Source organism: Hyaloscypha bicolor (assembly GCF_002865645.1).
Source record: "Hyaloscypha bicolor E unplaced genomic scaffold K444scaffold_10, whole genome shotgun sequence".
In the NCBI taxonomy this organism is placed as follows: Eukaryota; Fungi; Ascomycota; class Leotiomycetes; order Helotiales; family Hyaloscyphaceae; genus Hyaloscypha; species Hyaloscypha bicolor.
In genome coordinates, this window is record NW_020194512.1 from 1,095,934 (window position 1) to 1,168,022 (window position 72,089).

Below are 72,089 nucleotides of genomic sequence, written 5' to 3' on the forward strand. Positions count from 1 at the left end.
ATAAGTAATTTATAAATATAATAATTATATTATAGTTTACTTTATTTTCTAAATAGCTTTTAAAGTTTATAATAATATATTATTAGAAGTAATTAGAAACTAAAAAGAAATAAAGCAAACCAGGCTTTTTATTTTTTAATATATATAATTCTTCTAGATCTAATAATATATAATTATTTTATAGAATCTTATTTACTAATTAGAAGCTATTATATTTAATAAAAGCTTTTAATTATACTTTTATAGAAATATCTATAATAAAGGCTATTAGTAAAGCTTCTAAAAAAATACTTTTCTCTAAAGAAATTATATTTTTAATAGAAATATAATTCTCTAAAAAGTTTTTAATATATATTTAGTTTTTAGAACCGAATTCCGGATTAAATAAGCCGATTTTATAAAGTATTATTATAAGCTATAAATTATAAATAATCTCTAAATTAATTTTATTTCTAGAGAAAAGCATTTAGGTTTATAGCTTTTTCTTAATCTCGCCTTAAATATTTACTTTATTTTATTTTTATAATAAAATATCTATTTATTTATACGATTTTCTCAAATAATATATAAGCTTAAAATAATAGTAAAATAAGAATTTAGCTTATTTAATTTATTAAAAAGAAAACTTTTTAATAGTTATAAAGTACTTTAAAATATAATAATTAAAATAGATCTTAAAGAAAGTATTTTAAAGGCTTTTTGTCTTTATTTTCTATTTTTTTAATACTTGTATTATAGTAAGTATTTTCTTATTATATATATTATAATTAAGTTTTATTAAAAGTATAGTTTAAAAAAATAAGCTAGTAATTATTTCTTTAAATATATTTATTTCTATAATTATAGGCAAATTTAAATTATAATATTATAGAACTAAATTAAATATTATAGCTTTCTTTAAGTAATTAAAAGCATTTTTAATGTTATTCGAATTATTTAAAAGAAATATTCTTTTTTATAAATAAGGTAAAAGATCTAGTAATTTGTTTATACTTTTTAATAAAATATTTATAAGAATTATAAATTCTTAATTATCTTTAGAAATTACTAGTTATATATTATTTCGACTTTATTAGAATTTATTTTAATATTAGATATAAAAATAATAAAGCTCAAGTATTTTATATATATAATTTTGAATTCCGATTTCTTAATCTTTATTTAAAGGCTAATAAAATATAAGTAGTTTAATACTTTTTATATATACTATTTATATTTTACTAAATTCTTTAAATAAATAAGAATATTATTTAGATATATTATATAAAAATTATTTAATTATTTAAAGAATATATTATTTATATAATATTAATATATAGCCAGGCTATTTATAAAGCCTTTCTAAAAAATATTATATTTATATATTCTATAATAAATATAAAATATTATTAGCTTCTAAGAATTCGGGTTTATAGCTATATAATAGAAAGCTTAGTAAATATCTAATTTAATATAAATCTTGGATTTAGATAATTAATTTAAAGTTTTATTAATAAGTAAAAATAATATTATTTAAATAGCAGAAATTAATATAAAAATATAAAGCTTTATTTATTTTCTTTATAAAAGAACTAGTAAAATAAAAAGAGCTTAACTAGCTTTAATAAAGCCTTTAGCTAGATTCTTTTTTTAAGAAATATTTGATTTCCAGAAGCTTTTAAATAAACTATTACTAGAGAGATTAATATCTAATACTTTTAGTTCTTTTTAGGCCTTTAATTTAAATCTTATAATTATATAATTTATTAAAAAAAAATATTAGATTTCTTTTTAGAGAAAATAGAAATATATTTTTTAAATTCCGGAAATAATATTCTCTAGAATTATTAAAGCTTTATTTTTTCCGGTTATTAATTCTTTAAACTAGAAATAGCTTTTTTTCGAACTTTAAGCTTTTTATTAATCTTATAAATAGAGATTTAACTAATAATATTTTCTTTTCTTTTAATTATATAATTAAATACTATAAAAATAAAAATAGTAAAATCTAATATTTACTTTTTATTAAAAATCTCTTTTTACTTCTTTAGCTTTTACTTAAGTATTATATTTTAATTAGATTATAAAAGCTTCTTTTTTATAATATTATATAATTCCCTTTAATTAATTCAAAAAGAGAAAGATTATTTAAAAATAATAAGTTTCTAGAAATAGCTTATAATAATATTTTATTAATTAGGATCTTTTTAATACTTTTTATTAAATTACTTCTTTAGCTATTATTAAGAAATACTAATAATATAACTGAATTATATAAATTTGAGCTTGTTATATTTTGGCTATATAAGCCTATATCTTTTATAATTAACTAGAATATTAATATAAGCGGCCTATTTTTTACTAAAAATAATATTATAATTTCTAATATTTAAAATAATTATAAATATATTAATGTTTTATTTATTAATTAAAAATAAAACTTTTATATATTTCTTAATAAACTTAGCTAGCTTTTTATTAAAATTATATATAATATAGAATAAAAAAGAAATTATAATTCTATTTCTAAGTATTATTTTATAAACTAAATAAGCTTTATATTAATAAAAGAAAAAAAACTTGATTTCTAATTTACTTATATTAATAATATAAAATATTATAAAAGTATTTCTTTCTATTAAATAAATCAAGTTAATCTTTACTAAATTCATATTATAAGTACTTAAAATAAAGACTTTATTTTAGAAATATTCGTTTTTCGGATTTATATAAGAATTAGAGTTTAAATTTTCTAAATATTTTAATAAAACAGGAATTAGGCTCTATTTAATTCTAGGAAGAGCTACCTTAATTTCCTTATTATATATAAATAAATAATACTTAATATAATAGCCGAACTTATTATAATTAAAGTATTTAATAATTAAGAGATTTTTAATTTTTATAAAATATTATTTATATTTATAAAAAGTATATATTTAATAAAAGTAATAAATATAGGCTTTTTGGGCTCTTTTTTTTAAAAGCATAAGAAAGTATAATACTAGAAATAAACTTGGCTAAATTAGTTTCTATTTTCTTACATTTCTTAGTCTTTTTATATATAGCCTTTATTTAGTAATTATTAGTAATATAATATTAAATAAAGTAAATAGTATTAATAGAAAGATTATTATAATATATATATATATCGACCTTTAAAGCTTTAATAAAAACTTCTTATTTAATTTATATTTAATATTTTAAAAACTAATATTTTCTTTTATAAATAATTATAAAAAGGAAATATAAAACTTCTAAAATATCTAATTAAAATATATTTAAAGCTTACTAAAATCGCAGTAACTATTTTATATTTTATTAGAATTAAAATATAGCTCTTTTAAATAAAAATATAATTTAAAAAGCTAATAATATTAATTCGAATTATTTTTACTTATATAAGAATTAGTTAAAATAAAAGTATTATTTATAAACTTACTAGAAATATAATTAATATTTCCTTATAGCTTATTCTTAATTTGAACTAGCTAGTTATTAAAAATAATATAATCTCTAATAAAAAGAATTAGATCGGGAAACTTAGTAACTTTAATATCTCTAAAAGAAATATGAAAATAGGGAATTCTAGATAGAAATAAGTAAGAAATAATTCGGAATTCTTTAAAATGAAATTCAAAACAGCCAAAATTATAGAAATAATAAAAGCAAATAAAGTAAAAATAACTAGAGCTATTATAAATTAATTTACTAAGGCTATATAGTATTTAATATTCTCCTCGAGTTTAATATTATAAAGCTTAATATTTTCGAGAATAGCTTTATTATAACTATAAGTATTTTTATATATAGGGGCTTTCTAGATATTCTTCTAATAGCTCTTTATAATAATATTAATATCTAAAAGTAAAATATTGGGTTTTCTAGTCTATTTATATAGCTCTTTAGTAATAATAGAGTTATTAGTTTCTAGAAGCTTTATAATAAAAGTAGAAGATTCTATATCTATAAACTTATTTATAAATTCTTTAGAAATATTAATATAATATTTAATTTAGAAAAGGCTATTAATAAAATAATTTAAACTAGTAAAAGCTTCAAAAGCCTTAGTAAATATTAATATAGTTCCGGATTATATAGTATTTTATTTTAGAAAATCGATCTATTGAATTTTTTTTTATTATATTCTTTTTAGTAATCTTATTATTAATATATATATAAGACTTATAAGATTATAAAATAAGGCTTAAGAATAGTAATTAGGTTATTAACCTATAAGGACTTATTATTTTAGGATTTAATTAAAGAATAGCCTTTATATAAAGTTTTTCGATTTTCGGGATTCTTAAAAGAATTTCTAATATATTATTAATATATATTTATAAAAAAATAAATATTTGATTTCTCTAAGAATTCTAAAGCTTTTTGCTTTTATTATTCTGGAATCTATTACTTATATTTCTAAGATTTTATTATTTTAATAGTGCCTATATTTCTAATAATTCTAAATTAGTTTATTTAAAATTCTCTATAAAATTAAAGGAAATAAGCTTTAAATACTATTATAGATATAATATTTAGGGCTTAAAAAGCAAAATAAAAGATTTCTTATAAAGATAATTTAAAGCTAAGGAAAAGAAAACTAGAATATAAGAAGCTATAAAAAAGTATATATATCCTATAATATACTAGTTTATAAGAGGTTTAGTATTTTAACTATTTCTAGTATATTTCAAATATATTTCTTTAATAAAACAGCCGTATTATATGTATTTAGAAAGTAATAGGAAATAAGTAAAAAGATATAAATAATTATTAAATAATTATATTAGCTAATAAGATTAAAATCTAAATTATAATAATACTTTTTATAAATTCTTATAAAAGTATTTTGAAATCCTTAATTTTAATTAAAAAAAGCTTATTATAAATTTTAATAATCTAAATAATAAATACTTTAATAACCTTAATTATAACTAAGTCTAACTTTAAAATAATATTAAAAATACTAATTATTATAATAATATTAAGGAATTTTCTATTATTAAATAATATTATAAAATATTTAATTCTAAATTATATAAAATCTTATATTTAAGAAATATAATCTAGTTTATAATTAAAATTACCTTTAAATATTATAAAAGTACTAATAAAAACTCCAAGCTATAAGTTTAGTTCTTTTTTTTATTATTAATCTTATTAATTATAATATATAATATAATATTTCTTTTTATTAAAAAAAGCTTTTTATTTTTTATTTAATTACTTATATTATAACTATTATATTTCGAAATAATATAATTTAAATAAATAATTATTTTATAAATATAAATTCTTTCTTTATTATAAACTTAAAAGACTTTATAAAATAATAAAAATAATAAAAATATTATTAAATACTATTAAAGTTAAAAGTTCTAATCTTTTAATAAGTTATATGAATTACTAATAGGTTATAAACCTCAAAATATAAAACCTTTTATTACTTGATTTATATATATTATTTAAATTATTCCGAGTAAAAAGCTAGCTTAAAATTAAAGCTAATTAATTATTATATATACTAATATATAAGAAATATTATAAATAATAAATATATTTTATTTTCTTATTTTTTCTTTTTTTATAAGCTTTATAAAAGGCTATTATAATAACTATTTATAACTAAATTATAAAATATAAATAAGACTTAATAATTTTTAATAAAATATATTTTAATATTTAATTAGTAATAATAAAGCAATTATTTATTAATAAGCTTATATATAATTAATGTATTTTAAGAAATATTTTTTCTTATAATTCGAAAATTAAAAAAAGAATAAAAAGCCCTTTATATTAAAATATAAAGCTAATATAAATTCTTATATTAAATAAAGAAAATAAAGAAAGGCAAGAATTATTAAATATTTATTTAAAAGAATAATAATATAATTAGAAAATAGAAGAAAAATATTAAAAAAAATGTTTTAGTAATAATATTTTTATTTCATTTATAATAAAGAATTATAAAAGTAACTAAATAAAATTAAAATTACTAATTATATAAAACTAGTTATATATTACTAATTTTTCAAATAAGTTTAACTATAAGAAATTCTTTATTACTTTTCTTAAAACTAAATTTTATAAAATATTATCTAATACTAAATTTATATAATTAATTTAATAATAATATTCTATTTTTAGTAAGAAATATTAGAGCTTAAACCTTATTTAATTTCGAGTATTAAATATTCTAATAATTATTATAATAATTATTTTATTAATAAAGTATTATTCTTAAAATAGATTTTAAATAAATTATTTTCAAATCTAAATTTTTTCTTCTTTATTTATAAGAAAACTTAATATATATTTTTTTATACTAGTAAAATAAAAAAAAAGATCTTTTTCTAGCTTATAAAAATAATAAATTATATTAAAAGCTATTTATATAAGAAACTAGAACTAATAATTACTTATTATTATTTAATATATAAGACTATTAAGCTAGTTTTTAAAACTATAAATAAGTTTAAATATTATATAAAAAAAATATAATATTATATTTTAAAACTTATAATAAATATATTAGAGAAAAAGAAACTAGTTTATATTTTATAAATATATATTATTTAAATTTTAATAACTAACTTTAGAAAAGCTTATAAGGTTTTTAATATATTATTAAAATATATATATATAAAGATTATAAAATAGGAAGTTATATTAAAATAATAAAAGAGTTAATTAAACTAATTAAAAAATAGCTTAAATAAAATAAGAAACTTCAGGAAATAAATATATAGATTCTAATTAAATAAAGTAATTATACTAGCCCCAAATTAGTAATTCTTATTATAATATATTTCCTAGAAAAGTATAATATTATATTATATCTATTTTATTTAATTAGAGAGCTTTAAAATAGCGAAAATCGTCTAATATATAAATTTTATAAAGGTATATTAATATTTTAAACCAAATAGACTTAATATATATTATTTTCTCAAATTACTAAATTTTAGAAAAGCTTTATATAAAGCTTACTTTTCTATTAATACTAGAACCTCTAATTAAATTGCTTTTCTTTAATATTCTTTTAGAATTCTAAAAGAGTTCCCTCTTTAAGCTTCTAATTATTACAAATATAGCTTATATTAGTTTTATTTCTTTTTATATTATTATTAAATTAATTCTGGCTTATAAATCCAAGATATTTTTAATTCAAAATATATTCTTATTTTATCTTTTACTAATTTTAAATAATATTAAATAGCTTTTAATTATTAATATAAAGCTTATATTTAATAGAATATTAAGATTTAGATTCGTATTATATCTTCTAATACTTCTAGTACTTTTTTACTAAAAATAAAAAAAGCTATAAAGAAATCTTATGCTTTTTATTTTATTTATACTAGTTTTAGAGAAATTTCTTATATAGATTACTATAAGTTCTCTATATTATTTAAAAGCTCGTTTTAACTTAATATAGTTTCTTTTATTCTAAAAAATAAAAGTAATAATTCTTATTATAATATTATTAATAGAAGTTTTTATTACTAAATATATACTTTTAGTTATTCTTATATTACTATTCCGATTTCTTATATCTCTATTATATAGCTTTTTCTTATTAAACTTCTAATTACTAGAAATACTATAAGCTTCTTTTTCTTAATTCTTTTAAAACATTTATTTATTCTTAGATATTTTATTTATATTATATTTAAAATTACTGAATCTAATAAAGAAAATAGTAATAAATACTTTTCTATTAATACTTAGACTAAAAAGAAAAAGTAATTTAATTAAATAATAGGCCTTTTATATAAGCTTATTAATACTATAATAGAATGCCTTTAGATCTTTTACTATTAGCTTTTAAGCTTTATTATTTTAATAGATTTTATAAATAAAAACTATAAATAAAAGCCTCTTTTTATATTATGTAATTATTTTAATCTTTATTTTAATATTCTAAAGATTTAATAAAGCTTTAAAGTTCTTGAATTTAAATCGGAATAGATTTTTTATAAGTTTATTTATAAATATACTATTTATTTAAAGATAAATAATTTAAAAGATATCTTTATTATATTTTTAATATAGCTATATATTCTAAATATTAATATAATAGAGCTTTATAGTAATTCTTTTATTTTATCTAATAATTAGTTTAATAGTTTATTTATTATTATAGAATATAATTTAGAGCTTTCTAAGATCTAAGTATAGATTTCTAAATAATTTCTAGAAAGCTATAGTTTTCTTTATTATATAAATAATTCTATATATTTCTAATTTAGTTCAAGAAATAGTTATAGTATTTTATTAAATAGCTTTCTATAATATTAAATCTCTTAATAAAGAAATTATATATTTATAGTTTAATTATTATATATCTAGATTATTTATATATAAAATATTAGATATAATCTATAATTATATTTCTTTATATTTTCTATTATATTAAAATACTAAAAACCGGGTTTTAAATAAGTATTAAAAAGCCTAATCTATAGTTATAAAGTATTCTAGAGCTGGGTTTATTAAGAACTAAAAGAATATTAAAGTAGTAAAAGCTATATTTAATCTAATTATAATTATAATATAAAATAATAATCTAATTTTCTTTTAATATATTTTAATTTAATATAAATAAGCCTAATTATTATATTTCTAAAAATTAATTCCGGGTAATAAAATACTAGAATACTTTCTATTTACTATCCTAAACCTTTTAATAATCTTCTTAATATAAATATTATAAACTAGATAAAGCTTTTTAGCTTTCTAATCTTTAATTATATAAATCCCTAGAAATTATTTTATATCTCGTATATTATAAAGCTCGTAAATTCTCTTAATCTAAATAATAATTAATTAAATATATATTTTATTATTCTTATAATAAAGAATTTAAAAGTTATTTATATAGAAAATAATAAAGATTTTATAATTTATATTTATATAAATATAGCGCTTTTTATTAAGTCTAAAGAATTTAATTCTTTTAAAAGTATTTATCTAATACTTATATTATTAAATAGAAGAGTCTTATAGCTTATATAGAGCTTGATTTACTTCTATTATATAGCTTAATACTTTAAAGCTATCTAATAGCTTATATATTATTATAGGCTTATTAAAATCTTTTTCTATATTAATAAATATATTTATAATATTAAATTACTTTATTTCTAGATTAAAATAAGCTATATTTATACTAGTTATTTAAAAGGCCTTATTACGAATATAGTAGTATATATAAATCGAAATAATATCTTTTTTTAAAGATTTCTATAAACTATTAGCCTTTAGTAATACTAAGTAATATATTTATTAGAATTAATTTTATATATAAATATCTATTTTAAAGAAATTAGAAATATATTTGCTTTATTATTAGAAATAATTCTTTAGTAATTTCGAGCTCTAAAGTTATTAATTTCTAGTTTAATATTTGATTTAAAATACTTTTTAACTAGATATTTCTTTAGATTATTTTATATTTTTAGAACTTTTAGAAAATTATTAATATAAATTTTTCTATTATTATATTATCTAGAGCTTTCTATTCTAGATATACTCTTAATTAAACAACTATTATAATTATAGTATAAATAGTTTTATAATTAAATTTCTTTTTATAATTCTTTAATTAATTAGGCTAAAGAGATTCTAAAAAAACTTTAAGTAATTAATCTAATTTAATCTATTTATTATTTATAATAGTATATTTACTATAATAATTATATTATTACTAGCTTTACCTGAATTACTATTTTAATTATTTCTTTTATATAAGTATATTTGAATTAGTTTATTTCTAGTTCTAATAATTACCTTTTTTATTTATTTTCTTTTTAGCTTTACTATTTAATCTTCTATTTTAATTAAGCTATTTGCTTTTTTTTTATAAAGAATTCTTCTATTTCTATTAAACCTTTTACTTGTTCTATAAATAAGCTTTTTATTTTATTTATAAAAGCTTTTAGTAAACCTTATTATTAGTTCTAAGAAAGAATTTTCTTGCTTTTATTAGTTTAATATATTTCCCTAATAGTTCTAATATATTCTATTATATTTCTTTCTATTATATTAAACCTTTTTAAAAGCTTAGTATTTTTATTTCTATTATTTCTAAGTTTTAGTATACTTTCTAGTTCTAAAATACTTTATAAAATTATAAGTTCTATTTCTAGTAAAGCTATAAAGCTTTTTATTTCTGAGTTATAATTTATTATTATACTTATAAGCGCTTTTAATTATTAGTGTATTTATTTATTATTTTTTAGTTCAAGCTTATTTTCTATTTACTTTAATAAGCTATTATATTATAATTTCTTATTATTAAAAATTAATTTAATATTTTAAATTTTATTTTCTAGAAATGATTCTATTATATTCTTTATAATTTCTATATAATAGCCTTTTATATATTTTAATTCTTTTTATAAAGAATATTTTTATTAAATATAATATTATATATAATAATTATTTAATTAAATATAAGAATCCAGATTTTATAAATATTAGATATAATATATCTAATTAGATATCTAATATACTTTTTTATTCTATTTTACTTTATAGTTCTTAATTATTAAATATATTCTAGAATTATATATATAAATCTTATTTTAATTAGGTCTGAGATTAATTATTATTTATATTATAAGCTTTGAGTTATATTAATAGAAATAATTACGAAATTATAAATTAAATATTTTATTTAATGTTTTCTAGTTATATATATATAAGAAATTCCGATTATATAAATAAATTATAGTTATAAAGCTTTCTAATTATAGCTTTTTAGGTAAATTAACTATTAAATATATTATAATAGTTTTATTTATAATTTCCTGTTTTATTTATTTAATACCATTATTTAGCTTATATATATATAAAGAAAAAAGTTTGATTTTAATATTTTACTTCTTTATTTAAATCTAATAAACTAATATTTCTTAGATTAAAATAATAACTTTTTTTTAATTATATTTAATATAAGTAATTAAAAGATTATATTACTTATATATCTATTATTTAAAATCTCCAATTATATTAAATACTAGTAAAAAGAATTTATTTAGTAAAAGATATCAAAAGAACTTTTTATTAAATTCGTTTTTAATAATTAGAATCTAGCTCGAACTATTATAGCTATTTAAATAATTAAATAAGTTCTATAAGATTCTATAAAATAGTTAAATAAATTTTCTTTTAATTAGCCTATATAAGATTTATTACAGTGAGAATTACTGAATTGGGGCTAGTGCAATCGCTCCGCTTAATCAGGATCTGTATACTTACTTCCTAAAGCTTTATACTTCACTCAAGCTCTTTTCTAGCTAGTTTAATTAATTCTTTTACTATTTAATACAACTCCCTACTCTGTAATCTTTATATATATTAGTTATAAGCCCGGCCTCGTACTAATAAGCTTCCTAATTAGTATACTATAGAGAGTATTTAAGAACTTATTTAATTCATTTCTTCGAAAATCACACTTCAGTTTGCATTTCCGTTACTAACTAATTAATAGAAACTATTCCTATAGTTCCTATAGTTTCCAAAGCTCAATTACAATTATATTAGAAGCTATAGTAAAGATTATTATCCTAAAGAACTGTAATTTCTGGGCGGACTAGTTTAATACTCTCTGTAAAATAGCTAGTAATAAGAGTATCTGGGATAAGATTAATCCATTTAATAATAAAGTAATTAAAACGAATATAGCAGCTCTTCCCAGGCCTCTTCCTATAATTAATGAGCTTATACTAAAGGAAACAGAGAATTACTATACCAGATATTAAGTTAATACGGAAAATTAAGACAAAGATACTCGACCTATAGTTAAGAAAGGATTAAAACCAGTATCTCTATAGCCTATAATATTCGGGGATATTAGAGATTACTATTCGGTACTCTTATAGAGCTATAAGATCAAGAAACTAGACTAGATAAATAAGCTAGTATATTACTATATAATTAGGTAGTAGCTCTATTAAATAGTTAATATAGAGATCCTTATAAACTCTACTCTAGAACTTAAAGAAAGTAAGCAAAGCTCTATTTATAAGGTTCTCAAAACATTATTAATAAAATATAGTTCTATAGATATAGTATAAATTACTACTGCTCGGAGAGTATATAGCTCGGTTTTACTATAAGTAAGCAAAGAAAAAATAAGTCCAAAGTACTAGTTTACTAATTAGGAAAAGGTATTTAATAAAGCCAGAACTCTTAAAATTGCCGAAATTAAAAGTACTCTAGTAGTAATTAAGTTCTTAATAGTCCTCTAGTAGAAACTCATACTAATCTGGGTAATAAAATAACTTAGTAATTTGTATAGTAAAAACGAATTAGGGCTTCTAATTCTTATATTTGAATAATATAGCCAGGTATTTAATCGGATTATTTTGGAAAACCAGAATACTAAATACTCAAGAGCTCCTATAATCTTTACTATATTCGGGAATCGAATTAGTAAAGAATTAGATAGCAAGCTTAATTCGGATAAGTATAAGTACTATAAGTACTCTTATAAGAGTTCCAAAATCTATAAGTATAAATAAGACCTACTTAGCTATACTACTATAGAAATTACAATTACCGGATTAAATAAGACTTAAATAAAATTCAAGCCTAATAAGAAATAGATCAGAAAAATCCGGGAAAGGATCTTAACTAAATATTAGAAAGATCTAAAACCTTAGCTAAAAGAGAAATATAATATGAAAATTACTAGTAGACGAGCTATAGAAAAGCTAATACCCGGTACTAGTTCCAAAAAGAAGCCTAAAATATCCGGAACCCAATTCCCTAGAAACTTTAATACTACTTTAGTAAATCCTATATTTATAATTCAGAACCCAGGTTAGGAGATATATATAATACTTGATTTCTTAAGATATCCGCTTTTTTAAAATACCTTATTAGATAACTATAGTACTATATACCTGGTTAATAGTAAGAATCTAATTAATTCTAGTACTTTTATTAAAGCAAAAATTAATAATTATATAGAAGTAAGAATAACTAGTTTTCTAATTATTAGATATAGTACTTATATAATTAAAAACATAGTTAATAGACCTATAGAACTATATATTCAAGATCTAATTCTCTATAATATAATAGTTATTAAGGAGTTCTATATAAATATTATTTCCGAAGCTTGTCTAATAAAAAAGAAAGCTTAGTATTATAAATATAATCTTATAGTTAGACTAAGAGTTATAAAGAGAATATAGTATTAATATAATTAAAATATAGGTTTAATTTAGTTTTTCTTAAATATAAGCCGTTCTCTACTTATTTTAATATTCCGTTCAAAATTCCTACTAGTACTAGAAATATACTTATATTTCTAATACTCGAATATTTAATTAGAGCTCGATATAAGAGATTAAGGAAATATCTCAAACCAAGAAGTAATTCAGAAGAAAAATAGTATGCGAGAGTAAGGCATTTAGCCTATAAAGCTCTATAAAAGCTTATTAATTATATATATAATATAAAAATTAATAAACTAATAAGAATTATATACGAATTTTGTATTTAGGTATATACTAGGCAAGTAATCTCATATAGGCTAACTAAGAGAAAGTTTATTTAACTATTTTAGAGGATCTTATAGGACTTATTTAATTACCTAAATAGCTATAATATTTCGAGTTGAATTCTAATAATTAAGAATAAATTTAGTAAAAAGCTCTTTAGATACCTTCTACTAAGTAAGGAGGATTTAGTAGTATTTAATATAATTAGAAATTTTAAGTACTAGATATATAAGTAATATAACTTTTTAATTATTTATATTAAGTATAATTAGAAGAAAACAATTATTCTAATCTAAGAAATATTAGCCTATTAGATCTGAGTAAAAGAAAAAGGCATTAAAATCGAGCTTTCTCTTTTATATATATATAAGCCAAATAGTAATATTAAGTAAATAAAACAGGAGATTATAAATAAGGCTATTATAATATACTTAATAGCTAATTTGCCTGAAAAGCTATAGCCAGAGAGCTCTATAGCCATAATCTATCTCTATAATCAGAGCCCCTTATATATAAATTACTAGAGAATACTAAATAAAGTACTCGATTTATAATTCTATAATTATTTCTATTAATATAACCCAGAACTTATAGCTCAAATAATAATTAATCTTAGGCCTAATTAAAATGAAATCTATATATAGTTCTAGGGCATATTTAATAATTAAGAACTATAAAGCAAGACGAAATAAGAGAGTATTTAAGGTTATATTATATAGATATATTAGATATTTAATTAGATATATTATATCTAATATTTATAAAATCTGGGTTTCTATATTTAATAAAATAATTATTATATATAATATTATATTTAATAAGAATATTCTCTATAAAAAGAATTATAAATATACTAAAGGCTATAGTATAGAGATTATAAAGGATATAGTAAAATTACTTCTAGAGAATAAGATTTAGGATACTAAATTAATTTTTAAAAATAAGGAATTATAATATAATAGTTTATTAGAACAAACAGAAAATGAGCCTAAACTAGGAAGTAATAAGTAACTGAACTAATAATTAAAAGAGCTTACAAATATACTAATAGGTTATAACTCGGGAATAGAGAGTTCTATAACCTTACTAGAAATAGGACTTATAACTTTATAAAGTATTTCAGAGCCAGAAAGTATACCAGAGCCTAGAAATAATAGAAATAAAGGTACTAAGCTCTTAAGAAGGCTTAGTACTATAGAGAAAGATATAATAGAATATATTAGAATTATTAGAGAAATATACTAAACTAATAAAAGCAGAAAAGAATCTTCTTAAGACTAGTAATAAGGTTTACTAATAACTCCTATAAGTAAAGCAGGAAGCTTACTTATAGAATAAGCAGATAGCTTAATAGAAATAAGAGAATTCTCTATAAAAAGAATAAATAGCTTAGCTAAAATAGAAGATTAAATAGTAAAACCAAAGAGAAAATAAATAAAAAAGCCAATTATTAAAACCAGAGATAGGCTAATCTAAATATACTTATATAAGGGAAATAATTAGAATAGAGATCCAGATAAAGCTAGTAGTAATATAATTACTATAATAAGTATACTACTATAAATAATAAATAAATTAAATCAGATTAACTACTTAAAGTCTCTTTTAGAATCTCTCTGGCCTAATTAGCTAGAGAATTATAAGAAGGGATTTAATTACAAGACTATATATACTATAATTATAATAATAGTTTAATTAAGAATATATCCAGAATAAAGTATTTCGAATAGTATAATAATAAGAAAAATTCATATTAATAATCTTCCGAAAGCTTTAAAGACATGAAATAATCTAGAGAAATATTTAGTTAAAAAATACTTTAAATCAGATACTAAACTAGAGATTAATAATTTTAAAGCTTGAAATTACTAGAGAATTATTTCTAGTAATAAAGTAAGTATATTTCTAATTTCTTTAAAATAGGTATTTATATATAAAATCAATTCTAATAGATATATTACTTAGTACTATTTAAGGCTAATAGTTTATAAAGATTTCTAAAAGAAGATATTACTTTTGTCTATATATACTGCTATATTTATAGTAAAGTCTTTTCGAGTAGCTAGTATAATTATGGCTTATTTCAATCTAGAAATAAAGTAATTCAATATTATAAATATATTTATTAATATAGAAAAAAATTCTAATAGGCCTATAGTAATATATAAGCTATCGGACGGTTTTAAGATACCAGGCTATATAGTAGAGGTAAATCGAGCTCTATATAAGCTATAAGACTCTTTTACTCTATAGTATAAATACTAGACAAATACTCTTAAGAGAATTAGATTCTCGGGACTTAATAAAGAGCCCTATATTTATATAAATATAGATTATGAAATCTTTATTATTTTCTATATAAATAACTTTTAAGTACTTTATTATAAAGATAATAAAGCGCGTATTTAATTAATTATTACTCAGATTAAGATAATTTATAAGCTTTATAATATACGGGATATAGAATAGTTTCTAGGGATTTATATAATTAGAGATTAGAAAGCTAAAAAGCTCTAGCTAGTTTATAATACCTATATTAAGAAGATTACCAAGAAGTTTAAAATAGTAAATAGGAAGTATTCTAATATTCTATTACCTGGAATTAATTTTCGAAGATATAGTAATTAAGCTTATCTATATTAAATTAAGGTATATTAAAAGAAAGTTAGATTACTACTTTATACTATAATTATAATTAGACCGGATATAGCTTTTACTACTTTAGTACTCTTATAGTTTTTAATAAACCCTGCTCCAGAGTACTTTATAGCTATAGATTAGGCTCTTTAATACCTGTTTAAAACCCGGTTTCTAGTAATTTAGTATAATAGGAAATATAGAGAAATATAGCTATAGATTATATCTAATACTTTATATATAAATAACCTAAATATATAATAATTAAGCCATAAATATATAATCTCCTTATTTAGAGGTTTAATATTATAAAAAGCCGCTTAATAAAGCTCTATAACTATCTCCTTAATTAAATCAGAAATATATAAGATTATTTATATAATAAAGGAAACTATAGCTCTCTAGAGGCTATTTAGGGATCTAAGCTTAGATCTTAGAGAGCTCTAGACTATATTCTATAATAATAAATAAACTATTTGACTAATTATTAGAGAGAATAAAAGAATTACTATAAAGCTTTATTATATTAATATCCAGAATATATAGCTATATTAAGAATATAATAAAGATATATTTCAAGTTATATATCTTTAAATAAGTAGTATACCTATAAACAGACTTATAAAAAATCTATTCCGATTTAAATTCAAGAACTTTAGAACTTTATTAAATCTCTAAGATATTAGAATAAAAATAAAAATAATTAAATAATATAAAAAGAGGCTTTTATTTATGTCTTTTATTTATAAAATCTATTAAAATAATAGAGCTTAAGAGCTAATAATAAGAGATCTAAAGGCGCTTTACTATAGTATTAATAAGCTTATATAAAAGGCCCTTTACCCGATTAGACTACTTCTCATTTCTATTAATAGCCTCTTAAATCTTATTAGAAGAGCTCTTATTACTATTTTCTTTATTAGATTTAGTAATCTTAAGTATAGTATAAATAGAGTATCTAAGAACAGATAAATGCTTTAAAATAGTCAGAATCTATAAAAAAGAATTAAGAAAAGAGAGCTTATAATATCTTTAGTAATCGGAAGTTCTATAAAAAAAAGCTATATAATAGAAATATAAGAGATTAGAATAGTTAAATAAGAATAACCAGAAGTATACTTCTAGTAACGAGAACCTCTATTAATAGTATTATAGCAAGAACTATTACTCTTGTCCTTTAGAGCAAATAAGACTATATTAAGTCAAAACGAGCTTTGAAATAGTATAAAGAACTTATAATAACCCATATAAGGGATCTCTCTAAGACTAGTATAAGTAGAACAAGAAATATAAGGCTTTAGAATAGACTTCTTTATTTTTAGTAAAAAGGTACTAGAAGTATTAGAAAACGTTATAGAAATCTAAACCTTAATATTTTATTAAAAGTAAGCTTTATATTAATAGTTAAGAGCTATACTTACAGCGGACTTGCAAGCTACTTAATACTATTTAAAAGTTAATAAAAAATAAAGCAAGAATATATTTTGGATTAAAAATATCTTAGATTTGCAAGCCGTAATTAACTTAATAGTAGTATAAGAAGAGGTAGAAGCCATATTTATAATAATCAGAAGCTTAGGAAGGGATCTCTAGAAAGATATTAAAAAAAAGCATTTAATTAAAGGCTCTAGAATTAGTAAAAAAGGGGGTTTTATATAGGATTCCCCTGGAATTCGGTAATCTGAGTAAATAATATATACTAAGCCTATTTGGATTAGAATATTAATACGGCTTTATAAAACCCATATATTAAATGAATTTCGCTATTTCAAAGCTCTCTAATTAGGTAGAACGGGTAGAATATAATATTATACCTTCCTGGGGAATATATTACAGTGAGAATTACTGAATTAGGGCTAGTATAATTGCTCCGCTTAGTCAGAATCTATATACTTACTTCCTAAAGCTTTATACTTTACTCAAGCTCTTTTCTAGCTAGTTTAATTAACTCTTTTACTATTTAATACAACTCCCTATTCTGTAATCTTTATATATATTAAGATTACTTGCCTAATATATATCTAAATATAAAATTCATATATAATTCTTATTAATTTATTAATTTTCATATTATATATATAATTAATAAGCTTTTATATAGCTTTATAGGCTAAATACTTTACTTTATATATTATTATTTTTTGAATTATTTCTTAGCTTGAAATATTTCTTTAATTTGTTATACTAAGCTCTAATTAAATATTTGAATATTAGAAATATAAGTATATTATTAGTATTAATAGGAATTTTAAACGGAATATTAGAATAAATAAAAAGCGGCTTATATTTAAAAAAACTAAATTAAACCTATATTCTAATTATATTAATACTATTATAGTAGGGAATTAGGTAACGGGTCACGTGACTAGTTAGATACTCTCGGCTATTTATTACTTCTATATATAGCTTTCTTCTTTTTTCCTTTTCTTTTTTCTATTAAAATAATATATTCCGAATATTTAAGTTTTTAATATATTTTAATATTCCTATATATCTCTCTTTACTATATTTTCTTTATAATCTCCTAGTCTAATTATAAGATTATATTTATAATACTAAGCTTTTTTATTTATTTAGTAAACTTCGAAAATAATATTTATATAGAATTCTTTAATAATTATAATATTATAAAGAATTAAATTTTTAGAATATAGTCTTATAAATCTATTAATTATATAAATATTATATAAATATTATATTTAATAATCGGAAAACTAGTTATTTTTATTTTTATTTTTATTTTTATATAATTATTAATTTTCGCTTTAATAAAAGTACTAGAATTAATTAGATTCTTACTATTAACTAGAAATATAATATTATAATTATTTAATAAGGTATTCTAAAAAATCAAATATTTTAAAAAATCAAGTATTATATAGATTTCTTAATTCGAGCTCTAAATTATAAATATTAGATTTATTAAAATAATATTAAAATTTCTAGAATATTAGATTCCGGATATTTTAGGCTTTTTTTTGAAACTAGTACCGGATATTAGTTTCTCTATAGCTTATTTACTAGTAATTTTTATATTATATTTCTTTTCTAGCTAAGGTTTTAGATTCTTCTAATATTTAGTTAAGAGTCTTTTCCGGATCTTTCTAATCTAAATCTTATTAGGCTTGAATTTTATTTAAGTTTTACTTAATTCAGTAATTATAATTTCTATAATAGTATAGTTAAGTAAATTCTAGTAATATTTAAAGTTTTTGGAATTCTTATAAAAATACTTATAATATTTATACTTATTTAAATCGGATTTATTATCTAATTCTTTACTAATTTAATTCTTAAATATAGTAAAGATTATAGAAGCTTCTAAATACTTAATATTCTGATTTTCTAAAATAATTTAATTAAATACCTGGTTATATTACTCGAGTATAAGAATTAAAAGCCCTAGTTTATTTTTATTATATAAATTACTAAGCTATTTTATTACTCAAATTAGTATAAGTTTTTACTAGAATACTATTAAGAACTCGATTATTACTAGAATATCCTTAATTTTGGCGATTTTAAAAGCTCTAGTATAATTAAGTATCTTTTTCTAATTAATAAACTAATATCTTGGGCTTATTTCTTCTTTACTTATTTATAATAGAACCGAGCTATATATTCTTCAAATAATAGTAATTTGTATTATATTTATAGAACTATATTTCATTAATAAAGCTTTAAGAACCTTATAAATAAAATTCTATTTATTCTTTTTAATAGCTAATATCCCTCTTATATACTTTACTTATAGTCAGAATAAGCAAGTATCTCGTTTAATCAAGTATCCTATTAAGAAAATACAGGCCCTAAAATTTACATATAATTCTTATTAAAAAACACGTTTTATAATTATGTATTTGGCCTAACTTATTAACTAATTTATTATTTAATTCATATATAAAGATTCCAAAAATAGATATATCTTTATTTAATTTTACTAGAATTAGAGAGATATCCTGGAAGTATTTCTATTATTTATATACTACGGAAGCTAATTACTACTATATCTTTAATAAGGTCTGCAAATAGTACCTTAAAAATAATAATAATTCAGTAATTACTACTACTAGAATATATTATATTAAAGAAGCTTCTTTGCGAAAATTAGTATTCCGCAAGTATAATAAGTATTACGGGTACGGTATTTAGGGCTTAGAAAGCAAGATAGAAGGTCTCTTACGAAGACGATTCAAAGCTAAAGAAGAGAAAACTAGAATACAAGAGGCTGCGAGGGAGTATATACACCCCATAGTATACTAGTCCCGAAGGGGCTTAGCCTTCTAAATATCTCCAGTATATTCCAAGCATGCTTTCCTAGCGAGGCGGCCGCATTATATATATCTAGGAGGCATCTGGGGAGGCATCTCAGATGCCGGATATCTGGGAATCGTAATATTACTTCCCCCTTCGGAATAAGCTCGTCCCCGAGCTTTGTAAAAGCCATTAATCTATCTAATTTCGTATTATTCTCCTTCCCAAAGTAAAACTAGTATCTCGGATATAGATATTATATACGAAAGGCCGGCACCTTTACTATATGACCTAGAAGGATTTATTATTATTTCCGTATAATTCTGGACAAGTATTATTTTTTATATAGTCTAGCCAGTATTACAGGTTTTATAGAGATCCTGATATATTAATATTATTATTATAGAAACTCTATAAAACCAGGGGGCTATTACTTAGTACCGAAGCTAGATATTATACTAGATCTTTATTCTAACTAACCTATTGAATTCTATACTTTAGCCTATTTCTTATTGGCTTAACTATAATAACCCGTTTAATGCCGTACTCTTATTTACTATCCTCTAGTATTAATAGAAGCGGTTCCGGATTCGCTTGACCTAGTAAAGGATTCTGGGAGTCTTTTCATAGCTTCTCTATATAGAAAACTAGGTATATCTTTATGGTTTCTGGTAGTTTTAGGAGAAATGAATAGCTATACTATTCTAGAATCTCAAATAGGTTCTCTATTTAGTTTCCTAGCTTCCGGCTCGGATAATCGGATTTCTAGTACTTTATAGTAACCTATATTTTATTCCTAACTTTGAAATTAATTAGATAGTAGTATTTATTAACTTATATTATATATTATTTCTATATGTATTCTATATAGCCTTAGGCAAGTTACTATAATTTATATAATTAATTTACTAATACTTTAGCTTTATTTCTATTTAGTTTCTTTTTAGGTAAGTTAGCTTTAATAAAAGAGTTCTAGTCTAGAGAAATATAAGGTTTATAGCCCTTTTTAGTTATAAATAGGGACTAGCTAATAGTTTTATACTAAAGAGAGGCTTATTAATAATTAATTATAATAATCTATTTGTTCTAGTTATCCTAGTAATAGTTAATATATAAGTATAATCTCTAATTAAAATACTAATTAATAATCTCTATTTATCCGTCTATTTAGAGATAATTAGCTATAGAGAGCTTGAGCTTTATACTAATTCTCGTATAGAATTCGCTCTAAAAATCAGATATAAATTAGGGTCTCTAATCTAATATAATTATTTCTGGAATACTTACTTGATATATTATATAGAATAAAAATAGAGGTATTAGCTACTTGGCTATAATTATATCTTATACGGGAATTATAATTAGGTACTTAGATAAGTAATCTATAAATATAATAATTATATTATGGCCCAATTTATTTTCTAGATAGCTCTTAAAATCTATAATAATATATTATTATAGGTAATTAGAAACTAGAAAGAAATAAAGCAAACCAGGCTTCTTATCTCTAGATATATATAATCTTTTATAAATATAGTAATTATTATAGTATTAATTAATATCCTTATTTATAGATAGCTAGTAATATTACTTCTTTAATAGCTAATAGAGCTTTATATATCCAAGATATCTAGAAAGGGATTTATTATATACTTTATAGATTAGGGCAATTCATAAAGGTAATCCGGGAGTTATTTTATTCTCTATAATATAAAGTCTTTTATAATATAAAAAGAGGCCGTCTTATAATATCCAGATATTATTTTTGGCTTGGGCTATTATATATAGCTCTTCTAGATCTAGTAATATATAATTATCCTATAAGGTCTTATTTATAAGTTATAAACTACTATATTCGGCGGGAGCCTCTAATAATACTTCTATAAGGGCTATTATAGCAAAGTTTACTAATAAAGCTTCTAAGAAAATACCTTTTTCTAGAGGAATTATATCTCTAATAGGAATATTCTCTTTCGGAAAGTCTTTAGTATATACTTGGTTTTTAGGACCAAATTCCGGATTAAGTAAGCTAACCTTATAGAATATTACTATAAACTATAAGTTATAAATAATCTCCGGATTAATCTTATCTTTAAAGAGAAGTATTTGAGTTTATAGCTTCTTCTTAATTTAGCCCTAAATATTTACTTTGTTTTATTTTTATAATAAAGTATTTATTTACTTATTTAATTTTCTAGAATAATATATAAACTTAAAGTAATAATAGGATAAGAGCTTAGCCTATCTAGCTTATTAAGAAGAGAGCTTCTTAGTAATTATAAAGTACTTCAAGATATAGTAATTAGAATAGACCTTAAAGGAAATATCCTAAAAGCCTTCTAGCTTAGCTTTCTATTCCTCTAATACTCGTATTATAATAAGTATTTCCTTATTATATATATTATAATTAAGTTTTACTAGAAGTATGGTTTTAGAAAAATAAGCTATAGGATATTAAAGACCTATTTCTGGGTCTTATTAAGAGAGTAAGCTAGTAATTATTTCTTTAAATATATCTGTTTTTACTATTATAGGCAGATCTGGATTATAGTATTATAAAACTAGAATAGAAATCATAGCTTTCTTTAAGTAAATAAAAGCCTCTTGGTATTACTTAAACTATTTAAAGGAAATATCCTTTTTTATAAATAAGATAAGAGGTCTAGTAATTCGTTTATATTCTTTAATAAAGTATCTATAAAAGTTATAGAAGCTGAGAAAGAACTATATACCCTTAACTATTTTTGGGAATTACTAGTTATATATTATTTTGACTCTATTAGAATCTACTTTAATACCAGATATAGAAATAATAAAGCCCAAGTACTTTATATATATAACTTTAAATTCCGATTTCTTAATATTTATTTAGAGGCCAGTAAGATATAAGTAGTCTAATATCTTTTATATATACTATTTGTACTTTACTAGATTCTCTAAATAAATGAGAATATTATTAAAATATATTATATAAAAGTTATTTAGATACTTAAAAAATATATTATTTATATAATATTAATATATAGCCGGGCTATTTATAAGGCCTTTTTAGAGAATATTATATTTATATACTTTATAGTAAATACGGAATATTATTAGTTCCTAAAAGTCCGGGTCTATAGCTATATAATAGAAGGTTTAACGGATATTTAATTTAGTATAGATCTTGGCTTTAGATAATTAATTTAAAGTCTTATTAATAAGTAAAAGGAAATATTAATCTTTCCGGGTAATATTATTTAAATAGTAGAAATTAATATAAAAGTATAAACCTCTATTTGCTTTCTTTATAAAAAGAACTAGTAAAATAAAGAGAGCCTAACCAGGTTTAATAAAGCCTTTAGCTAGATTATTTTCTAAGAAATACTTAATTTCTAGAAGCTCTTAAATAGACTACTACCGGAGGAATTAGTATCTAATATTCTTAGTTTCTTTTAGGCCTTTAATCTAAATCTTATAATTATATAATTTATAGAGGGAAAGAGTATTAGATTTCTTTTTAGAGAAAACAGAAGTATATTTCTTAAATTCCGAAAATAATATTCTTTATAGCTATTAAAGCTCTATTTCTTCCGATTATTAATTCTCTAGGCTAGAAATAGCTTCTCTTTTCCGAGCTTTAAGCTTTTTATTAATCTTATAAATAGAGATTTAACTAATAATATTATCTTCTTTCTTGGCTATATAATTAAATACTATAGAAGTAAGAATAGCTAGGTTTAATATTTACTTTCTATTAAGGATCTCTTTCTATTTCTTTAGCTTTTACTTAGGTATTATATCTTAATTAGGCTATAAAAGCTTCTTTTTTATAGTCTTATATAATTTCCTCTAATTAGTCCAAAAGAAGAAAGATTACTTAAGAATAGAAGGTTTCTAGAAATAGCTTATAATAAAATCTCGTTAATTAGTATCTTTTTAATATTTCTTATTAGGTTATTTCTCTAGCTATTACTAAAAAGTACTAATAATATAATTGAATTATATAGATTTAGGCTTATTCTTTAGCTATATAAGCCTATATCTTCTATAGTTAACTAGAATATTAATATATACTAGTTATTTTCTATTAAGGATAATATTATAATTTCTAAGATTTAGGATAATTATAAATATATTAATACTTTATCTATTAATTAGAAATAAGACTTCTATATATTTCTTAGTAAACTTAGCTAGCTTTCTATTAAAACCGTATATAGTATAGGATAAGAAAAGGAATTATAGTTCTATTTCTAAGAATTACTTTATAAGCTAAATAAGCTTTATATTAATAAAAATATAACTATTAGCTCTAGTATTAATAAGGGAAGAAGACTTGATTTCTAATTTATTTATACTAATAGTATAGGATATTATAAGAGTATTTTCTCTAATTAGACAAATTAAATTAATTTCTACCAAATCTATATTACAAGTTTCTAAAATAAAGACTTTCTTTAGAGATACTTATTTCCCGGTTCTATACCAGAATTAGAACTCGAATTCTCCGAATACTTTATTAGAATAATATATTCTAATAAAATAGAAACTAAGTCCGGCTTAATTCTAGAAAGAGCTACCTTAATTTCTTTACTATATAGAACCGGATAATATCTAATATAATAGCTAAATTTGTTATAGTTAAAATACTTAATAATTAAGAGATTTTTAGTTTTTATAGGATATTACTTATACTTATAAGGAAATATATACTTAATAAAAGTAATTAATATAGGCTCCTTAAGCTTCTCTTTAGAAATATACTTCTTAGAAATATATAGAAATATAGTATTAGAAGTAAACTTGGCTAGAATAGCTCTTGCCTTTTTATATTCCTTAGTCTTCTTATATATAGCCTTAATTTACTAATTATTAGTAGTATAGTACTAAGTAAAGCAACTAGTATTAATAGAAGAATTATTATAATATATATATACTAATTCCTAAAGCTTTAATAAGAGCTTCTTATTTAATTTATATTTAATATCTTAAAGACTAATACTACCTTCTATAGATAATTATAAGAAGAAAATATAGAACTCCTGAAATATTTAACTAGAATATATTTAAAGTTTACTAAAGTTATAATAAGTATTCTATATCTTATTAGAATTAGAATATAGCTTCTTTAAATAAAAGTAGAATTCTGAGAGCTAATAATACTAATTCGGACTATCTTTATTTATATAAGAGTTAGTTAGGACAAGAGTATTACTGGTAAGTTTATTAAAAATATAAATAATCTTGAGATTCTCTAAAAAATATAAATTAGTATTTCTTTATAGCTTATTATTAATCTAAACTAGCCAGTTATTAAAGATAGTATAATTTCTAGTAAAGAAAGTTAGATCTGGGAGCTTAGTAACTCTAGTATTTCTAAAGAAAATATAAAATATAAGAGATCCTAGATAGAAATAAGCAGGAGATAATTCGGAATTCTTTTAAGAGAAATTTAGAATAGCTAAACAGGTAAAGCAGAAATAGTTAGAGCTACTATAAGCCGATCTACTATAGCTATATAGTATTTGAGATTATCCTCGAGCTTAGTATTATAGAGCTTAGTATTCTCGAGAATAGCTTTATTATAACTATAGGTATTCTTATATAAAATAGCTTTTTAGATATTTTCCTAGTAGCTTTTTATAATAATATTAATATCTAAAAGCAAGGTATTAGGTTTCTTAGCCTATTTATATAACTCTTCTATAGTAATATAGTTATTAGTTTCTAGAAGCTTTATAATAAAAGCAGAGAGTTCTATTTCTATAAACTCGTCTATAAATTCTCTAGGAATACTAATAGGATATTTGGTTCGGAAAGAGCTACTAATGAAATGACCTGAACTAGTAAGAGCTTTATTAGAAGCCTTAGCAGAAGTTAATATAGTTCCTGGTTATATAGTATTTTGAGAAATTAATCTATTATACTTTTTCTCTATTATATTCTCTCTAGTAATCTTATTACCGGTATATATATAGGGCCTATAAGGTTATAGGATAGGGCTTGAGGATAGTAGTTAGGTTACTGGCCTATATATACCTATTACTTTAGAACTTAGTTAAAGAATAGCCTTTATTTGAGGTTCTTTAATTTTCGGGTTTTCGGAAAGGGTTTCTAATATACTACTAGTATATATTTATAAAGATATAAATACCTGGTTTTTCTGAGGATTCTAAAGCTTTTTGCTTTTATTATTCTGGAATCTATTACTCGTATTTCTGAGGTTCCGTTATCTTAATAGTACCTATATTACTAATAGTTCTAAATTAGTTTATTTGAAATCCTTTATAGGATTAAAGAAAGTAAGCTTTAAATATTATTATAGGTATAGTATTTAGGGCTTGGAAAGTAAGATAAAAGGTTCCTTATAAAGACAATTTAAAGTTAAGGAAGGGAAAACTAGAATACAGAATACTATAAGGAAATATATATATCCTATAGTATATTAGTTTTAAAGAGGCTTAGCCTTCTAAATATCTCTAGTATATTTCAAGTATACTTCCCTAGTAAGGCGGCTGTATTATATGTATCTAGGAGACATCTAATAAGGTATCTCAGATACCGGGTATCTGGGAATTATAATAATAAGAAAAGGAATTTCTAAGAACTCTATAATATATATAATAGTAATAATAAGATCCTAAATAAGGTATAGGAAAAAGCAATTAGGTAATATTACTATAAGTAGTAAAAGGCTAGTTTAGGGGCTATATATTAGATAATTTAAGCTATAATTATATATTTAAAAGCTATAAATATACCTTCTAAATTAAATTATTTAGCTAATATAAATAGGCTAAATCTCTTTTAAAACTACTACTTTTAGCTAGCTAGTTTAGTATATAGATACGGAATTATAAGATATTTTATATAATTAAAATAAAGCTAATTATATATATATAACTCGAATCTTATATAAAAAAGAATATTAGAATATAATTTTAGAAATATTATAATATTCTAGAGAAGCTTTATATTATAAAGGAAAAGAATATTTTGAATATAAACGAGTTAGAAGTATATATTAGTTACCTTATTAGTAAGTATATAATTATATTTATAGAAGTAAAAGAGCTATATATAGCTAGCCCTGAGAATTATAAATTAGTTATAATAATTGAAACTATTTATATAGATAGTTATAAATCTCTTTTACTATTTATAATTGTTTCTAGAAAGAAGATTATAAATAATTAGGTATTAGAAAACCTAATTGAAATAGAATATATTAAATATATATCTATCGGATATATAAATAATAATATAGCTATAAAATACCTCGATTATTTAATTAAGTATTTAAGAGCTAGGCTAGATAAATCTTAGAAAATTCTCTTTTTAGATAGTTACGAATCGCACGTCTATAAACTATTTTAATTAAAGGCCGGGGAATATAATATTAAGCTATTCTAGTTTCCCTCTCACTTAATATATATTCTTTAATTACTTAATATTAGTATATTCTGCTTCTAGAAATACTATTATAAAATAGCGATTTATATAGCTCTCTGTTTCCTTAATTTTGAATATATAATTACTTCCTTTTTCCGTGATTTTACTCTAATTCATATATAAATAATATAAAAATATATAATTAAGAATACCTTTAAGAGCTCTAGTATATAGCCCGTTAGTTATAAAGCTAGAATTAAAAAGATGCGATTATATGAAAAGAAGAGATTAATTAAGGAGGTTAAGGTAAAGGAGAGTTTAGATCTTCTCCCTTTATTACTTATTTGCCCTAATAAAGTATAGAATATAGCTATAATCCTTAGAGTACTTGCAGATTATAATTCTACTATATTTTCAGAAAATTCGAAGGAAACTTGGATAGCTATAGTTAAAAAGATTAATATCTAACTATAAAAGAGTTATCTCCAGATAATAAAATACCAGGCTCTCTAAATAAAGCTTTATAAAGAATATAATTATAAGGCGAAGTCTCATAAAAGCTTATATAAAGGAGGGCTATCTGCTAGTATAATAGAGCTTTGTATAGAGATTAAAGTGAAGAAGGAGAAAGATAATAGAAAAGCTCTTTATAAGGCTAAAAAGAAGCTCGCTAGTACTATAAATCGAGCTAAAAATTAGCTCAAGGACGCCGGGATTTAAGCTTGCAAGTGTCACGATACCGGGCTCTGGGCTTGGAAAGCAAAGTAAAGTGGCTCTTAATCCGACGATTCTAAACTAAGGAAGGAAGCTCGTAAGTACGGGAGCTTGGTGTTCTAAATACTAGCCCCAGCCGCATGCGTTATCGCGATCACGTGACGCTAAATTTACTAGTAAAGCGGCAGAGCGTAATATTACTCCCCCCTTCAGGAAAGCTCGTCCCGAGCGCTCGAAAATAAGCCCCCTATAGCTTCTACAAATCATACAATCTCGTATGCCCTACTTCCGGCGTCCCCTATCCATGCGATCCACTAGTTCCTGATATGCCAGTTCCTCCAAATCTGAATCTGAATCTGAATCAGGGCCATAGGGTCCAATTAAGTAATCAGAATCGTAGCCACCATCAGAATCATAGCTACTATTAGAATCATTAACCATACAGATTCTGACTTTTCTACCGTTCTCACTTACTATAACCTTTGGTCCTGGCGAAGGCATCTTCTTTCCTGTTTCCTTGTATGGTTAAATATCATAGTCCTGTACCTAGTATTCACTACTGCCATAGCATACACACTTGCCCTGCTTGCGAAGCAATTGGCGCTCTGCCGGGGATATAGATCGTGCTCGACTGTTCGTATGGAAGGGAGAGGATGGTCGTGGAGGAAAGCATCGTGGAGAGGAGGGTCTCGGTTTCGTAGAAGGAGAGGAGGGTCGCGGAGGCTTGGTAATCGCACTAATGAATGGTATTAATAGTTAATATGTCCATGGTATCGTGTGAATAGTAAGGCTTCTTCTCAGAGTCGCGAACTAGATATTCGTATATACTAGAGCGTCCAGCCAGCTATTATACTATCTCGATGAACTTGGTATAGGTTCGAGGGAGGTTTAATTACTATACTAGTCTGTTCTTGATCGTAGTATTGAGTCCTTAACAAAAGGCTGTAATCTTATTAATATTGTTCTAGTCTTGTCTACGTGCCTCGTACAGAATTCGCTCAAACTTAGCTATAAAAGCATGAAGCGAATTAGTGCCTTGCTTAAGAGAGTATAGCTTGTCCTCTGCTTCCTGCATCTTATTCGGATTCGAGTAAACGCGAGAGAGTTAGTCGAGAATCGAGAGGTAGGACCAGGTTTGATCGTCTTTAGCCTGGGAAAGCTAAGGAAGAACCATGGCTTGAACGTAAGATTCGAGATTCAGGTAGATATAGTAAAACTGAGCAGTGGCATCGCTAATAGCCTCGCAATTGACTCGTAGCTTGGCTTGAATTGAGGGGAGCCAGGTGTTAAACTTGTGGACTTGGCCATTGAATTTTTCGGGATGTGGAAGGGAGGGTTTCGGCTTTGCGTTTGTAGAAGAGGAAGGGGAGGAGTGAGTTCGTAAGAGGACAAGCTTATTGCCTTGTTACTAAATAATCTCAGCCTGTCTTCGTACCTCCGTTTAAAGCTCGGCAATCGCAGTGGCGATCTGAATCTGCGAAGGTTACTCCATAGTAAAAACTTGAAGTAAGAGAGAGCCCAACAAGCTCTTGATCTCTCTGGTGGGTAGTGGTTCCGTAACCATGTATATCGACAGTACTATCGTCAAATTGCCGTGAAATCGCACTTGTATGCAAGACGTGAGAGTGGTTTTACTTCCTCTGCAGGAACAAGAATAAGTTTAGAATAATGTTACGATACCAGGTTCTGGGCTTGGAAAGCAAAGTAGAGTGACTCTTAATCCGAGGATTCTAAACTAAGGAAGGAAGCTCGTAAGTACGGGAGCTTGGTGTTCTAAATACTAGCCCCAGCCACATGCGTTATCGCGATCACGTGACGCTAAATTTACTAGTGAAGCGGCAGAGCATAATAGCAAGGATGAGAAAGCTAGACTAGTTAGAATCATAGAGTATTAACTAAAGGATAAGCTAATTCTAGTAGAGGATATGGTATTAATTCGCAAACCTAATAAATACCCTATAATTATTAAACGAGCTTGCTATAAGGACTTTTACCCTGATTTATAGCTTATAGTTCGCCAGCTTACGGCATCCCTTAGTAATCTAGCCCCCGATTGGCTAGACGCACTAAATACCTTTATTAATATTAACGGGGATAAGGATATAGTAATTAATACTACTAAACGGAAGCATTAAAAGAAGAGAATAGGAGAATATATAGACTCAAGTTTGCTTTCCCTTATTATTTCAGACTCTTCAGATATGGAGAGTAATACAGGCTTAATTAATAGTATATAAGCGAATGCCGATTTTGTATAATTCTAGATAGCTTTGTATTTTTTGTAACTAGTATCCTTAAATTCCATTGCAAATATGCTTGATTTTGTATGCAATGCGTACCAAAAATCAAGAATCGGCTAAAATCTCGATGGGATACTTGGTTAAACGAGACACTTGCTTATCCCGACTACAAGCAAAGCACATGGGAGGGGCACCGGCTATTAAGTCTTAAAGTAAAATTCATAAGAATTTCTATATTAACTATTTAATAGAGCTACTATCTAATTATATAGTAATATACTAGCTTATTTATCTAGTCTAGTTTCTTAATCTTATAATCTTATAAAAATACTAAATAGTAACTTCTAATATCTCCGAATATTATAGGCTATAGAAATACTAGTTTTAATTTTTTCTTAATTATAAATCAAATATTCTTATTTTAATTCTTTATTTTAGCTTGGTATCTAATATAGTAATCTTCTGTTTTCTTTAGTATAAGCTTATTAATTATAGGAGAAGGCCTAGAAGAAGCTATTATATTTGTTTTAGTTACTTTATTATTAAATAAATTAATTTTATTTCAGATATCTTTATTACTAACTGCTTTATAGAAAGTATTAAACTAGTTTGCCTAGAAACTATAGTTCTTTAGAATAATAATCTTAACTATAGCTTCTAATATAATTGCAATTAAGCTTATAGAAATTATAAAAGCTATAGAAATAATTCCTATTAGTTAGTTAATAATAGAAATATAAACTAAAGTATAATTTTTGAAGAAATAATTAAATAAGCTTTAAATACTCTTTATAGTATACTAATTAGAAAGCTTATTAGTATAAGGCCGGGCTTATAACTAATATATATAAAGATTATAAAATAGAAAGTTATATTAAAATAATAAAAGAATTAATTAAACTAGCTAAAAAAGAGCTTAAATAAAGTATAAAGCTTTAGGAAATAAATATATAGATCCTGACTAAGTAAAGCGATTATACTAGCCCCAAATTAGTAATTTATACTATAATAAAAAATATCCGGAATTAAAAGTCTCTAATTTTTTATTTTTTATTTTTTTATATATTATATTATTATTTTCCTTATTATATATAAGTAAATAAAGTAATCCGGAATTCTAGATTAATCTTATATAGCTAATATTAAAAAGTAATACTATATATATAAAAATTCTTATTTGCTTTTATTATTTTTTATAATTTATTATATATATATATATTAAGCTATAATTTTATTTGCTTTCTTTAATTAATTAATAAAATAAATATAAAAAGAAATAAAAAAATTATAAAAAAGTTATAAATTAGTTTTATTTAATCTAGTATTATAAAGACTAATATATTTTAGTATTATTTATATTATATATTATTAGAGAAAAATAAATAAGACTAGAAAATAAAATATATATTATATTTTATTTATATTCTAGTAATAATAATAATATAATATATTTTACTTATGAAATTCTTTTTAATTATTACTATATTACTATATATAATTCTATATAATTTTCGACTAATATAATATATTATTTTCCTGAACTCAATATTAAGATATATATCTCTAAATACCTTTCTTTCTTTCTTTCTCTTTCTCTTCTCCTATTCTAATCTCTTAATTCTCTTTCCTAATTTGCTTAGCCAACTTCCCGATATACTTTTCACGAGCTCTCTTTCTATATACCAAGAATACCTCGGGTAATATTATTGATCTCTTTTAGAAAACTTCCTTATTCAAGTCAAGAATATAATTCTAGAGAAAAATAATAATGTGGCCTTAGAAGATTATAAAAGGCAATAGAAGAAGGGTAAGATAGTAACTCATACTTGTTTTCCTAAAAAGGATACAAGAGATACTAATACCGGATTTAGTAAATCCAAATAAAAACCTTGCCCAGACTAGATAATTGCCTAGATAAACAAATCAATAATATCAGATAACAGGGATTCGTGGTTGCACGAACTAGCGAAACTCAGCCTTACTTGTCTAAAACAACTGCCTCTCACAAGGCAGCTGCAAAGTAAGTATATTGAGGGTAAGGCACGCTAGCATGGAAAGCACTCTTGGCAAAGCTCAAGAGTAGAACATTAAAGGGCCCCATTTTATCGAAGCAATTATGCGTTACAAAACACACTCTAGAATATTCCATTACAGTGGCTCAAATAAAGGCCGGTATAGCAGAATGTTACAGTAATTCACATGACAAAAGACAATAATTACTTAACCCTGACGCCTTGTTTCCCGAAGCCTGGGACAAGAAAAAGTATTCGTGTAAGCGCCATTACAGTCTGTTTACAGTGCAACCCGCATTGGCGGAATGTTCCTCCCAGAGTAAAAGAGATATACTTTCGGGTTTGAATTGCCGCTGTGTTTTCCCAAGTATCCAAGGCCACCTTCCCTATATATGGCCCAGTTACAAGATCCACCCAGTATGTCAAATAATTTAATTAATTATAATTATTGGCCGGTAATCAAATTAAATTAAGTCAGAATCGTAGTAATCAAATTATAATTAATTACTGGGTCACGTGTTACTACACGTGACTATAAAGATAATATAAGCTTTATAGCGCAAAAGTAAAGCGTATTTTGCTATAATTTAGATATCGCCTTACTATTATAGGCTTAATAGCTAGTGTCCCGCCTTTACTCGCTTTATTTATCTTTATAAATAAGTACTATAGTAGGGGTTTTGACTTCTCTAGTCACGTGGGTGCTGTTATGTAATATCCAGAGCAAATAATTCACATATATATTACCTTGCTCTCTTTCTCTCTTTTTTGGAAATTAATTAATATTTATTTTCTTTATACTTTAGTTATATATTATTTAAAGAAAAAAAAGAGAATTTATTACTTATATAACTTTTATATAAGTTTCATATAATAATTAGAAATAATTAATTATAATTTTTCTAATAATTAATTTTTTTTTGAAAGTCAATAATTAAATTATAATTAATTAATTATTTAATTTAATTAAATATAATTAATTACTTTAATTATTTTTTTAATATACTAGATCCACCCAGTAATAAGGAATTATAAGCAGTATATAATTATCTAGGTAATTCAGGGAGTATTATTCTAATAGCTATAACTACTTTCCTAGTATCTATATTAAATAAGGGATATAATACAAGCAAAATCATGGTCTATATTTCTTATACTAATTATCTGTTTGTACTAATTACTTCCTGGTACTACTGGGATTACAGTACTAATAAATTGTTTATACTAATAATTTAATAGTACTACTAATTAAAAAATATAATATATTTATTATATTATTATTATAAAAAAATTTATTAAATAAAAGATATATATAATAATATATATAATAATTAAGAATAAAAAAGGTATAAAGAAAACTAAGTAAAATAAGTGCACAGCATGTAACCTGCTTGAACCCTATTACAATAGTATATAATTGGTTAAAGGATTACGAGATATAAGAGTGCCGTGGAATTAAGGTTTACGCTTAACGAGCCTAACGAGCCTGCAGACAAAAGTCCGTATTTTTAGGGCATTTCGCTAAGAAACGAGTCCCATAACTATTTTGGACCCTTTCATTTTATATTCAGAATTAGGTTTAAAGGCCTTCTAAACTCAATCTATCCTTTTTTATTGTGTGCGCTTAAAATATACGAGGTTTTAATCTGTAGTTGTGAAGAAACTGCGAAGTGAAGTGGGCGACTTTGGTTTTGTGACGCCTGAAAACCTCGCTAAAAACACGGACTTTTGTCAGCAGGTTCGTAAGGCAGAACATGCCAAAATCGGGCATTGATGGTTTTAGCCGCTACTGTGTAGCAGACTATTAGTCATTGCTAGCAAGCTAATCAAGACTCGAAGCCAGTCTCGTCTCCACGGCCGCAGGAGCCGCCTGTTCCAGCCACGTCATCAGTGACCTGAGGGATTTAAATTGCTTCCTCGCTCGGATTTTCGATTGCAGCCGCGACCATTCCTACATCCAGTATTCCCACAAATTCGCCGGAAGAATCATGGCTCAGCCAAATAACCAAGATGTAGGGTCGAGTCAAGGAATCAACACCCTGCCATCGAGCCAGGTCGAACTGGGATACAAACCATCACGCCTGGCTCGGAACCTGTCACAGCAGAGTGAGGATCTCTACTGAGCAATAATTAACCTAGCTGACTGAAGTCTCCAATCAGTGTTGTGTTCGTTCATGGGCTGCAAGGCGATCCAGTAAACTCATGGACCTATACACCTCCTGCGATACAGTCCCAAGCTTGTACTATCCGATCTCGCCTCCAAAAATTGAGTCTGTTTCCTAAGCGCCAGCCCAGCGAAGTACCACCAGCAAAACCCGAGCACGCACCGGTCTTCTGGCCAGGGGATCTACTGGCGGTTGATAAGGACCTGAGCAACGTTCGACTGCTCACTTTTGGGTACAATTCAGACGTTTTGCGCATATTCGGTGCCACCGGGAGGAACAACATCTCACAGCATGCTAAGAACTTAGTGGGAGACCTACTCGGAGAGAGGGAGGTAGGAAACCGATTAACGAATCCCTCTTGACAATAGCCATGCTAATGCACAGATTCATAGGGAACCGCACGGCCAATCATCTTCGTATGCCATAGTCTAGGAGGAATAATAGTTAAAGAGGTATATTATCCTTATCGTCAATCTCATCCACTTCCCAGCCTTAATACGGACCAGGCATTGAGACTCTCGTCAGTGGCGCAGTTCCGGCCCAGAGAGCAGAGATTATATCAGGATACCTTCGGAATAGTCTTTCTTGGCACTCCACACCGTGGTTCCTCGTGGGCTTCATGGGGTAGTCTCTGCAGCAACCTTGCGAAACTAGCTCTCCAGTCAACAACGTCGACGCTATTACAACAGATCCAGGTCGACAGCGCTGTTCTACAGATTATCGCCCACAACTTTAGCAACATGATCAGAGACGACATCAAGATCCACTCATTTCGAGAAGAGCGGGGCATGAGTGGTCTATACGGCTTCGATGCTAAGGTAGCGTAGTAAGTTTCATTCTACCCTATGATTTGCTGACTGTTGAGAATAGGTCGTGGACGATTTCTCTTCCATAGTCGGAGATGCTGCTGAGGGACAGGAGGGAATCGACGCCAATCATCTCCAGATGTGCAGGTTCACTTCAGCAGACGACCCGGGCTATAAGAAAGTTCGCAGGATCATCGTTTTCTATGCTAAGGATTCCCAGAAGAAAGACGGCCAGAGTCAAGGAAGTGTTAACGACCAATTAGAATCAGGTTAATCGAAAACTCAGCATTCTACTGCTATCTATTGGTCCGTAAGTTCTCTGCTGACTTTTTTCAACGGAGATAGAGCTGCGGAAACTCGAACGGTCAGTAAGCCATAAATTACGAATGGATATGGATTTCAACAAGCTCCAAATCTCTGGACAACCACCGCGGCTTACGGTAGAGTTACCAGTTTTTCGGGCATCTGCTTTTGAAGCCAGTCCGGAACAGCTGCTTCAGCATTCCCAGAGGACATTTGGCAGCTCTGCCTTTGAGCTAGCAGATATGCTCCAACTACTGCCTGATCAAACTCGCTCTAGTGTACTCGAGATGGAAACCAAGAACTTGCAGGACTTAGTATACGATGACCACACCTACTACTGCACGTGCTCCCGGACAGACCTTCTGCGTTTTGTCAATCAGCATTTCTCCCGCGTTCGTGAAACTTCTGGGAGAGTCATTGTCGAAACGGATGTCGGCCTTTTCACTTTCATCCACACAGACAGACACCTGATTGTCAGGTTCAATGGAAACGAGAAGGCCCCCGAAGCCATCGCACCTGCGAGTCAGGACTACGATTCTCTAAGGAAATGTGCTTCAGGGTTGTGGTGCATCCGGGACGACGACGACATTGTCCGTCCTGGAAAAACACAGCATTGGCAACGCCTCGACGATGTGGACGACTTGCTTCTGTCTCTCCGCATCGAGCACAAGAACTCCATATACTTTCTGAGCCAGAGGACATACCAAGACATCGAGCTACGTGTACGGTTTGCAAGGGATCTTGGCGAGGCACTGCAGAAAGTATGTGCACGGATTCGGGACACATTTGCAACTCCAGAATTGGAATTATCCTTTGATATGTTCACCACGACCTGCCAGAGGTCCTACAGTAATCCCGAAGGCCTTGGCGTTATTACAGCAGGATTCTCTCTAATATTGAATGATGCATTCCACTTGATCTACCGTCAAAGAGCTGATCAACTATCGCAAAGTCAGAGCCCATCCCAGGACAAGCTAGACAGGGACAAGACGGATTTCATGACGCAGTGTCTCAGCCTCCGTCAGGATCTTTTCAGCGTCTACGAGGCAACACCATCCATCCTTAGTCTTCAAAATCGTTTGATAGAGGTTGTGAAGGATGCACCAGCTCTTGTTTTTGGCCAATGTGGGTTGTCTTTGAAGCTCAAGGCCTGTGGGCAAATTATTCTTCATCGTTCTGTGGGCGTACCAGAGGAATGGCTCGTTATTCTCCGTGGAGGAGATGGGAATGTCCTGGTTGGGTAATGTCCATTGCGTTACCGTATACAGCATATTATGTTGGTATCATGTGGGCGCGTCATGGTGACTTGAGGTTGATTCGGACGCACATCTAATGCCTTGTAGGCCATGTTCATGCCAGAACTGGTCTGTTAACAGACAAAGGGTTTAATGAGTCTAGAAGAGGTTTATTAATAAAGTAATTAAAATAATTATATTAAAAGTTGTTTTTAGTATAAAAAATAATATAAAAAAGAAAAGTATATATAAAACTTTTAAAAAAAACTAAATTTAATATAATATTTTAATAATATTAGCAGAGGATCTTGCTATTACATATATATTCTTAGTTTTTACTAAAATGCAGCCAATGTTTTGGTTAGTATAAATTCTTGTAAAAAGTGAATCCAAGAGAGAGTAATTTGAATATTAATATAGCTTGGAAATTATATTATAATAAAGTAATAAAGACCAGATATTAAATAAATAAATAATGTATAAGACTAGTTACTTTATTATATACCAGATACCATAAGTATAAGGGTTTGAATTCAGATATATATTAATTTTAGATATAAGACATAGTATAAGAGATTAAAAAAAAGAATAATTTCTCGCGTTTTATAGAATTTACCCGAGATTATATAATATTAAAATATATAATCCCGTAATAATAAGTTGCATTTGCCTCGACTTTATATAATACAAAACCTAAAACAATTATTCTATTATAAGTAATTAAGTAAAATATTATTTCTATAACTAGGAAAGTTCTAGTATATTAAATATATTAAATAAGTAATTTTAACCGAGAATTTATTTTGGGCTATTTATTTTAGAATAGATTATTTAGATTAAATAATTATTTAAAGCAGCTTTTATTATAAAAGACATATTTTATAACTTGTATTTTATAATAAATTCTTTCTTATAATTAAGAAAAGCCTAAAATAGTCTAAAAGCTAAATAAAAAGTTCTAAATAATAATTAAAGCTAGAAGCTCTTAATAAGAACTAATTTATATTTAAAGTAAATTATTAAGTATTTCTAGAAATCTGGAATTTTAGCTTCGAGAAATAATACTTTTTTAAAAGATATATATTACTAAAAAACTTCTTTAAAATATTATAATTTCTTATAATTTACTTTTAAGAAAACTATAGCTTTTAAAAGAAATTTTCTAAGAACTAGCTATTCTCGAAAATTCTTTTATATAATAGATATTTCTCGAATATTACTTTTAAATATATTTATTTTTTTAAAGAATTCTTTTATACTTTTTTCTTTCTTTAAAATTTTCTTTTAGTACTTTAAACTTTCTAAATATAATACTTTTTCAAAAGATATTTTTTAATTTTTTAATTTTTCTAGTATTTCTTATATTAAAATAATACTTTTAGCTTATAAATTATTATAGGCTTAAGATTAGGCTTTTTTTTTTAAAAAAAAGTAATACTTAATTATTAATTTTTATTATATTACCTTATTAATAATATATTATATTATAAATTATTATATAATAATTTATAATAACTTATTTTTTATTTTATTATATATTATAATTTTAATAAAATAATATTAATTTACTTAATTAAAAATAAAAATATTAAGAATAAAAATATCTGAAATAAAACTAGCTAAAATTATAAATATAAATAAAATATATAAATCAAATATTATATAAAAATTAAGTAATATAGAAAAACCAAATAATATATAAATATTATATAAATTACTCTATTTTTCAAATATTTTTTATAAATAATTCCTTTAATCTTTATTTAATAAGCTTATTAAATATTATTACTTGAGGTTTTATTTACTTGATTTTATTTAATAGTTTTTATATATTTATTTAAATAATTAGTTTCTTTATAGAATTAGTTTTTATTTTAGTAATTAGTTTCCCGGTATATTATTATATAATAAAAAATATTTGCTTAATATATAATTAGTTTTTATATAAAACAAAGTATTAGATTTAACTAGTTTAATTTAAATAACTAGTTTTATTTAAATAACTAGTTTTATTTAAATAACTAATTTTATTTAAATAACTAGTTTCTTTTAAAAAGAATTATTAATAATTAGTCTTATTTAAATAACTTAATTTACTTATAAATTTATAATAATAATTGAAGTTTTAATTAAATATATAATAAAAATAATTCTTGAGCTTTAAATAAAAGAAAGATTATTTATATTATTTAGTAATTAATTTCTATTACTTTATTATAATATAATAATTAAATATTAGTTATATTTTAATAAAATATATATATAATAAAATGATTTTTTACTAATATTATTAATATATTTTAAGAAAACCTCGGGTTTTAAAGAACTTAAATTAATGATTTTAAATATATTTTATTTACTAATTATTAGTATAGCTATTTCTTTAGGAATTATATATATAGTTACGGATTTCGGGATATGAAATATAAGTAATAAAATATAAGTAATAAAATATGGAATATGAGATATAATTATATAACCTCGCGTTTTATAAGTAATTTAACTAATAATTAGTTTTTATTAGGCTTAATAAATTTGGGAATTATATATTAATACTATAATTTGTAATTCTTACTTTTAAATATTAATTACTTTATTAATTTAATATACTTTTATTTTATATATATTATATAATAATATTATATATTACTAGTAAACTAATACTAATTAGTTTATATATATAGATTAAAAAAGATTTTAGATTAGTTCTAAAAGCATTTAATAGCCTAAAATAAAGCTAGTCTATTTTATATTAAAGGAGAAAACTATTTATTAATTTTATAAAAGTATTTAATAGCTTATAAAAAATATATCTAGCTGTTACTAATTAATAAGAGATTAGTTATTTGACTATCTGTTTATTTAACTTCTATTATTATTTAAAACTAATTTCTTTTAACCCCAAAATTACTTTCTTGGAAATTATCTTTTCTATTTATATAATACTCGAATTTATAGAACCCTTTTTCCGGAATATATATCCTATAATATCCTTAAAGCTCTTTAATTATAATTTCGATTTTATTATTAAATCGAGCCTTTCAAGCTTTAGACTTTCTTGGAATTATAATATTTTATTTCCTAAATTTCTTATTATAACCGAAATTTTTAGAAGCGAAATATTTATTTTAATATCTTTATTATTAAATTATTTTTACAAATCTATTATAAACTATTTTACTTTTAAACCTCTTTTATTATGAATTATATATATATATATATTAGGAAAAAGCTAAACTCGGTTTAATATAAATATTAATAAAGGAAAAAAGCTAATTAAGAAATAAGAGAACGATATTAATTCAATAATTATAATAAAAAATAATTTTTAGAAATATCTAATTACTAAAATATATTAATATATCTTATATAGAAAGAATAATAATAATTTATAGAATTTGTTTTAGAATAACTTTAAAAACTTTAATACTATAGTATTTAGTTAAATTACTTATATATTATTATAAAGTCTTTAAGCCTAATTTTAATATAATAGTATTTATATTAAATAAAGTTATAAGAGCCTTATTATTATATAATTCCTTATTAATCTTATTTAAAAGAAAATAAAATATATATAAAATAAAACTAATATTATTAAAAGTAGTCTAATTAGATTAGATCTTTTTTAGAGACCTATTATATTAGTTTATTTTACTTTAAATAGAGCTATATATAAGGAAATTAGATATTTTTAATTAAGAAATCAAGCTATTTATTATTTTTACTTATATAATTACTATTATTATTACCGAGCCCGAAAATCTATTAGTTAATATCTATTATTATTACTAAAAGCTTATTAGAAAAATAGTAAAAATATATTTCGAGATATAAAAATACAATAAATCTAATAATAGTTTTAATTATAAAATTATTATTTTTCTTAATATTTACTAATATATAAAGCTTTTAGAAAAGATACTAATAAAGGCTTTTTTATTATATTAAAGAAACTAATATAAAACTACTTTTATAATAACTAGTTCTCTTAATATATATATAAAGAGGCCTATATAAATATTTATAGCTTTTTTAAAGCCTCTAATTTATATAATTAAAATTTAGATAAATAAATACTATTATTTTAGTTATTATAATAATTAAATATTCTAAAAAAACAATATTCGAGCTTGTCTAAATATTAATTAATAACTTATATTAATTATAATATAGCCTTGCTTTTATTTTATAAAATACCGAATTCCTTTATAATAAAATTATTATTTCTTATTAAAGCTTATTAATATATTAATATATAATTTCGAACTCTTTTAATAAACTCAGCTAGTTTATTAATAAACTTTAATTATTTATTACTATTTATAAGAAAAAGTAAAAAATTAATACTAAAACTTTTTTTATTAATTAATAATATTATTTTTAAAATTCTTTAAGTTATTATTTATCCGGAAATTATTAATATAGATCTAGTTATAATTTTGGAACTTGTAATAATTATTTCAAGTTCTATAATTATAATAGTTATATTCTAAAGTTATATTTTATATATAGGAGACCCGAATACTATTTATAGAAATAAGAGACTAAAAAGGCTTAATTTAAGAATAAAAATATTTATTAATTTAGATTTCGAAATTCCTATAATTTTAATAAATATTTTAATAATATTTATATATAGTATATTACCGGAATTAAAAGAGAAAAGAATAATAAAAGTAGTAAGAATAAATTAGAAAATAATACTTTTAAAGCTTTATTAATAGAAATAAATAAAGAAAAGAAATATTATTTAAATTTCTATTTTATTTTAATTAAAAGCTTTTTAATTACTATTATTACTTTTATTTTTATTATTTCTATAACTAATACTTTTATAAATAATCTTATTTTTCTTTCTTTTATATATTAAATAATAATTGAAAACCACGCTTTAGAATTTATTAAATAAATAAAAAATACTTAAATATTTATAATTAATAATATATTAAAATATAATACTTATTACTTTTACGAAATTATAATTAATATTAGAGCCTTTAGATTTTTAATTACTAGTTCTAACTAATTCCAAGCTTTATAGCAGACTAATAATAGTATTAAACTTAATAAAACTATTAAAAAATAAGTTAATATTTAGTTTAGTATTAGATTTATATTCTTTATTAGATCTATAATAATAAGAATATTAATTAAACAAGTATAATTCTATATTATATCTATAAAAACTTTATTTTTATTTAGTTTAGCTAATATAAATAAGCTAGAAGTTTATTTTAATAATTTTATTAATTATCTTATTATTTTTATTAAATATAATATTTTAAATACTTTTTATTATTTTAGAATATTATATTATAAAGCTTTATTTCCGAATTCTTTATTTATAATCCTTGCTTTTTTATAGAGATTAAATTATAATATTTATATTACTATTTTAATTATTTATTTATTAGTAAGCTCCCAAATATATTAGAATAAATAAGCTATAATATTAATATAAAAGCCTTTAAATACCTTATAAAATATTATAAGTAATACTAGAAATATAGCTAATTATTTAAATAATTCAAGTTTAATTTAAGAAATAATATTAGTTTTAATTATTTTATTATTATTAATATTTTCTATATTTCTAATAAGTTTATATTTTATATTATTAATAAAGGCACTTAATATTAAGCCAGCTAATAACTTTAAAATATTAGTATATTATATACTTGAGATATTCTAAAATAATATTAAATTAATACTTATTTAGGTTCTTTGAATTAGATTATAGTAGATATTAGAAAGTAGTTTACTAATAAAAAGTTTATTTAGTTTATAAATACTATAAGAACTAAGATTAAAATTATTTCTATAAAAGCTTATAATTTTATTAGAATTATAAAATACTATTATAGCCCGATTTAATATATTTATTTTATTATTATAGCCAAAATTAATAGAATTAATAAGAATACCGTATTTTAAATAGCTTTTAAGGCTATTAATAACTTTATAGAATCTAATAGTATTATTTTAAATAACTAAATATAATACTTTATTATTAATTATATTATAGTAATTAGTAATATTTAAAAAAGTAATAATAGAAATTCAAAAGCTTTAAACTAAATATTAAATCGCAAATACTTTAAATACTCTAAATAATTCTAATATTACTAATATTTATAAATTTCTCCTGAATTCAAATATTCTTATATAATATAAAGGAAATATGAGCTAATTTAGTAATTATAATAAGCTATATAAGCTAGTAGCTATTAATAAAAAGAACTATATACTAGCTCTATTATATAATAATATTATCTTTTATTTAATCTTTATAAAGCTCTTTTATATAGGGAATATTAAAGTTAATATATCTAAATCTAAATATAATTCCGAATTTTATAATAAAATTAAAAGTAATATAAGTATAATTTCTTCTATTATTCCCGCTATTTTATTAAAGTATAATAAAGAATATCCTTATAAAAACCCGAATATTATAATATTCTTATAAGATAATAATTTATATAAGGATTTCTATTAAGTTAAATTTACTAGTTTTTTAAAAAAGAATATATTTAAAGTTATTTCTAAATCTTAGATATTAAAGGAAATATATATCTTTAATTCCCGGTTTATTAATAAGATTAAGAATAAGAATATGGAAAGAGAACTTAAGAAATCGAGACTAGTTATTTAAGCTTATAAAAATAATAATAAATATATAATATTAATATAATTATTTATTATTTAATATATTAGCTAAAGAATTATTATTAATATTATAACTATAATAATAAATATTATGTAATTATATTTATATAATATTTTAAAAGCTTATATCTAATTAATAATTTTATTTAATTATAATTTTTATATTAACTTATTTTATAAACTTATTAAATATAATATATATAGAGTTATATATAACTTAAGGGCATATAACGAACCTCGGATATTATAGGTATTAATTAGGGAAATTAAAGGCCCTTTAATATTATAACTAACTACTATTTATATTATAAATATTAGGCTTATAAATTACTAATTATATATATATTATTAGGGCCTCTTATTTAGGGAGAGCTTCCCTGAACCTTATAGGAGAAATAGAGATTAATTCTATATTAAATTTAATACTATAGTTTTATAACTTACTAATTCATTCTATTATCTTATTACCTATTAATAAATACCTTATAAGCTAATCTCTCTATTCTTAAAAAAGATAGTTTAATAAGTAATTATATCTCGAAATCTGCGAAATATATAATTTCTCGCCGGAGCTATTCCTATCCGTTCCGCTACCGCCAGGGACGAATTTCCGGGGCCGGAATAACTATTATTCCGGAGGAATACCAAAACTACGCTTTGATATTTACATATAAATAAACCACCAAATTGATTAATTATACTACAACTACGATACCGGATACTACTGTATTCGATTCCACTAATAAAGGGACCCTTCGGCCTAATGAGGATCCACTGCAAAAGCAGGGGAGTGCTTTTAAGCCTATACAATTACCCTAATTCGGCTGGGAAATTACCTTACCTGAAGATATCTCTCCAGGTGATCCTATTACTTTATTTACTATGTATTATACCCCTGAAATCATTAATTTAATAATCAAGAAGACAAACGATTATATACAAAAACCTCAAGACGAATCCTGCCCTTATATACGAGCAAACGAATAGTATCTAATATATTATAGAGAGATTTATATCTACCTTGCGATTCGGATATATATAAGCTTATATATAGATAATGAGATTATAGACTATTGGAATATAAAGGATATAATGCCTGAGTATCCAATTACGAAGTATTTAAGTAGGAATCGGTTTCAGGAGCTCTATATACGTATGCAATTCCATAGAAATCAAGAACAAGGCCCGTACGAGAAGGTAACCTTTATTTTCCTGTCTATTTTACCTGAAACTAGCTAATAAATTACCGAGCAGGTTAAAGCCTTAAGTATATATATTCAAGCAATTAATTTGAGCGTTTGGAAGCCTGGACGGGACTTGGCAGTAGACGAGATAATCGTACGATTTGAAGGTCGATTAAAGGAAACGACTACTGTTCCAAATAAGCCTATACCTACTGGATATAAGGTTTGGGGGGCAGCCCAGAGGGGGTTCTTACTCGTATAGAACTGGCATATTCCTGGATAAAAAAATAGACCTTTAGGAGTATATACTCCAAGGGAGCTTGGTAGGACGATTAAGGCTAGAAATAGGGGAAATAAGATATAAGCAGTAGTTCTATACCTGATTCAAAGATTGCCCAAGCCTCCTAAGGGGTCTGGCTACTACGTTTACCTTAATAATCTCTTTATTTCTACTCGCTTTATCTAATATACTCGTTTCCAGGGAGTTGCAATTACTAGGACTTACAGGACTACTAGTAGGGTTATTAAGAAGCTTCTTGACCTTTAGAAATCAGACAAAAAGGATATAATTCCTTAGGGAAAGACCTATTCTATATATACGCCTAATAGAGAGGTGTATTATATTGGGTGGAAAGATCAAGCCTTTGTTTTAATAATGTCTTCCTTTATATTAGGTGATAAGCGAGTTAAGAGGCTAAGGAAAAGGCCTAAGGAGACTTCTTCTAAAGCAAAGACTATACGAAAGCCCTTTAGTAAAGAGCCTGTCAAAGTACTCTCGATTCCTATAATTACGGACGGATATAATTATTATATAGGAGTAGTTAACGAGTTTGATTACTTGACTGCTCAGAATTCTGGTTTATGGTACGTAGAACGTAGAGGGTACCAAGTACTTGAGTACTGGCTACTTCGTACGGTTCTAATTAACTGCTATTTACTTGCTTTATATAGTAATATTCCAGAGCCTCGGCAAGTAAGCTTTAGAAGTCAATAGGACTTCAGAATACAGCTAGTTAGTACTTTACTAGCTAAAGCCCAGGACAGTGAGATCTGCCCAAAGAGAAGAATATTACAGATTAGCCAGGAAGCTAGTAAGGTGCCTGTAAGAAAGTACAAGCAAATAAAGCTTAGTAAAATTGGGAAGTATATATGTTATAAGGGACTGAGATATAGGGATTGGTTATAAAAACGAGTTGTACTAGCTCAAATTGCAGCTAATCAGGGGCGAGAGAGCTATAGGAGAGATAGCTTCTATAGATATAAACAGTATAATATTCACTTATGTAAAAATCGTAGGTATTTTGATATATTTCATAGAGAGAGGTAGAATTGAAGCGATTGAGGGGGAAATCCAGCCCTCTAATTGGCCAGAATTAAGCGAAAACCAGTGTGTACGGACCAATTCGTCCCTGGCGGCAGCGGAACGGATAGAGGAAGTTAACTAGATTAATCCCGATACGGGTAATAGTAAAGGCTTATCTAATACTTTTAATAGGGCTCTTTAGGAGCCTCTAAGAGCCAGTAATAATAACAGAAATAATTCCGGTAATAATTAAAATACCGAGATTAATACCCAAGTTACTATTACCCAAGCTATAAAATAGAAATTATATACTAATATTAAAGCACTTTAATAAAAGCAAGAATTAGTAAATGTAATTAACTAATATATCCTATAGTTAGAGTAATATAAGAGTGCCTTTAGGAATATCTTATAATTTATTATATCTTATAGAAACTCTATTTATAAGTCTATTTTATCTTTTTTAGTAATTCCTACTAGGGAACTTCCTAAAATAGAATTAGAATCCACTTTTTTTCCTAATATAATAAGCTTTAAAAGTAATCTTAATACTATTTATTAGAAGCTATTATATAATATCCTAAAAATATATTTAAACTAAGAAAAGCTTTTTAAGGTCCGGATACCTGACTTATATTATAGAAAGTCTTTTAAGAAATAGAGAATATTTATATTTTCCTAGAAAATAATCTTTAGGACCTAACCTTAAACTTATAATAGATACTTTTCTAGAGTTAATTCTATTATAAATGCCCTTAGGAATAAATCTTATAATATTTGGGAGGCTATAATAAAGTAAAGCCTACTATTATATAAAGTTTATTAGAAGTAATTTAAGGCCTATTTAACTAATATACTCTAAATACCTTAAATCCGTTAATAAGATATTTTTAAAAAGTTCTAAGATCTTTATTAGAAAGATAATAAAATAGTTACTAAGTTATATACTTAAATAATTAGTTTTAAAGTTAACTAGAACCTATATCCTAAAAGAAACCAGATCTGGACTTTTAATACTACTTTATCTAACTATAAGACTTATTAGATACTTATATCTATTTTCTTAAGAAATAAGGCAATATTTATTTCCGAATAACTTAAGAAAGCTCAGAAAACAGAATATACTACTTATCCTAAATTAAGAAAAATAAAAGCAGGAAAGTCTAGTAAAAGTAATTCTATTTTTAAGAACTCTGACTTAGTAAATTCTAATTTATAAGGCTATTAAAAAAAAAGAATAAGTTCTGAAAATTATATAAGAAACCCTTAGGTAATGCTTTAGTTCTTTTAAGGCCTTAATAAAATACTAGTTCTATTTCAGGTATAATTTATTAAACTTATAAATAAAAAGAATACTTTTTAGAAAATATAAAATATTTCAAATATACTAAATAGGCTCGATAGAACTCTAATAAGGCCAAAACTATAGAAGAGTTAAGGTATTTATAAAAGCAGGTTAATACTATTACTATAGAGAAATACTCTAAAGAAAACTCTCTTAAGAAATAGGGAAAAGAAAAGGCTAAATCTTAAATATTAATAATTTTGGTTATAATAAAAAAGGTATATTACTTTATATAACTATTTAAGTAAGATTAATATAGCCAGAAATAAGTGCCTTAGAAATATATAGCAGACTTAATAATACTAGGTCAGACTATAACTTCTTTAATAATAATTAGGCTTAAAGCCAGGGCTTTACTATCTTAGCTAAATATAACTAAGAATTTATAATCTTTTATAGAAATAGGTTTAAGGTCTATTAAACCTATAATCTTAAGATATTTATTATAAATAATTATAGTAAAATATATTCTTTTAAGCTCTAGTTCTATAAATATAAGAATATTAGCTCTTATAGCCTTATTTTTAGTATAGAATTTTATAAAGTAATTCTTATATAATATATAGACTATATTAAGAAATAATAGATATATATACCTATATAGCCTAATAATATTAAAATCTTAATATTAAAAGAATTTAATAAGGAGCTTAACTAGTATCCTGAGCTAGTATTTCAAGTCTTATTCTTAACTAAAGGCAAATATAACTATTCTAGATAATAGGCTTTATATATTTATAATAATTATTAGACTTCTATTTTATTATATAGTTCTAGTAATACTAAATAAGAGTTTTTAATATAATAAATTAATACTTTTTAGAAAGAGGCTTTAGAAATACCTATCTATTTCCGAAATAATAAATATAAAGACTTCTTAAAGGTTTTTAACCCTAATAAAGTTTCGGAACTTCCTAATCTTAGTAATATTAAATATTCTATTAATATAAATAATATAGTCTTATATTAGCCTTTATATAATCTATTAGAGACCTAATTAGAAGTATTATATCTATATTTATAGGATATACTTTATAAATATTAGATAAGGCCTAATAAAAGCCTAATAAAAGTATTTATTCTTTTTATTTCTAAAAAGAATAGAGGGCTATATCTTTATATTAATTATTATAGATTTAATTAAGTTATAATTAAGAATTGACATTTGCTTTCTCTTATTAATAAGACCCTTAACTAGCTCCGAGAAGCCAAGATCTTTATAAAGCTAAATCTTAAAAATATATATTATTAAATAAGAATTCATAAAGAATATAAGTAGAAAACGGCTTTTAGGACCTATTATAGCTATTTTAAATATCTTATAATATCTTTTAGGCTAGCTAATATACTAGCTATATTTCAAGTATATATTAATACTATATTTATAGGATTCTTGAATTATTTTATAGTTATTTATTTAAATAATATTCTTATTTATTCCCGAAATAAAAGTAAATACTATAATTATATTTGCCAGGTATTTACTAGGCTATATAAAAATAATCTGTTTTATAAACTTAATAAATATAAGTTTAATATTAAGGAAGTCAAATTTTTAGGCTTCTTTATTAGAATAGAAAGTATTTATATAAATTCTAAATAGGTCTATAGTATTATTAAATAGCTAGAACTAGAATTATTTTATAATATTTAAGTATTTCTTGGATTTACTAATTTCTATTATAAGTTTATCTATTATTACTCTTAGGTAACTATAGGCTTAATAGATTTCTTAAAAGAAATAGAAAAGGGCCGGAAATCCGGTTCCTTTATATAAATAAATAAAGTAGCTAAAAGCTTTAAAACTTTAAAAAAAGCTTTTATTATAATATCTATTCTAGTCTATTTTAATTTTTCTAAGAAAATTTATATTAAAACTAATATATTAAAATTTATAATTACTAGTATTATTTTATAATAAGTTAATTCTAGTAATAGCCTAAAAAAATACTAGTATCTAGTAATATTCTAGTTCCAGAAACTTTCCGAAACCAAATATAACTATAATATCTATAATAGGGAGCTATTTATAATTATTAAAGCCTTTAAATATTAGTACTATTATTTTAAAAAGTTCAGGTTTATAATTAAGGTTATTATAGACTATAATAATCTCTAATACTTTATAGAAATAAAGTATCTAGAAAGCTATTAAATATATTAGATAATATATCTTATAATATATAATTTTAATATTATTTATTATAGAGGCGCTTTAAATCTAGTAAATAGATCTAGTAAAAGACCTAATTATAAAGAAGATTCTATTAATAAACTTGGCTTCTAACTTTTTAGAATAAGTTAAAGAAAGCTTTTATAATTATAATTTAGAGGTTCTTATAAATATCTAAAGAGTTCTTTCTTTGAAATAAGTATTATTTAATACTTACTATATCTATAATAGCTAAAAAGAAATATTTACTATAAGATAAGTAAATAGATTATTTTATAGATTTTTTAATTATAGAATTAGTTAAGAAATAAGATATAGGGAAATGCCTTAAAGGCTTTATTATTATAGCTAAGGTAATAGAAGTATCTATAACCATATTATTTAATAGAACTAAAGACTTCTTAGTCTCTCGAGTTTTTAAATTAGATAATTATAAATATCTAATTTCTTATATATAAATATATATAATTACTAAAAGAGCCATAATACTAGCTTTTTTATCTAAATTTTTTCTAGATATTATCTAGGTAATTTAGAGAAATAATTCTTAATATTAGAATATTATAAAATAGAAGCTTAATAAAAAAGATACTAAGGAAAAAGAAATCTAGAAAAATAATTCGGGCCTATTTAAATACTATTCTAGAATTATTATATCTAATAATCCTGCTTTATATTAAGAAGTTATAAAGCTTTATTATAATAACCTAATAACCAGATATTATAGAATAAAGAAAACTTTCGAGCTTCTTAGAAGATCTTAGTATTAGGAGAATATAAAAGGAAATATTTATAATTATTATTAAGAATATAATATTTACTAAAGAATTAAGATAAAGAAGTATTTATTATATAATTTGCTTAGTAGTTTACTATAGCCTAAAAGACCCTCAAATAAGATCTCTATGGATTTTATTATAGGTCTACTACTATATAAGAACCTAGTAAAAGGTCTCGATTTTAATATAATTCTTATAGTTATTAACTAGTATTCTAAAATAATAAGATATATTATATATTATAAAACTATTAATTTTCTAGAGCTTACTAAGATTATATAAGAATATATTTTCTTAATCTTTAGCTTTTCTAATAGAATTATTTCTAATTAAGAAATAATATTTACTAGCTAGTTCTAGTTTATTTTCTGCTTCTATTTAATATATAAATAGTATTTAAATATAGCTTATTATTTTTAGATAAATAATTAGATAAAAAGATAGAACTAGGCCCTAAAATACTATTTAAAATATTATTATAATATCTAAAAAAAATAACTAGTTTAAAAAGTTATTTTTTATAGAATTTATATATAATAACTCAAAATATTAGATTTTATAAAATATATTTTTCTATATATATTATAAATATTATTTTTAATTTCTATAAAATTCTAAGAATAAAATTATAAGAAAGATACTAATTATATATAAGAAGCTAGAAACCCTTAAAATAGAATAAAAAAAGCTCGAGGATTTATAATATTATATATAAAATAACCGGGAAATCTATTATAATAAATACTAGTTAGCTAAATATTATTTTAAAAAAGCCTAAGTAATACTATTAATAAAGAATATTAAACTTAAGATAAGAAAGCTTAAGTTAAAATTTATAGATCTATTTAGAATTCTTAAATATATTAGTAATTTAGTATATAAATTAGAATTACTAAGTATATATAATTATTTATATCTAACTTTTTATATTTCTTTTTTTAAAAAATATATAATAAAAAAAAGTTAGAAACTATATTTATATTTTTCTAGAGAATTTCCGGAATTAGTAAATAATAATAAAAAATAAGAATAGAAAATAAAAGCTATTATTAATTACTAATAAGATAATAAAAATAAAAAATAATAGTATTTAATTAAATAAAAAATCTAATCTAAAGATTATAATATCTAGTTATTTACTTTCCCTAATCTTAAAAATTCTAAGAAATTTCTAAAATTATATAACCGAAATTATAGCTTTGAATTTAAAACTATTTTTTAATAATTTTTTAAAATTAAAAAGAATTCTGGACTATTAAAAAAAAGGCTATTTAAAAGAAAAAGAAAACCTAAATAGCTAAGAAAAGGCCTAGAATAATAATAGAAATACTTTTTTCCTGGATTTTTTTATTTATAAAGATTTTCTAGGATTTTATTAAAGCTTATAAGAATTATATTTAAATTATTAGAAAAAGATTTAGAATTAAAAAAGATTTATTATAGATAGACTAGCTATAAGTATCTTAAATAAATAAATTCTAATTTCTATAAATTCCTAATTCCTAAAATAAGAATACTAAATACTAGTTCTATTTAGAACTTAATAAAAAATTAGCTAATACTTTCCGGAATTTACTTATTTCTTAATAAGATATAATTATACTATAATAATATTAGTATTAAAAATATTAAAAGAAGTAAATAAGGAATTTATAATAGCTATATATATTTTATAAAAGGCCTGAATTTCTAAAATTAGGTCCCGAATAGCTATAAATATTATATTATTAGTATTTAAAATACTAGTAATAAACTATTTAATAATCTTAATAATAAGCTTAATAATAAGATTAATATCTTAAAAATAGATATTATAGTATTTCTTTAAAGAATTAGTAAATACCTAAGTATATTAGAAAAAACTTATTTTTAGAATACTAACTTAAGTAATATTATTATTTATCTTATTAAAATAGAAAAAAGAATTCCAAAGCTTATTAGTATTCTTTTAGTTTTTAAAAACCTAATTAATAGTATTATTCTTATTAATATAATACTATTTAGAATATATTTTAAGAAATTTCTTAAAAATTATAATAGTATTTTCCTAGAACTAGTAAGCCTTTAATAAATAATAAGAAATCTGAAATTATATTAGTTTTAATAAATATTAAAGCTAAAGAACTTACTAATATATAAGATTTAGAACCCTTATTATAATAGTTATAATTCTTCTTATTAGGTATTATAGTATATAAGGTAAAGGAATTAATAAATAAATACTTGAAATATTTCAAGTATCTACTAGTAATAGGAAAAGAGACTATAAGATTACCTTTATACTTATTATTATATAAATAAATAATAAAGCCAGAAGAAGATATTATAGAATTAATTAAAAATAATTAAAGAAAACTTAAAAAAGAATAGAAAAAAAGGCTAGAAAGTAATAATAGAAAAAGTTATTATATATATAATTATTAGAAAAGAAGAAAATATATAGTAATATAAAGAGGTTCTTTTATAAAAGTAAAGAATTACCTGAATTAATTACTAGTTTTCGAGCTAGTCCTAATCGGAAATTAATATAACTAATTAATATATATTTCCAGAAGCCTATAAATAATCTCTAGGACCTCAGAAATATTCATATAGGTTTCTTATATAAATACTTATTAAATTCTTTCTATATAGCTATTTAGATTATTCTAATATAAGATCTAATAAGTAATATTAATTTCGTAAAATAGTACCTTAGTATTTTGGATTGAGCTAATTAGAATACTCAGATCCCAAATAAAATCATAATTACCGGCTAGCCCCTATATCTGAGGTATAATTACTCTTTTTTCTTATTTACTTAGCCCTAATCTAATTAGATGATTTTTATGTCTATTACCCAGATTATATTAGTAAATCTATTTCCCAAGATACTAGAAGTTTATCTCAATTAAATATATAATTAATTAAATATTTTACTAGGATAGATTAATAAATCTTAGGAATAAGATTCTAGAAAAGAAGTATAGTTATAATATATATAGAGTTATATATAACTTAAGGGCATATAATAAACCTCGGATATTACGGGTATTAATTAGGGAGATTAAAGGCCTTTTAATATTATAACTAACTACTATTTATATTATAAGTATTAGGCTTATAAATTACTAATTATATATATGTTATTAGGGCCTCCTATTTAGGGAAGGCTTCCCTGGACCTTATAGGAGAAATAGAGATTAGTTCTATACTAAATTTAATATTATGGTTTTATAACTTACTAATTTATTCTATTATCTTATTACTTATTAATAAATACCTTATATTAAAAAGCTAAATTTAAAAAATAATTCTATTTTAAAGATTATAAAACTATTATATAGTATATTAAAAGTTAGAAATTACTAGTTTAAAATTTATTATTTCTATTATATTAATAAGCTTTTTATAAAATAATTAATTTATAATTCTTGTCTCTTTTATAATAAATAATTTTTCGGAATTATTAGCTTTTAAACTAATAATACTTTATTTATTAGAACTAATAATTAAAGTTTCAAGAAGTTAAGTTCTTAACTAAGAAATATAAATACTTTATTTTTAATTATAATCTTAAGTTTAATAAAGATATTATTTATATAAATATTACTAGTATAAAAATCTTTAAATTATTTCTATAAAAAATACTATTATTATAAATAATAGAAGTACTATTTATTAAGATCTCTTTATTAAAAATTAATAAATTATTTAATATATTAAAGAAATATATATTATATTAGTTTATTAACTAAAAGCTTTATATAATTAATTAATTACTATTTAAGCTATTAAATCCTTAGAAACTAATATAAAAATATTTAATAAATATTATAATTTGGCTTCTAATCTTATTAGCTAATATAGTTACCTAATATTATTACTTATATTCTATTATCTCCTAAATATATATAATATAACTACTTTATTAAAGAAATATATTTGAAATATACTAGAAATATTTAAAAGGCTAGGCTTTTTATAAAATAGTATATTATAAGATATATATATTTTCTTATAGCCTTTTATATTCTAGTTTTTCCTTTTTTAGCTTTAAATCGTTTTTATAAGAGACTTTTTACTTTATTTTTTAAGTCCTAAATATTATATTTATAATAATATTTAAAGTTTATTTCTTTTAATTCTATAAAGAATTTTAAATAAACTAATTTAGAACTATTAGAAATATAAATACTATTAAGATAATAGAATCTCAGAAATACAAGTAATAGATTTTAGAATAATAAAAGTAAAAAGCTTTAGAATCTTTAGAAAAATCAGGTATTTATATCTTTATAAATATATATTAATAATATATTAGAAATTCTTTAAAAACTTTAAAAATTAAAAAAACCTTATATAAAGGCTATTCTTTAATTAAATTCTAGAGTAATAGATATTTGTAAACTAATAATTTAATTACTATTTTTAAGCTCTATCCTATAATTTTATAGGCCCTATATATATACTAGTAATAAAATTATTAGAAAAAATATAATAAAGAAAAAATATAATAAATTAATTTCCCAGAATATTATATAATTAGAACCTATATTAATTTTTACTAAGGCTTTTAAAGCTTTTACTAGTTTAGGTTATTTTATTAATAGCTCTTTTTAAACCAAATATCTTATTAGTATTTTTTAGAGAATTTATAAATAAGTTTATAGAAATACAATTCTTTATTTTTATTATAAAGCTTTTAGAAACAAATAAGTATATTATTATTAAAGAATTATATAAATAAGCTAAAAAACCTAAAACTTTATTTTTAAATATTAATATTATTATAAAAAGCTATTTTATATAAGAATATCTATAATTATAATAAAGCTATTTTCGAGAATACTAAGCTTTATAATATTAAATTCGAAGAAAATATTAAATATTATATAGCTATAATAAATCAGTTTAGAATAATTCTAACTATTTCTATTCTATTTACTTTTATTATTTTTATAGTTCCGGCTATTTTAAATTTCTTTTTAAAGAATTTCGAATTATTTCTTATTTATTTATATTTAGAATTTCTTATATCTTATATTTCTTTTAGAGATATTAGAATTATTAAGCTTTTGAATTTAATTCTTTTTATTAAAAATTTAATTATTTTTAATAACTAGCTAGTTTAGATTAAAAATAAATTATAAGAAAATACTAATTTATATTTCTTAGAGAATTTCAAGATTATTTATATTTCTAGTAAACTTATAAGTAATATTCTTATTCTAACTAATCTTTATATAAATGAAAATAGTTTAAATTAGTATTATTAGCTTTTAAAGTTATGTTTTTATCTAAAAGAGCTATATTCTAATTAAGTATTTTAGAAGTTTTATACTTTTTTCTTATAACTATTTATAAAAGGCAATATTAATTTTTAAGATATTAAATATAAACTAAATAAAAAGCTTTTATTAAAGCTTTAGAAATTAGAATATATATATTATAATAATTTTTTTATTAATATTACTTGTTTTATTTAATATTATATTACTAATAATTAATAAATTAAAGCTATATATAAGAAAACTAAAGAATATAAGAAAATAGAAACTATTTTAGTTAAGTTTACTTTTAGTACTATATTTTTTTATATTTTTAAGAAATATATTTCTAAAAAGAAATTTAAGAAACCTATATTTATTATTCTTATTAAATATATATCTTTTTATAAATATAAATAATATCCTATAAAAATTAAAAATCTTTTAGCTATTAAATATTATAACTATAATAAATTCGGCTATTATATCTATTATTATCTAATTAAATATAATAAGAAAACCAAGATAACTCTTTCTAGAATTAAATTAGGCTTAGTTTCTATTTTACTAAAATATCTAGTTTTTATTCTAGTAAAATATTTAAAGAATTTAGATTCTAATTCTAATATAAAACCAGAAAATAAGTATTTTTAAAAAAAGTTTTTATTTTAGAGACTTATAATATAGATTTAGTAAATATTAAATTAATTTATCTAATAAAAGAAAATACTTTTATAATACCCTATATTATTAATATAAATAAATTAGAAATTAAATATTTTTTCTTATTAATATTAGAATAAATAATTATACTTTTATTAATATAAAACTTATTTAATTTATAAAGCGAGTTTTAGAAATAAAACTATAAATCTTTCTTTTATTTTATATTATATATAGTTTTAATAAAAAGCTAGCTAAGTTTACTAAGAAATATATAAAAGTCTTATTTCTAAATAATAAATAAAGTATTAATATATTTATAATTATTCTAATTTTAGAAATTATAATAATATTTTTAGTAAAAAATAAACTATATATATTAATATCCTAATTAATTATTAAAGATATAGGCTTATATAATCAAAAAATAAGCCCAAATCTATATAATTTAATTATATTATTAGTATTTATAATAATAGCTAGAGAAGTAATTTAATAAGAAATATTAAAAGAATATTAATTAATAAAATAGTATTATAAGATATTTCTAGAAATTTATTATTTTAAATAATTCTCTTTTTTTCGGATTAATTAAAGGAAATTATATAATATTATAAAAAAGAAGCTTTTATAGCCTAATTAAGATATAATATTTAAGTAAAGGCTAAAGAAATAAAAAGAGATCCTTAATAAAAAAAAAATATTAGATTTAGCTATTTTAATTTTTATATTATTTAATTATATAGCTAAAAGAAAAGAAAATATTATTAGTTAAATCTCTATTTATAAAATTAATAAAGAGTTTAAAGCTCGGAAAAAAGAAGCTATTTCTAGCCTAAAGAATTAATAACCAGAAGAAATAAAGCTTTAATAGCTTTAAAAAATATTACTTTTAGAACTTAAAAAATATATCTTTATTTTCTTTAAAAAGAAATCTAATATTCTTTTTTTATAGATTATATAATTATAAGATTTAAATTAAAGGCCTAAAAAGAACTAAAAATATTAGATACTAACTTTTCTGGTAATAATTTATTTAAAAACTTCTAGAAATTAAATATTTTTTAGAAAATAATCTAACTAAAAGCTTTATTAAAGCTAGTTAAGCTTTTTTTATTTTACTAGTTCTTTTTATAAAGAAAGTAAGTAGAGGCTTATATTTTTATATTAATTTCTACTATTTAAATAATATTATTCAGAAGAATTAATATTTCCTTTTACTTATTAAAAAAACTTTAAATTAAATATTTATTAAGGTTTCTATTATATAATTATAAATTCGGATTTTTAGAAGCTAATAATATTTCGTATTTATTATAGAATATATAAATATAATATTCTTTATAAAGACCTTATAAATAGTTCGGCTATATATTAATATTATATAAATAATATATTCTTTAAATATCTAAATAATCTTTATATAATATATTTTAATAATATTTTTATTTATTTAGAAAATCTAGTAAAATATAAATAGTATATATAAAAAGTATTAGACTATTTATACTTTACTAGTCTTTAAATAAATATTAAAAAATCGGAATTTAAAATTATATATATAAAGTATTTGAATTTTATTATTTCTATATCTATTATTAAAATAGATTCTAATAAAGTTAAAATAATATATAACTAGTAATTTCTAAAAATAATTAAAAATATATAATTTTTCCTTAGTTTCTATAACTTTTATAAATACTTTATTAAATAGTATAAATAGATTACTAGATTTCTTATTTTATTTATAAAAAAAGTATTATTTTCAAGTAATTTAAATAATATTAAAAGCCTTTTAATTATTTAAAGAAAGCTATAATTTCTATTCTAGTTCTATAATATTATAATTCAGATTTGCTTATAATAATAGAAATAAATATATCTAAAGAAATAATTATTATTCTATTCTTTTAATAAAACCCAGAAATAAGCCTTTAGTATTCTATAGCTTATTTTTCTAAAACTATATTTTTAATAAAACTTAATTATAATATATATAATAAGGAACTATTTATTATAATATAAGTATTAAAGAAATAGAAAACTAAGCTAAAAGGCTTTTAGAATACTTCTTTTAAGATTTATTCTAATTATTATATCTTAGAATATTTTATAATTACTAAGAAGCTCTTTTTTAATTAGCTAAATAAACTAAGCTCCTATTTTACTATTATTTTAAGCTTATATATTATTCTAGAAAATCGAATAAATAAATAAATACTTTATTATAAAAATAAAATAAAATAGATATTTAGAACCAGATTAAGAAAAAGTAATAAATTCAAGTATTTTTCTTTAGAAATAAAATTAATTTAGAGATTATCTATAACTTATAGCTTATAGTAATATTCTATAAAATTGGTTTATTTAATTCGGAATTTGGCCCTAAAAACTAAATATATACTAAAGACTTTTTAGAAGAATATATTTTTATTAAAAACATAATTTCCCTAGAAAAAGATATACTTTTAGAAGCTTTATTAATAGCTTCTATTATAATTATTTCTATAAAAGTACTATTAAAAGCTCTTATTAAATATAATAGCTTATAACTAATAAATAAGATTTTATAAAATAATTATATATTACCGGATTTAAAAAAGCTATATATAATAGCCTAAACTAAAAGTAATATCTGGATATTATAAAAAGCTCTATATTATAGAAAATAAAATAATTCGTGAATTATTTTTATAAACTATTCTAATTTATAAAATATATAATAAATTCTTTTTCTAAATATTCTAGATATATAAAACTTTATTAGTTATTTAAAAAGTAATACTACTAGCTATTTATAAATAAAGATATTAACTAATACTATAGTAATTATTATATTTATAGGAAATTATATATATTAAGAAATAAGAAGCCTGGTTTATTTTATTTCTTTCTAATTTCTAATTATTTCTAGTAATATATTACTATAGACTTTAAAAGTTATCCGGAAAATAAAATAAGCTATAATATAATTATTATATTTATAAATTACTTATTTAAATATTTAATTATAATTCTTATACGAGATATAATTATAGCCAAGGAATTAGTATTTCTATTTTTATTTTATATAATATATTAAATAAATATTTTAGAAATAATTATATTAAATCAGGAACTTTAATTTATATTTAATTTTTAAAGCAAATTCTATATAAGAATTAGTATTAAGCTTAAACTCTTAATAGCTAATTACTTTTAAATAAATAAATAAATAAAGATTATTAATTAGTATTTTAATTAGAAATTATATTTATATATTAATTATTAATAAGTCTTTCTTTAATATAAAACTATTAGCTAGTTCCTATTTATAATTAAAAAGAATAATAAGCCTTATATTTCTCTAGACTAGAACTTTCTTATTAAAGCTAGTTTACCTAAAAAGAAACTAAATAGAAATAAAGCTAAAGTATTAGTAAATTAATTATATAAATTATAGTAATTTATTTAAGGTTATATAAAGCAAGTATAGAAATAATTTATAATATAAGCTAATAAATACTATTATTTAATTAATTTCAAAGTCGGAAATAAAATATAGATTATTATAAAATATTAGAAATCTAATTATTCGAGCCAAAAGCTAGAGAATTAAATAAAAAATCTATTTAAGATTTTAGAAAAATATAGTTATTTGTTTTTTTTAAAGCTACTAGAAACTATAAAAATATATCTAGTCTTTTATATAAAGAAATTATAAAGAAATCTTAGAATTCTTTATTAGATTAAATAAATTCGAAACTACTTTTATTAGTATTAGAAAATAATAAATAAAAATATAATATTAAATAAGTTATTATAATTAAACTAATAAGAAATAAGCTAAAATATAGAATTTAGTAAATTAGTTAAAATAAGAATCTAATATAGTATTTAGCTTTAGTATTAAATAATAGCTTCCTGGTTTTATAAAGCTTTTATAATAATAATATTAATATATTAGGATTTCTATAAAACTTATAATATTAACTAAACTATTTAAAAAATAATATATGCCCGGAATTATATAGAAATAATAATAAATTCTTTTAAGTTATATATTAAAGATATTTGCCTTTTATATATAATATTTATATTCGAAATACTAGTTTATTTTGAAAAAAGAAAATAGTATAAAATTAAATAAATTAATGGCTTTTATAAAGCTCGAGAATAAGCTTATTCTAAAAAGAAAAATAATAATATTATTTATATTTTATTATTAATATTTTATTATTTATATTTTATTACTTTTTAAATATATATAATATAATTACTTTATTAGAGAAATATACGTGAAATATACTAGAAATATTTAGAAAACTAAGCCTCTTATAAACTAATATATTATAAAATATATATATTCTTTTATAGCTTCTTATATTCTAATTTTTTCTTTTTTAGTTTTAAATTATTTTTATAAGAAATCTTTTATTTTATTTTCTAAGCTCTAAATACTTTATTTATAATAATAAATATATGTAATAGTAAATTAAAAATATTATTAGAGAACTAAGAGTTATAAAGCTAATAAAGAAGTTCTGATATTTAATTATTTTTATAAATACTTTATTTATAAATAATAAAGATTTCTTTTTTTAAATTAAATATATTTTAGTTCTAATAAATAGAACTAAATATAATAAAAATATTAAAAATATTCTAGTTTCGAAATTCTATAATATATTTTATAATTTTAATATAAATACTTTAATTAAAATCTATAATTAATAAAATAATAGAAATATAACTATTATTAGTTATTTATATAAATTTGAAATTATTATATAAAGGCCTTATTAAATTAGGTATTATTTAATAGTAATACCTAATAATTAATATAATATACTATTATTAAATATATAAATAATAAGAAATTACAGAAATTAAATAAATTAAAAGAGAATCGAATACTATTAATTCTATAATAAAATTAAAGCTATTAAATATCTTTAAATATCTAATTAATACAAATATAATATAATTAGATATAAAGAAATAAATCGAATATAAATAGGGCAAGAAATAAATATATGAAATAGAAATATAAAATAAAAGAATTATATAAATATATAAAGTATTTAGGAAGTCTGGTACTAGGCCGGATTAGGAAATTAGTATATAATTAGAAAGAAATACTATTTTTCGCGTTTTTAGAAAGGTTTTAATATTAGTATAGCTATTTCTGTAAAAATTATATATATAGTTATAAGATTCGGAATACGGAATATAAGTAATAAAATATAAGTAATAAAATATAAGTAATAAAATATAAATAATAAAATATAAAATATAAAATAATCTTGTATTTTATAAATAGCTCAACTAATAACTAATTTCTATTAGGCTTAGTAAATTTAGAAATTATATATTAATATTATAATCTGTAATTTTTATTTCTAAATATTAATTAGTTTATTAATTTAATATATTTATATTTTATATATATTATATAATAGTATTATATATTACTAGTAAACTAATACTAATCTATACTAGTAAAAAAATGATTTTAAAATATATTAAAGCATATATTACTTTTTTTTTTAATAATTAAAATAAAAAAAAACTAAAATAAGAATTATATTATAAAATATTATAACTTTATCTTTAATAAAGTTTGAGAATACTTTATATATATAAACTTATATTTATTATTTTCTTTTTTTAATAAAGCCTAAGCTTGAATTTTTTCTTTTAAAAGTAAACTTTAGCTTAAATAAATTTTTAATTTTCGAGCTTTTAATTTATATAAATTACTTGTATTTTTAATTTAAAATTAATAAGCTAGTTCGGGTTTATTTATTTAAGAAATAGTATTTATAAAACTAATAATATAATATAATATAAAAAATATTATAATAAATAAAAAGCCAAATTAAATTTTAAAATACTAATATTAAAAATAAGTAAAATTCGGGTTTTTTAATATTAGCTTATTTATTTTATTAATACTTTTTAATACTAATATTAGAAATAAAGAAAAATTCGGTTTTCTAAATATTAAAAAGCTTTAGTAAAATAAATTTATAGCTTTAAATTAAAATATTTTTAATATTAATAATTTAATTAAAAGAAATTAAAGTATTAGTTATAAAAAGCTAAACTTTATTATATTTCTAATACCGGAATTATTTATAAAATACTTTTTTTAAAATAATCTCTTAGAAAATTACGAGTTTTATTAAAAATTACTTGAAAAAATATAGCTTTTAAGGAATTTCTTTTAAAAGCTATAATTTCTTAAGAATCTTATTATTAGTATTTCTCTTAATTTTATTTATTAATTATTAACTTGGCTTAAATTAACTAAATTAAAATAACTATAAATTATTTTATAAATATTTATTTAATTATAAGAAAAGTTTATTTAATATTTCTTTAAAAATTAATTTAATTTAATATATATAAAATCTCTTATAATTAAAGCTTATTAATTAAATTCTTAATATAAGTTAATTATAAGTATTATAAAAGCATGAATTATTTAAATTATATAAATTATTTTATAATTAGAAAAAGTTATTAAAAGTATTTATAATAAATATAAAGACTTATTTACTTATTTTAAAATATATTATTAATATTATTTATATAAAATAATTATAAATTAATAATTAAACTTAATTAGAAATATTATTATATTATTATAATTTTAAAATAAAGTATTCTAGAAGTTATTTCTTATAAATTTAATAAAGAAATTCTTTTTTTTTAATCTCGGCTTTTTTTATTTAATATTATTAAACTTTTAGTATTTTTATTAATTTTGGTTTTATATTTGGTTTTCATTTTCTTTTTTAATATATAATTTATATATTTTAACCGGATTATAATTTTATTTTATTTCTTTTTTTACTTATATATTATTAAATAACTACTTTAAATATAATTAAAAAAAAATAGCCTTATAATTTAATTTCTTCTTCTAAAAACAAACTTTATAGTATTTTATTTTTTATTTAAACTAAAATTAAATAATATTAGTAAACTAAAATAATTAAAAATATAAATAACTTACTTTAGTTTTCTTTTTAAGTTATTATTTATTACTTTATATACTTTATAAAAATATATAAATAAAACTTAAAAAGCTATAAATAATATAAAGTTATTTGCTTATAATTTTATTTATTATATAAGGTAATAACTTAAGAATTCTATATTATAAAATTAATTAGTTTATTAAAAAAACTTAATAAATATTAAAGAAACTATAAAATATATATTAATTTTTTAATTATAAAATCTAAGTTTCTTTTACTAATATATAATTTTAAATTTTAAATAGTATTAATTTTAAAGAAAATATTATAATTTATATAAATAATTTATTAGCTTAAAAATAAGATTAATCTTTTTTAATTAAATATATCTCTTATATAAAGTTTTTAAATATAATTTTAAAATAATTAGCTTATTAAATTTAATTTATTTAATATAAATCAAATATTATTAATAAATATTATAATTATAAAAATATTAGTAATATATTTTATAACTAGTTTTATTACTATATTTTTTATTATATTTATTATTATAATAAAATTATTAGTTTACTAGTAATATATAATATTATTATATAATATATATAAAATATAAATATATTAAATTAGTAAAATTATTATTATTTATAAATAAGAATTATAGATTATAATATTAATATATAATTCCTAAATCTACTAAGTTTAATAGAAACTAGTTTACTAATTAAGTTATTATTATAGTAAGAATTATTAAATTAAGGCTAATATAATTAATTTATTTAATTAGGATCTATATACTTCTTTTCTGAAGCTTTATACTTTATTTAAGCTCTTTTTAAGCTAGTTTAATTAACTCTTTTATTATTTAATATAATTCTCTATTTTGTAATTTTTATATATATTAGTTATAAGCCCGGCCTTATATTAATAAGCTTTCTAATTAATATATTATAAAGAGTATTTAAGAGCTTATTTAATGAATTTTTTCGAAAATTATACTTTAGTTTATATTTCTATTATTAATTACTTAATAGAAACTATTTTTATAATTTCTATTATTTCTATAAGCTTAATTATAATTATATTAGAAGTTATAATTAAAATTATTATTCTAAAAAACTATAATTTCTAGATAGACTAGTTTAATACTTTCTATAAAGTAACCGGTAATAAAAGTATTTGAAATAAAATTAACTCATTTAATAATAAAGTAATTAAAATAAATATAATAGCTTTTTTCAGGCCTTTTCCTATAATTAATACGCTTATACTAAAGGAAATAGAGAATTATTATATAAGATATTAAATTAAAGCAAAGAATTAAAATAAGGATATTTAAAACTATAATTAAAAAAGAATTAAAACTAGTATTTCTATAGCCTATAATATTCGGGAATATTAGAGATTACTATTTAATACTCTTATAGGACTATAAAATCAAGAAACTAAACTAGATAAATAAGTTAATATATTACTATATAATTAAATAGTAGCTTTATTAAATAGTTAATATAGAAATTCTTATAAACTTTATTTTAGGATTTAAAAAAAAATAAAGCTTTATTTATAGAATTCTTAAAGCTTTATTAATAAAATATAATACAAATTACTATTATTTAAAGAATATATAGCTCGGTTTTACTATAAATAAGTAAAAGAGAAATAAGCCTAAAATACTAGTTTACTAATTAGAAAAAGGTATTTAATTATACTAGAGTTCTTAAAATTACTAAAATTAAAAATATTCTAGTAATAACCGAGTTCTTAATAGCCCTTTAATAGAAACTTATACTAACCTAGATAATAGAATAGCTTAGTAATCTATATAATAAAAATAAACTAGGGCTTCTAATTCTTATATTTGAATAATATAGCTAGGTATTTAATTAAATTATTTTAGAAAATCAAAATACTAAATATTTAGAAGCTTTTATAATCTTTATTATATTCGGGAATTAATCTAGTAAGAAATTAGATAGTAAACCTAATTCAGACAAATATAAGTATTATAAGTACTATAGAAGGGAAACTATAATAAGACAAAAACTCATATAAAGTATACTAAAGTATAAAACGTAATTTAATAATAAAATAACAAAATTAAAAGTATAAATAGTAAAGTATAAATAGTATATAGTATATAAAAGCTTAATTAATTAAATACTAAAAAGGAATTATTCTTTAGGATTATAGAAAAACTAGCTTTTTTATATAATTTCTACAAGTTATATATAAAAGGCTATAGCCTTTATTATATAACTAAAATCTTAAAACTACTAAAATAATATAATTTTTAGAGAATATAGCCTATTATACTATATCCGACTTCCTATTTATTTATATTTATTTCCTAAATACTAAAACTAATAAAAAAATCCTATTTAGAATCCGAAATAATAAAATAATTAAAATTCTCCTCTATTAGCTAATTTAATTTCTTCTTAATATATCTAAAATAAGATCTATTATCCTTAAATAGGCTTATTTTATATTTTCTAACTTGCTTAAAAATAATCCGAATCTATTTAGCTATATTCTTATACTAAATCTAATATAGCTCTTTATATTAATTAGTATTTGCCTTTAATTATTACTTAATTTCTGCCTTTATTTCTAGATATTAAAAAGGCTTATTATAATAAATTATATTATAAATTATACTAATATATTCTAAATAAATAGCTTCTTTGAATTTTATATTATTTGTAATATTCTTAAATTAATCTTTAATAAAAGAGGAAAGCTCTAGATAAGAGGCTTTAATAACCTTATAAGAGACTTTATTTTTATATATTTTATCTTTAATAATAACTAGATTTATTAAAATTATAGTAAAAGGCCTATTAAATAGCAAATTATTATTAAGCTATTCTTTAATTTCTATATTATCCGAGAATTATTACTTGCTTATAATTCCAGACTTATAGATTATTTAGCTAAAGGCATTTATTTATTTAGTTAAATAAACTATATTTAAAATCTTTTCTTCTATTACTTTTAGTTAATACTTGCCTATTTCTTTAGTTACTTCCGGCTTAAAATTATTGGAAATAGAAGAGTAATTAATATCTTTAAAGAACTTTTTACTAAAGAAAATAGTCTTCTTATAGTTTATAAGAAAAATATAGCTAATATTCTAATACTTTTTACTAAAATAGAATTTGCTATTTAAAGCTTTAATAATAGCCAGATTTTTAGTATTACCTTTATACTAGTTATAATTAATATTTCTAGAAATATAGTATTAGGCTAGCTAAAGATAAATAATTAGATAAATAGAATATTTATTTAATACCTTATAAAATCCGAGCTATATTAATAGATCTACTATTAAGAATTAAAAGGCTAAGATAAAGTAATTATTATCTAGATCTCTATACTTTATTATATTTTTTTTTTTAGAAATAGAATTATAATATTTCTATTTTCTATATTAAAAGCTCTTGAATACTAAGCTTCTTAATTTACTTTAGATAATTCTTTTTATAAATATAACTATTTATATTTAAATTAATAGTACTAGATTCAGGAATAGAAACTATAGTATTAAATTAGAGCTATAGATTTGGGCGGAATTAATTAGAAATATAATACTTATATCTATATTCCTTAATTTCCTGGATTTTAAAAAAGAAATCCCGTATTTTCTTATTTATTTAAATAACGGAAATATATTTCTTACTTTTAGTAATTTTATAAATCTTAGTAACTAGCTTTAGAGCGTTCTTAATAATATAAATATCTCCTATATTAATAGAAAAAATATTAGTAAGCTACTAAATATATATTTTATAGAAAGCTTTAAGAAATTTATTAGTAATCCTATAATATTCTCACTTATAAATAAGTCCCAAAATACTATTATATATCTTTTTAAAAGTATATTTATTTTATTAAGCAAGTATTAATTTCTATTTAGCTAGTATTTTATAAGTATATTAGTTAATTTTAATTTCCCTAGACTTAATATTCTTAGTTTTCTGTTTTTTAGTTTTAAATATAATTATAGAAATCTTTCCGGATAATATTTTTCCTTTTAGAATAGAGGATTTCTTTATTTTATTAGTCTTATATTTGGACTAGTATTTAGATTTTCGCTATTTATTAGGAATTTCAGGCTTTACTTACTTTTCTTTTTTACTAGGTTCTTTTTATCTAGTTATACTAGTTTTACTAGTCTTATTAATAGATTTATTACTAGATTATATTAAAATTAGCTATATTCTTATTAGCTAGATTTAATTAAGTTAAAGCTGAAATTATAATAAGGGCCTATTTTTTAGGCTTATTTCAGAAAATAAGAAAAGGCTTATTACTATAAACTCTCTTAATTAAAATTCCGGAAGTATTAAAGATATATTATTTAGCCTTAAAATTATTAGCTAATAATAGCTTAAAAACTAATTCTCTAGGTTCCGAAATAGTTCTAGTATACTTAAGTACCTTAGTAATATCTAATTTAGTAAATATATTAGTATTTTAATACTTTTTATTTTTAATATATTCTAAAGTAGCTTTATTAATTAACTAAATAGCTTTATATATTAAAGCTTTTATCTTAAAAAAATATAACTTCTTATAAATGTTTTTATTAAGATTATTATAAATATTATTAATATATTAGCTAAAAGTTTTACTATATAGTACAATTCTATTCTAATTCTTAGTTTCTAGACTATTTATTATAGTTTTAATTTTATTAAGCTTCTCTTATCTATTCTTAATAATAGTTTTAATAATATTCTCGAATTCTCTATTATTAGCTTAGTAGTTCTTTAGCTTCTTCTTAGTTAACCCTAGTTTAGTTCCGTTTCTAATAAAGGTTTTTTATTTTAAAAGCTTATTATATATATTATTTAGCTTATTTAGGATATTTATATTAAATTCGGTAATTATAGCTATCTTTTCTGGTATTAGCAGGCCTTTTATAATTACTTAAGCTTTCTTAATACTCTGAATTTTAATACTATTAATTTATAGGCTTTTAATAATACTATAGCTTATAAGAACTAGCTACTATACTTTACTAGCTTAAAGAATTTATTCTTTGGCTATTTTGTTATTCTTAAAGAAATTATAAAGAAATTATTAGTATAATAATTATAGATTATAAAATTAAAGGTTTTCGAGGTTATAAGAATTTCTTTTAAATACTTTCTAAAATAAAAAGTAAATTAAAACAGACTTGAATTATATAAAAACATTATATATATTCGAGTTTTTCTTTCTTTTTAGTAAGAAAATAAAGCTAAAATAATAGTATATATAATAGAGAAAATAAATATAATAATTAAATATATTTAAGGTAATATAATTATAAATTAGAAATAATTATAAAAAGTAAAATATAGAATTAGGCTTCTATTATAGAAAAGAATATAAATATATATATTTAAAAAAAATATAATCTAGAAAATAATTAAGGCAGATTAAACTAAATAGCAATAATAAGAAATAAGAAAATAATATAATAAAAATATAGATATAGAAATAATATTTAAAGTATTAGAATATAAAAGAAAATAATATAAATTTTATAATATAAATATATTTTAATTCCTTATTTATTTAGAGATATTTCTATTAACTTAAAAAATAGTATAAAAGAAAAGAAATAATATAGGAAATATATAAAAAATAAGATATATAAATATACTAAAGATATTAGAAAAGTATAAAGTAAATATTAATAAAAAAGAAATTAGAATAAGGTATTACTTTTTCTGAAACTAATCTATATCTCTTCCAAAAGCTAATTATATTTATTTAGTATTTATTAAAGTCGATTTTATATAATATAAAACTATTTAGTTAGTTAAGACTTTAAAATAATATCTATATCTATAAAAGTAATATTAAAGACTTTAAAGATTATAGAAAAAAGAACTATAAAATAATATAAATAGGATTTATAATACTATTATTAAGTTTGAAATAATAAATATTAAAGTTAATATAAAATTTGAAAAAATTAAATATTCTAAATTAGTATTAAAAATATAGAATTAAAGATATCTTTTTAATTATTTAGATAATATTTAATAGTAAGAAATAAATTAATAGCAAGAATTAGTAAATTATACTAGCTTTTTAAAGAAGTAATTAGTTTCTGGTAATAAAATAGTATTATAATTAGAGAAAGAATTTTATATAAAAGAAGTTTCCTTTATATAAAAATAGAAATATATAATATATTAACTAAGCTTTAGTACATATTTTAAATATAGCTATTATATATATATATATATATATATAATTATATAGAAGGAAAAATGAGCTTCTTAATATAAGATAGGCTAGATATAAAATAGGCTTTAAATAAACAAATCTAGTTTATCTAATATCCGAAAAATTTCTAGAATTATATATTATTAAATATTTTCGGAAATAATTATTAGGTTTAATAATATTTCTCTTTTCTTTTATAGGGCTCCTAGTTTGGCTATTTTATCTATATATGACTTCTAATTAAGAAGTTTATTTAAATATTATAAATAAACTTATAATAGTAGTTTAAGTTAAAGTCAAGATCTATAAGTATTATAGTTAAGCTTTAGACTAGTATAAGCCGCAAGAATAGCTAGCCAAAAAGGCAAGTAAAGCTTCTAAAAGATTTCTAGTTAAGTAAAAAGTATATTAAAGGCTATTTTCCTTTTTCTTTTCTTTTCTCTATATATAGTAATTATTTATATTATAAGAACTTTCTATAAAGTATTCTAGTTCGGAATTAAGAGTCCGTAAAATAACTTCTCGATTTCCTTATTTATTTTTATACTAAAAGAAATACTTTATATTTAATTTCCAAAATCTAGTAATAGAATCTTATATTAAAAATACTATCTAGTAATAATAATTAGATAATAGTAAGAAATAAATAATAATAAAGCTTATCCGATTTCTAAAATAGTAATCTAATAATAATATTCTTTAAAAGTTATAAATAATAATTAGAAGGAAAAATTAAAGATAATAAGCTTTATTTTAGATTAAGAAAAACTCTTATTATTAGATGCTTTCTTCTAGTTCTTTATAAAAAAGATATATTTTATTTTTTCTAATTCCGGTAATTCTGAAATATATATAATAATATTAGTAGTTTTCTCGATTTCCTAAATATTATTTTACTTATAGTATTCTATAACTATTTCCTTTTCTAACTTTATATCTATCTTGAAATATTTATTTATAAATATATATTTATTATTAACTTTATTTTTAGAGAAATACTAGAATTTATTTCTTTTAATAAACTATTTAAGTTAATTTCCGGTATATATATTTTTCGGAATATAATACTATTAAGCTCTTCTAGTATATAATATTCTTTTAGTTAATCCGTATATCTTACTTTATATAGGCCAAGCTAGTAATATAATAGCTTTATAATTCTTAATTTATTTTAATTTATTAATTTAATATTATATATAAAAATTAGATTCTTTTTAGAAGTAGGCTTTAAATAAATCTAATAGATAATATTAAATTACTTCTTTTCTTCTCGGTATTTTCTATTCTTCTTTATTCTGGCTTTTTTAATATCTTTATTTCTTATTTATATTTGCTTTATATATATTTCTAGAAGTATTTCTCTATTATAGACTTTATTTTATCTAAGTATTTTTTAGGTTAGAAAGTATATTTCTATAAATAGTATAGCTTCTCTATTATAGATTATATAAAAAGAAATAAATCTAGTTAGTTTATATATAATAACTTAATTAGTAAATAGAATATATAATAATAAATTAATCTAAGGCTTTTTTCTACTTGTTATAAATATAATAAGTACTTAAATAATTAGTTAATACTTTCTTTTAATTATATTATTTCCTTTAAAATTATAGGCCAAAATAATAATTTAATTAATTTCTAGCTTATTAAGTTCTTGAATTACTACTTCTTTAAATTCTAATCTGTTATTTATTTTAAGCTATCTAAATAAATTATATTTATAAATAATTTCTTTTTAAATAAACTTAGTAATCTTTTTACTAGTTAGGTTTTTTAAAGATTTAGCTTTAATTTATCCTGAAAAGTTATCTCTAGTAATAACTAATAAATTATATCTTTTATAATCTAGTAATTTAATTATATTAATCCTAAAATAATAGAAAAGAAATATAGCTTTTATTAAATATAGAGCTTTTTCTTATCTTTTTTTACTCTTATACTAATAGACTTTATAGATATTAATATACTTCTATATATAGTTATAATAATCTTTCTAATAATAGTAACTAGCTATTAAGTAAAAAGTACTCTTTCTTTTAATATATCTAATTTTATTATAAAGCGCTTTAATAATAATCTTCCTTTATTTTTAATTATTAATAATAAATTAAAATAAATATATTTTAAATATAATTCTCTATAGTAATTAATCTCTTATATTATAATTTAAAACTTGATTCTAGATATTTCTTCTAGTCTAAAGAATATTATAAGATATTATATAATATTTTAATATTATTCGAAATAGCTATTATCTAAAGAATCTAGTAAAATAGTCGG

General features: G+C 20.9%; 5 protein-coding genes across 5 annotated transcripts; 3 read left to right on the top strand and 2 right to left on the bottom strand.

Annotated features, from left to right (window-relative positions):
- Positions 1–23,012: 23,012 nt before the first annotated feature.
- Positions 23,013–26,582, bottom strand: K444DRAFT_516399 (uncharacterized protein; the record flags this gene model as incomplete). Its single annotated transcript, XM_024873683.1, has 2 exons — positions 23,013–23,117; positions 26,502–26,582. Coding segments are annotated over 2 exons (186 nt in total), but the record flags the coding sequence as incomplete, so codon positions are not given.
- A 2,863-nt stretch (positions 26,583–29,445) lies between these two features.
- K444DRAFT_689417 (uncharacterized protein) lies at positions 29,446–29,835 on the bottom strand (the record flags this gene model as incomplete). The annotated part of the gene is made up of 2 exons (XM_024887737.1): positions 29,446–29,556; positions 29,653–29,835. Coding segments are annotated over 2 exons (294 nt in total), but the record flags the coding sequence as incomplete, so codon positions are not given.
- A 5,064-nt stretch (positions 29,836–34,899) lies between these two features.
- K444DRAFT_689429 (uncharacterized protein) lies at positions 34,900–35,725 on the top strand (the record flags this gene model as incomplete). Its single annotated transcript, XM_024887738.1, has 3 exons — positions 34,900–35,230; positions 35,291–35,350; positions 35,405–35,725. Coding segments are annotated over 3 exons (712 nt in total), but the record flags the coding sequence as incomplete, so codon positions are not given.
- A 9,455-nt stretch (positions 35,726–45,180) lies between these two features.
- Positions 45,181–45,360, top strand: K444DRAFT_515326 (pea pathogenicity protein; the record flags this gene model as incomplete). The annotated part of the gene is made up of 1 exon (XM_024873587.1): positions 45,181–45,360. A coding segment is annotated over one exon (180 nt), but the record flags the coding sequence as incomplete, so codon positions are not given.
- A 315-nt stretch (positions 45,361–45,675) lies between these two features.
- K444DRAFT_473082 (uncharacterized protein) lies at positions 45,676–46,008 on the top strand (the record flags this gene model as incomplete). Its single annotated transcript, XM_024872901.1, has 1 exon — positions 45,676–46,008. A coding segment is annotated over one exon (333 nt), but the record flags the coding sequence as incomplete, so codon positions are not given.
- Between the last annotated feature and the right edge of the window lie 26,081 nt (positions 46,009–72,089).